This window comes from Solanum lycopersicum, chromosome 3, assembly GCF_036512215.1.
Source record: "Solanum lycopersicum chromosome 3, SLM_r2.1".
NCBI classification, from domain to species: Eukaryota; Viridiplantae; Streptophyta; class Magnoliopsida; order Solanales; family Solanaceae; genus Solanum; species Solanum lycopersicum.
This window is the reverse complement of record NC_090802.1, coordinates 54,257,644-54,318,591: the sequence shown is the minus strand read 5'-3', so window position 1 is coordinate 54,318,591 and position 60,948 is coordinate 54,257,644. Positions and strand designations below refer to the sequence as shown.

Sequence of the window (60,948 nt, the reverse complement as noted above, 5' to 3'; positions counted from 1 at the left end):
GACCCAAATTTCCACCAAGGGTCTGTGACGGTCCGTCACACCATTCCGTCACACAGTTCAGAGAGTTGATTTTCAGTACCCAATTTCAGATTTTCTAAGTGTTTTGAAACGTTGGATCACGACGGTCCGTCACACCTGTGACGGTCCGTCCTGCCATTCCGTCACAAAGTTCAGAGAGTTGATTTTCAGTACCCAATTTCAGATTTTCCAAGAGTTTTGGGATGAGACACCCTCGACGGTCCGTCGTGCTCATGACGTTCCGTCGTGGGGTCCGTCGCTTCTGCCAGTTTTTCCAGAATTGAAGTCTGTTGCTCAAAACGACTAAATGGGTCGTTACATTAGATACCAATTTACCCATCGTTCGTCCCCGAACGATCAAAAGAAGGAAAACAAGGGCGAAAAGGAGTACCTGAATCTGTAAACAGATGTGGGTATTTTTCTCGCATATCCGCCTCCTTCTCCCAAGTGGCTTCTTCAATCGGTCGATTCTTCCATTGTACCTTGATGGACGCAATCTCTCTTGACCTCAACTTGCGAACTTCTCTATCTAAAATAGCAACAGGCTCCTCCTCATAAGACAAGTTCTCATCAAGCAAAACCAAATCCCAACGGATAATGTAATTTCCATCCCCATGGTATCTTTTCAACATAGACACATGGAATACCGGATGTACTCCGGACAGCCCTGGGGGCAAGGCTAACTCATAAGCCACCTCCCCTACTCGCTTGAGTACTTCAAATGGTCCAATGTACCTTGGGCTTAGTTTACCCCTTTTTCCAAACCGTATCACCCCTTTCATTGGTGAAACTTTCAACAAGACTTGTTCACCTTCCATGAACTCTAAGTCCCTAACCTTTCGATCTGCATATTCTTTTTGTCTACTTTGCGCCGCTAGAAGCTTTTCTTGAATAGACTTCACTTTCTCTATCGAATCCCTCAAAAGGTCAGTACCCCAAGGCCTAACCTCAAATGCATCAAACCAACCAATGGGAGACCTACATCTCCTACCATACAATGCTTCAAATGGGGCCATATCAATACTTGAGTGATAGCTATTATTGTATGAAAACTCCGCTAAGGGTAGGAAGCTATCCCAATGGCCACCAAACTCTATCACACACGCACGAAGCATATCCTCCAACACTTGAATCGTCCTTTCAGACTGACCATCGGTCTGAGGATGGAATGCAGTACTAAGGTCCAACCTAGTACCCAATTCCGTATGCAATGTTTTCCAAAACTTAGAAGTAAACTGCGTACCTCTATCTGATATGATGGATAGTGGAACCCCATGCAATCGCACCACTTCCGAGATGTAAAGTTTGGCTAACCTTTCTGCATTGTAAGTCACCCTGACCGGAATAAAATGAGCAGATTTAGTTAACCTATCAACAATCACCCAAATGGAGTCATACTTACCCATTGTCTTCGGAAGACCAACCACAAAATCCATTGCAATTCTTTCCCACTTCCATTCCGGAATGGGCATTCTCTGAAGTGTTCCTCCGGGCCTTTGGTGTTCATACTTTACTTGTTGACAGTTTGGACACTTGGCAATAAAGTCAACAATATCACGCTTCATTCTACTCCACCAAAAGTGTTGTTTTAGGTCACGATACATCTTGGTTGCACCCGGATGTATAGAATACCTTGAACTATGAGCCTCTGTCAGAATTGTGTTGATCAAATCATCGACGCGGGGTACACATATCCTTCCCTTGATTCTCAAAACACCTTCCTCATCGATTTGTGCTTCCTTAACCTCCCCTCGCAATACTTTATCTTGAATTCTTCTTAGTTTCTTATCATCAAACTGTTTTCCCTTAATTTTGTCAAGAAAAGAAGATCTTGACTCCACACAAGCCAACAATCCTCCCTTCATATTTACTTCTAATCTCATCAAGTCGTTAGCTAGAGTCTGAACTTCTCTAGCTAATGGGCGTCTAGAGGCTTGCAAGTGAGCTAGGCTTCCCATGCTTCCCGCCTTTCTACTTAAAGCATCCGCTACAACATTCGCTTTCCCCGGATGATACAAAATAGTGATGTCGTAGTCCTTCAGTAGTTCCATCCATCTCCTTTGTCTTAAGTTCAAATCTTTCTGAGTAAAGACATACTGAAGGCTACGATGATCCGTGTAGACCTCACACTTAACCCCATATAAATAGTGTCTCCATTGCTTTAATGCAAACACTACCGCGCCCAATTCCAAATCGTGGGTTGGATAGTTACGTTCATGCACTTTTAATTGCCTCGAAGCATAAGAAATCACACTCTTCTCTTGCATTAGTACTGCACCCAAACCCGAATAGGATGCATCACAATAAACAATGAAGTTCTTACCCTCTACTGGCAAGGTAAGGATAGGTGCGGTAGTCAACAAAGTTTTGAGCTTCTGAAAGCTTTCCTCACATTCGTCCGACCATACGAATGGAACATTCTTCTTAGTCAAGTTCGTCAATTGGGAAGCAATAGAAGAGAATCCCTTGACAAATCGACGGTAGTAGCTAGCTAACCCAACAAAGCTCCTTATTTCTGACACATTAGTAGGTCTTACCCAATTATTCACTGTCTCAATCTTAGAAGGATCCACCATCACTCCATCCTTAGAAACCATGTGCCCCAAGAAGGATACTGTATCTAGCCAAAACTCACACTTAGAGAACTTGGCATAAAGCTTTTTCTCCCTCAACATTTCCAATACCATTCTCAAATGCTCTTCATGTTCCTTCTTGCTCTTTGAGTATACTAGTATATCATCAATAAATACGATCACGAAGAGGTCCAAATATGGCTTAAAAATCCCGTTCATCAAGCTCATGAACGCAACAGGGGCATTCGTTAGACCAAAAGACATCACTACAAATTCGTAATGCCCATACCTCGTTCGAAAAGCAGTCTTTGGCACATCCTTTGCCCGTATTTTCAATTGATGATAACCGGATCTCAAGTCAATCTTAGAGAAGACACAAGCACCTTGTAACTGATCGAACAAGTCATCAATGCGGGGAAGAGGATACTTGTTCTTTATGGTTACCTTGTTTAGTTGTCTGTAGTCTATACATATTCGAAAACTCCCATCCTTCTTCTTTACAAACAAAACCGGAGCACCCCAAGGAGATGCACTTGGTCTAATAAAGCCTTTGCTCAACAACTCTTGAAGTTGGGCTTTTCACTCCCTCTACCTCTATCACGAAGTCCACCACTTCTTGAAAGGATTTCGCTGTAGCCGCTTCCTGTAAGGCTGAAATCCGCAACTCTGACCTCAACCTCTTCACAAAACGGCGAATCCGCTTTGTGGACTGAAACATAGTTGGGTGGCATACTGGGATAAAGCACGAAACTTAGCCTCATATGCATTGACCGACATCCTACGTTGCTCTAGGCTCAAGAACTCATCCCTTTTCCTATCCCTCAAAGTCCGGGGGATATACTTCTCCATAAACAAGCTAGAGAATGAGGCCCAAGTCATAGGTGGTGCCTCCGTTGGTTGACACTCAATATGTGACCGCCACCACATTTTGGCATTCCCTTGAAACTGATAAGTCACAAACTCCACACCAAACCGTTCTACTATACCCATCTTGTGTAGTAGCTCGTGACAGTCAACCAGAAAATCGTAAGCATCCTCAGATTCCGCACCCTTGAAGACTGGAGGTTTCAATTTCAAGAACTTACTGAAAAGTTCATGCTGATCATTTGTCATTATAGGCCCAGTAGTCAGACGTAGAAACGTGCCTATTTCCAATGGAACATCCATGCGGGGAGCCATAGTAGCCGCATGTTGTACCTCCGGAGCCTGAGGTGCTGGTGTAGAAAACACTGGGGGTGTCTGGCCCTGATCAGATAACCCGCTAAGATAAGCCAGAACCTGATTGATCATCTCTGGGGTAGGTTGGGGTGGCAATCCCTCATTCTGCACTTGTTCATTTTCCCCATCCTCCCCTTCTCTTATTACCTCCTCAGTCGGTGGAGGAGTCACCGCCCTAGTATCAGAAGGGCTAGGTGCTCGTCCTCTTCCCCTAGAGGACGTCCTCCCACGACCTCTACCACGGCCCCTTGCCGTTGTTCTTCCTCGAGCCACAGCCCCAGTGGCTGGCTCAGTTGTTTCTTGTCTGGCCGGTGTTGATGTTGGCGTAGTCGTTGCTCTAGTTCTAACCATCTGCGAAAGAGAGTGAAGATGGTCAGATACCAATTCGTATCGCCTAGATACCAATTGGACTCAAGTAGTAGCACGAAAGGAAGAATGAAAGAGTGAAATTTTCCTAAAGTCTTATAGCCTCTCAAGGAAAAGTAAAGGCGTCCCCCTACCGTTCCTTAAGACTCTACTAGACCTGTTCTTGTGTGACGAGACCAACGAACCTAATGCTCTGATACCAAGTTTTGTCACGACCCAAATCCGGGTCGCGACTGGCACCCACACTTCCCCTCCTATGTGAGCGAACCAACCAATCTAAACATTAACATTTCAACATAATATCAACAGAAAGTAATGTGGAAGACTTAAACTCATTAAATAAACACCAATTCAATAACTATCAATATTCAACATCTATTATTCCCAAAACCTGGAAGTCATCATCACAAGAACATCTACTTTAAACTACTAATTCTAAGAGTTTCTAAGAAGCTAAAAATACATAAGAAGCTAGTCCATGCCGGAAGTTCAAGGCATCAAGACATGAAGGAGAAGATCCAGTCCAAGCTAGAAGTGTTAGCTCACCCTGAAGATCCGGTGTGACGAGACTGGCTTGAATTACTGTTGAGTCGAAGATGACGGCACGTTTGCTGCACTCCACAATTAACAAGAAGAAAAACATAAAAGTAGGGGTCAGTACAAAGCACGGGTACTGAGTAGATATCATCGGCCAACTCAAAATAGGGAACAGTATATATCAAGTATTATCATAAATCAACTATAAAACTCAACATGTAACAACAACAAATACTATAATCATCAATAAGTACCATCAAATTCACACATGAGGACTCAATCCCCAATACCATACTCATTTGGGAATCATGTTCGTTAGATTGAGTATATTATCATCTTTCAAGATTCATTATCTTTCCTCCTCTTGTGTCGGTACGTGACACCCCGATCCCCTACCACTATGTGTCGGAACGTGACACTCCGATCCCCTAATTCTATGTGTCGGAACGTGACACTCCGATCCCCTACATGTGTCGGAACGTGACACTCCGATCCCCTACATGTGTCGGAACGTGACACTCCGATCCCCTACATATGTCGGTACGTGACACTCTGATCCACTAAATCTATGTGTCGGAACGTGACACTCCGATCCCCTACATGTGTCGGAACATGACACTCCGATCCCCTACATGTGTCGGTACGTGACACTCCGATCCACTAAATCTATGTGTCGGAACGTGACACTCCGATCCCCTACATGTGTCGGTACGTGACACTCTGATCCACTAAATCTATGTGTCGGAACGTGACACTCCGATCCCCTACATGTGTTGGAACGTGACACTCCGATCCCCTACATCTATGTGTCGGAACGTGACACTCCGATCCACTAAATCTATGTGTCGGAACGTGACACTCCGATCCACTAATATCATTCTGTAAATCATCAAGCCTTCTCTATACCGAGGCATCCTCAATCCCATTACTTTAATTCATCAAGCCTTCTTCCATACCAAGGCATCATCAATCCATTCCTTTAATTCATCAAGCCTTCTTCTATACCAAGGCATCATCATTAATAATGTATATTAAAGTTTCTTTTCAAGATTTTGGATTCAATATTTTCATCATGCTTATCTTATCACAATCATATAATCATATTCATGCAAACATACAATTAAGCATATAGTAGGGTTTACAATACTACCAATACATATCATTCTCTATTAAGAGTTTTACTATGAAAGCATGAAAACCATAACCTACCTCCACCGAAGATTAGAAATCAAGCAAGCAAGTTCCCAAAGCTTTGTTCTTCTTCTCGTTTCTCCTCTTTCTCGTTCGTTTCTCTCTCTTTTTCTGTCTCTCTTTGTTCTTTCTATTTTTCTTATTCAACCCTCTTTCTTTTACCCTAATTAGTACATAATTAAGAATAAAAAGGTGGCAATAATACCCCACTAATTAACTTAGGGTTACCTCTTTTAACCCTCAAGAATTTGAGTTATTAATATAAACCCTTAAAATCTATAATTAAGGAAAGAATAGTCCCAAAACGTCCCTTAAAACTTAACCAGAAATCCGACTCTGCCTGGGATTTGCGCAACCTGTGACGGGCCGTCGTGCCTGCGACGGTCCATCCTGCAGGTCGTCGCAGAGTTCAGAGACCCAAATTTCCACCAAGGGTCTGTGACGGTCCGTCACACCTGTGACGGTCCGTCCTGCCATTCCGTCACACAGTTCAGAGAGTTGATTTTCAGTACCCAATTTCAGATTTTCTAAGTGTTTTGAAACGTTGGATCACGACGGTCCGTCACACCTGTGACGGTCCGTCCTGCCATTCCGTCACAAAGTTCAGAGAGTTGATTTTCAGTACCCAATTTCAGATTTTCCAAGTGTTTTGGGACGAGACACCCTCGACGGTCCGTCGTGCCCATGACGTTCTGTCGTGGGGTCCGTCGCTTCTGCCTGTTTTTCCAGAATTGAAGTATGTTGCTCAAAACGACTAAACGGGTCGTTACACTAAATTAATCTTAATAAGAATATTTTAAATTTGACTATTAATATTTATGTAGTTAATAGTAATTTAATGATAAATATAGAATTGAAAGAAAATGATAAATTTATCTTTATTTGCTAAAATGAACAAATAAAAAAATAATTCGTCTATAACAGAAAAATCAACTAAAATAAAATGAGAGTATTATGGAAGATTATGAGTGTGTGTTTGTATACATTATGATCACTCTCTAGGTCATTTTATTTATTTTCTATATTTTCAGTGCTTAAAGTTTTTCTATAGATACCCCAAGTCATGTATGAATAGTTGGGACTAACAGGACGATCACAAAGTAGTTTGTTTGGTTTTTCTGCAAGTTTCTAGGATTGGCGCATTTAAAGTTAGGTGTTTGACTTTGGTCAACACTTCAAGTAGACAATCTCAAAATATAATTCTGATGCTCTCGTTAGCTATACGATATGGATTTTAGTATAAATAGACCTTTAATTTAAGGTCTCGAGACTTCCAACTCATTTCGTGGTTTTATTTAAAATAGAGCTTTTGTAGTGGGCCCCCTTTTTATTAAGACAACTTCGGAAAGAAGTTTCAATGATTTCATTAAGTTCAAAGTATTGTTTCTAGTAGGATAGAATATTAAGTTCAAAATACTGTTTCTAGTAGGGTGGAAAATTCAAATTGTGTTGGTTGGACCTAAATGATTTCTGAGGGTTCGTTTGAGATTTAGAATTTTATTATAAGTCTGTTAAAGTAGCCGCTCATGCAGAGCTAGACTCGCTTCAGTGGATCCACTTCAGTGTTTTGCCAACCGCTTCAATGAAAGTCGATGACATCATTTGGTCTTGCTATAGAATCTCTTCTTCTAAGGAGCAGGTTGGTTTTGTTGACCATCACTCATGCGGAGTTTTATCTGTACTAGCAACATTACCCCAACGATCTATGGTATGTTGGGAGGTGATCCTAGTAGAAATATCTCTCTTTTCTATTCATTTTTCCATTCAAGAAAGAAGAGTTGGAGGTAGGGTAACATATAATTTCTTTGAGAATTAATGAGTTTGAGCTGGGTTTAGCTTAGGAACGTTGTTGGAGTCGTTATTCACACTTTAAAACCCATTATTCTTGTTAATTTGTCTATCTTATGCTTGAATTAGGTATTATTAGCTACATTGTATGGATTTTTATCTTCATTTATGCTCAGATTGCGCTCAACTTTGGGGCATGAGTTCCTTCACTTAGTGAAGACAATTTATTGATTCTGTATATGGGTCCTACAATCCCATTATTAACGTTGTTTTAGGCTTAACATTCTTTATTGCACTATAGTTATCGTTTTACTCATATTGACACCTAGATCTCTGACTTGATAGCATGAAATTATTCAAAGTCTGCTTGAGAATGAAAAACCTCATTTTTGTGGATTTTGACAGCACATGTTCAACTCTGAGGTAGACTACAATTTAGGGAATCTTAGAATTAACTCATTGATTGTTTTATCATAGCATGAATCTCTTTGATATGCATACTTCTTTGTTAGCTTTATTTTTGGTTTATCTAGAAATAGTATACACATATCCTTAAGTTATTGATGTTACTTGCCATGTGATCTATGTATGTGATCGAACACCTTGATATTAATTAGTTAAGACCTTAGCCTAGGGTTCGCTAGTATATGCTTTAGACTTTAGCCTTGGTGGCTCGTGGGGCTTAGGCTTGGCTTAGATCAAACAAGGGTTTAGATGTCACCCTTCATGTTGGACTTTGACCTTCAAAAAGGATTTATGTTAGATTTTTGGCTTATTACGACGTACTAGGTCATTAGAATTGTACTAAATAATACGATTCTCTTTGTGTGGTTGAATCCTCCTGATTTAGGATTCCAAGAAGGATCATTGTTGTAGCTATTCGAATATAAGATTTGGAGTTTTTTTTGTGGGTATCTCAATGTAAAATTCAGGTGATGCTAAATCTTGTCGTGGCTATCCCAATGTAAGATTTTTAGAGGTATTACTTATTTCAATTTAAGATTTTTAGAGGTATTACTTATTTCAATATAAGATTCTAGAAGATGGTAGGTTCACACAGTTATTCCGATGTAATTCCAAGAGAGGCTGACTTTTCTCGTATCTATCATGATTTTGGATTCTAGAATGAGTTCTGCTTATTTTATGACTTTCTCAATATTCTGATTCATCCCCTAATTGGATTCTGAATGGAGTTTCATAATTCTTCATAGTATAGTTCCTTATTAATGTTAGATCTTGTGTGTACAATCGGTTTTGTGGGGGTTGATCAAGTTGTTTATTCTACTTGGTATTTTGTCAACCTTGAAGTCTTATGAAGGTTTAGATATGGTATAGGTCATTTGAAATACCTGCGTAACGTATTACATATATTCTTTTGTAGTTGATGATTTACGTTACGGTTAATATACCATTCCAGTGGCTTACATATTGTTTTACTTACTCGCATTTCATTATGATTGTGCAATCTTGAGCTTAGTCGGTCTAGGATGTTCATTGGGTACCCATTAATTTGGTACTTGTACTGCACTTTATATCTCTTTTCTCTAATGTAGATTTGAGTTTTAGTCGACCACATGCAATGTAATTGATACTTGGAGATCATAGCTGAGCTTATTTGCATCCAACGTTGGCTCAACTTTTTATGTATACTCAGTTTTTTGTATTATGAGATAATATGTATATTTGTATATGTCCGGTCATGTACTTATTCTTTTGTAGTAGATTTGTACCAATGTCCACTAGGCTTAAGATGAATTTTTCGTAACTATTTTTCCTTATTCTTTGTAGATTCATATATGTTAGTTTACATGATTCTCAATTGTTATCTCTTATAATTTCCTTGTATCTTATCCCTGATTGTACTTCAGCTCCCTAAGCCCATTATTTTTGTTTTGGGCTAAGAATTAGTTCACCTATTGGTGGGATTTAGTAGATACCATCATAATTTTTGAGGTATATAGATCCCCCCATACGCACACGTGCACACATGCACGTGCATGCACGCACGTGCGCTCTCACACAATCTAGTGAGCAGGTAAATAAGAAATTTATTTCTAGTCTAAAATCAATAAATTTATTGAGTAGTGCAGATAATTATTAATTTAATTTTAGTAAACAAATGGATACAAAAACAGTTAGATTTAGAGTATTTATATAGAGAGGGTGGTCCTTCTGGATTTGACAAAAATACTTGAGATTTTGAGGAGACATGCGAATAAGAAAGCATGCGAAGATTTCTCTGATGAATAATCATTTTTGCCTACTCAATCAGTCGCCATGGGATGTCATCACTTTTCCCAATGAAGACCTATCACTTTTTCAGCCACCGCTGTCATCTTCTTCGAATTCTCAGGTCTGTTAATTAATTAATCAATCAATCTATGTTTCTCTCTTAAATTCCTCAGATCTATGAATGCCCACTTTTCTCTTTGAATGTTGATCCTTCATTTTGTGTTTGTGTTTTTTTTCTGTTTTAGGGTTGTATCAATCCTTCCTTTTGTGTTTTTTTTTGTTTTGGCTTTGTTACTCTCACTAGGGTTCACTGTTGAATTTCAATCCTACCGTCTCTATTATATTTTCATTCTATTTTCTATATGGATTTTGCTCCATCATTTTAAAAATTTACAAGTTTTCTTTTCGGTGCAGTTTGTTGGATCTGTTGATAATGGGCCCTTCAATGATACGAATGAAACTGTTGCAAGGTAAATTTGACTTCTAAACCAATTTATTTTATTTTTGCACACACACACACACACACACACACACACCCCACCCACCCCACATCTACCCACACCCACACCCACACCCACACCCACACCCCCACCCACCTATCCATGCACGGACGTACACACATACATACACATACACACACACACACACACACTATTGTTCTAACTACTCCGACATTTATAGTGTTGCTAAGGACGTGGATGTCGATGTTTCTTTTGTTGCTAAAAAAATTAACCAAGACAAGGATGATAATGTAGAGATGAAGAATCTCGAATTATCAATGGACCAAAATAATAATGGTAACAAGAAACAAGAGAAGCAACATGAGGTTGTAGTGGCGAAGACGGGAAATTTATGCCTTCTATCAACTCGTGCAAAAAAATCATCATATTCCTCTTCCAATCCTAATGATTTCTACTATTATTCGGGTTTTGGTCCATCATGGGGCAAGAAAAGGGATGCAAGTAGGAAAACTATTCATCCCGCAACAACTATCATTGAAAATGATTCAACCAAAAATGTTGATCAATGTTTGTCATCCCAAGTGGATAATGAAGAAATTAACTATGTTGAACTTGAAGACAAGGATGATCATCATAAAGAACAAAATGTGAACAAGAAGAAGAAAAAGAGGAGATCCCTAGAAGTCAATTAAAATTAGATTGTTCATATCTCTATTGTGAAACATATTTTGTCTGTTAGTATTTAAGTATTGAATATCATTAGAAAATCGTTATTCGGATAATGTCGTTTTAGCATCGGATAGAATGTTTTGGTTTCATTATTATAATGTTTTACTTCTAGAGATATTAACTTCTCTCGACATGGATGATAATTTTTAGGTGTAATTTGTGTAGACCCACTATTGTGCTGGTCAATTATAAAATATCGATAAAACTGCTTTTCTTCTTATAAGGACAAAATTGTAATTTTAATGTTTAGGATTTATTTCATTGGATATATTTTTGTTTCAATTTGTATCTGTATAGTTTCCTAACTTTGTCTGCCACTACAAATTGGTAAATAAATATTCTTTTAATAATATTTTTCTCTTGTATCGAGTCAAAAACTTGTAGTAATTATGAGTATCATTAAAAGAAATAATATATTTAATCATTTATAAATAATCAGGTAAAAATAATTTTTGTCACGATCCAGAACATCGTGAGTGACACTCACACTAAATCACCTGGTTGGGAACTAATGACTACTTGATACCAACCCAGCTCATCAATATTAAAACTTAGTCAAGAAATAGTTATTAAAAAATATTAATCTTAAAAATGAACTAATGAATTGAGTCCCTATAAACTTAATCGATAGCCAAAAATGTTTGTGCGGAAATAAAATCCTTAGAAAGGTAAAGCCAACATACCAAAACCTAAATAGTCAAGACAAGGGATACAACTCCGAAACTAAAAACCTAGAGTGTTTGTGTCTGAAAAGATGGACAAGTAGATGCAAAAGAACTCCTGACAGCCTGAAAGCATAGTTCATCCTTGGATTCAAAGTCGGACACTTGTTAACTGAGGTCTCAGATCAGTCGTTGAAGAGGCCTTGTACTCAATAATAAAATAATTGATGCAATATCAATATACAAATCATAGTATACTGGTAGAATCACAAAGCAAGTTTAAGATATGAATGCAACATAATACAATAACACAAAACAATGCATATGGCTACAATATAAAACACAAACTCCCAATCACATATAATGAAACAAAAATACCGGATACATGTCCCACATGATCACAAATACTGGATCCAGAATTACACACATGATGAGCATGCTCAAATCATCCTCTAAATTAATTAAAAGAGTGAACGAATGTCGTCAGTAATAAACCCAACGAAGATTCGGGATTCCTCATTAAGATGGTAACACCAATTTAATATAATATTTTGGTAATCAATTATCAAAATTAACTAACATCTGAATGAAATCAACAATAACAAGCAATCTAGAGGTGCGGGAATTGAAAATCAATGTCACATAAGGGTAATTGTGTTGATCTTTAGTGATGAACATTAATGAATAGGCTAAATCATCTTCGTTCACACTAATCATCTTTTGATCTCAAAGTATCTATGTATAGAATATCATTTTTCTCACATCTACATGTTATTTCTAAACTGTAATACCCAACTATTTGAAAGAACTAGAAGTAGAAAGAAACCATTTATGGAAAGATCAAATTTGGAATGTTTCGCAAATTGAGTTAAGTATAAGTTTTGGATCAACTTCAAACGACTATAACTCTTAGCAAAGGATAAGTTGTATTTTGTAAGATATTAAATGAAAGTTTTTTGAATTATCTTTCCAATGCATTGAGATTTCTTAATTCCAAGCTCGTATGAGGGAGATATGCCCGTTCGAAGTTGGGGCTATCTAGATAAGGAAAGTTAACTTGATTTTTGAAGTTATTTTTTGCTTTTCGTTACCTAATTAATTAAATTCATTTTTAGTAATTTATTTGGGGTCTAAACTGATTTGGCTTAGTTTATGCTTCATAAAATTACACTAGGGTTTGGAGAGAGGAGAAGGAGAAGAAAGGTAAATAAACTAAGAATTCGTAACGTTCTTGAAGTTTAGCATGTGGATTTAGCAAAGGGTTAATCCCTACGAGGCATGTGAGATCACAGTGTTAGGTAGTGGAGCATGATTAATTTTAGGTTTTCCTATTTATTCTCTATTTTAGGCTTTCCTATTTATTCTCTATTTTAGGTTTTCCTATTTATTCTCTGTAACCAAAAATACTCTGATTTATTAATATAAATGTACCTCACCGTCGTGAAAGTTTACTCACGTGGTGTTACCACGAAATATTGAGTTTTCTCTTTCTCTCTCTAGATCTCTCATATCTTTCTCTTGAAAGTTCTTGTGTTCTTCATTCATCTAGTGTGTGCGCATGAATTCGATCCTAACAACTGGTATCATAGCAAAGGAGATTCAACACGATCACTGAATATGGATAGTTAGAAGCTTGGAATCGAGATGTTTGGTGGATCCGATTTCAATTTCTGGAAGATGCAGATCGAAGATTATCTGTACCAGAAAAATCTTCACGAACCGTTGACCGGGGTGAAGCCGGAATCCATGACGGAGGAGAAGTGGAAACTCAAGGATCGCCAGCCTCTAGGGTTGATCCGGTTGACTTTGTCAAGAAACGTGGAGTTCAGCATCGTGAAGGAGAAGACTACATCCGGTCTGTTGAAGGCACTGTCAAACATGTATGAAAAACCATCGGCTATGAACAAGGTATATTTGATGCGTAGATTATTCAATTTACAAATGTCTGAAACTAGATCCGTTTCCAATCATATAAACGAGTTCAATATGATTGTGAGTCAACTCAATTCTGTGGATATTAATTTCGAAGATGAAATTAAGGCATTGATTTTGATGTCATCTCTGGCCGAGTCTTGGGATACTGTTGTTGCTGCGATTAGCAGTTCCCGTGGATATGAGAAACTGAAGTTTGATGAAATCCGTGATGTTATTCTTAGCGAAAGTATTCGCAAACGAGAAGTGGGAGATTCATCGGGCAGTGCTCTCAGCGTTGATCGAAGGGGAAGAAGTAAAACGAAAGGCCAAAATCAACATGGTCGATCAAAATCAAAGTATCGAGAAAAATCCCTGAAAAGATCAAACCTGACTTGTTGGAACTGTGGAGAAAAAGGGGCACTTTCGGACGAACTGTACAAAGCGAATGAAGAAACAGAATCAGAAATTTGGAGATGACAATGATTCTGTAAATTCAACATAGGACATTGGGGATGCTCTAATCCTTAGTGTGAACAGCCCGGTTGAATCATGGATTTTGGATTCTAGAGCATCTTTCCATTCGTCTCCAAGCAAGGAGTTGTTTCAAAATTTCAAATCTGGAAATTTTGGAAAAGTATATCTTCCTGACAATAAAGCCTTAGAGATTGAAGGAAAGGGGGATGTTTGCATAAAGACCACCTCGGGAAACCAGTTGACATTGGAGGATGTAAGATATATTCCTGGGATCAAGAAAAATCTGATCTCTATTGGTTAGTTGGATAGCACAGGATATGCAGTAGAGTTTGGAAAAGGTTCGTGGAAGATTGTGAAAGGTGCTATGGTAGTAGCTCGTGGCACCAAATCTGGAACCTTGTACATCACTACAGGGTGTGTATTAACATGGCCGCTGTTGCTGAAGGTGCTTCCAATTCATGTCTGTGGAACACAAACTTGGACACGTGAGTGCTAAAGGAATGAAGATGCTGGTTGGAAAAGGAGCAATTAAGGGACTGGAGTCTGTTGATATGGGTCTTTGCGGGAGTTGTGTTATGGGCAAACAGAAAAGAGTAAGCTTCACAAAGACTGCTATAGAGACAAAGAAAGTGCGGTTGGAAATGGTCCATACAGATGTTTGGGGACCATCTCCAGGATCATCACTTGGAGGATCCAGATTCTATGTTACCTTCATTGATGATTTCAGCAGGAAGGTATGGGTTTACTTCTTGAAGCATAAGTCAGATGTGTTTGCAACTTTCAAGAAGCGGAAAGTTGAAGTTGAGAATCAGACCGGTTTGAAAGTCAAATGCCTAAGGTCTGACAATGGAGGAGAGTATGACAAATCAGAGTTCAAGGCATTCTGTGCAGCTGAGGGAATCAAATTGATGAGAACAGTTCCTGGTAAGGCAAGGCATAATGGAATTGGACCCGTGATGATTAAATCGAAACCCTAAAAATTTGGGTGAAATTGAATTGAAAAAATTGAGATTCTTTTAGAACACAGTGAATTAAATGGATCCATTGGTGAATTCTCACATACCTTGAGTAATCAAAGCTCTAGTAATGGAGGAAGAAACTTTTAAACTTATGAAACCCTAACCTTGTCTTAAATATCTTTGGGAGAATTTGGGAGAAGAAGACTTGAGGGAATTTTTGGTTGCAAGTGAATGAGATATTTATTAAAAGTAAAATAAGTTATAAGGGTGATTTTAGGGTCAAAACGACATAGTTTAGGAGTAAAATGAGTAGGAAAATACCAAAATTTTCTTACTTGAAAATTTTCACAACTCTTATAATCCTTACTTACAGTCTGCAGGACTTTCTACGAGTTGTCTTGGTCAACCATTGAGCCAATTACTGGGGTGAATAGGACCCAAATTCAAGTCCAAAAATTTACGAAGTATCACTTTTATTGATCCCTCCTACAGTCCATAACACTTTCTGTTGTTTGTCTTATTTACGCGTTTACCTGTATACCATCATCAAATACTAAAATTTTCCAAAATTCACTCTAAGACCTACAACTTCCTTTCTATGACCTGTAAAACTTCTCGTGGTCTGTAGGTCGACTTGTAGAACGTGCTTCATTTCCAACTCAACTTTGTATTTTCTACGTGTCACATTGTTGCTTGCACCTGACAATCTTATGAAGGGTCGCTTGAGTTTTACTTTCGAGGAGCAAAACCACACCTTTATTACTTTATGTGCTGAAATATTCGTAGGGCTCAAACCCACGACCACAAGGTTAAAAGCCTTACACTCTACCAATTAAGCTAGATGGGATTTTTATCTATAATTATTTTGAGAAGTAAAATTGTATATTTACTATATGGTAGCCACAATTTTTTTTTTAGTTTGGAAAAAAATGAGAACTTTTGAACTACAAAACTACTTTATATGTTTTAATATTATACTCTGTCATTCATATAAGCAGCCAAAAGGTTTTTATCAAAATATATTTTGGTAAATTGCTACATTTTATACATGTTCCTACAATCCATGTCTATTTTAGATTGTAAACGAAGAACAAATATTTCATTCTCTTCCAGTTTATTCCATTCTCAATTGTTAGATGATTGATTATGCTAAAATTGTGTAAATGCTAGATTACAAGTAGAGAAATGTTAACATTTTAAATTGAGAAATAAGCTTACTACATAAATGCTAATGGTATTTGCTAATGAGTCGAGTTGTACAAGATGATAAGGTTATTAAGAGTAAGTTTTACAAGATAAGTAAATTTTATAAATAAAAAATTTACCCTAAACACTAGTTAGTACTCTTTATATCATTATGCATATTTTCTTTTTGACATAATACATAAATGAGCCTTTTAACTTAATCTTGTTCTTCAATTTTGAATATGCACAATAAACACTTAAATTTCACTTAAACTTGTATAAAGTAGAACAAGTAACACACGAGTTCTGCATGACACAAATACACATAAAACAAAAAATATAGAATGCTATATAGGACTCGTGTATTACTTGTTCTACTTTATACAAGCTTAAGTACCTACAAATGTGATTTGAAGCCAAATTTATATATTATGTCTTCCTTTAACCATACATTTTTTCGCTGCAACTAAACTACACTAATTGGTACAGTATATTACCGTGTTCTTACTACTTGAATTGATATGTAATGGATGGACTATCCTCTGACCAATTGCACAAAAAGTACTATTGTGTATGTACTAAGATGGAAGAAATTATTAGTCAAGCAAAGATTATATTTGCCTTCAATCAGAAGCACACAAAACAGATCTAGGTTCACAACAAGTTTGAAGAAAAATCCATTTCACTTTTTTATGCTATCATCTGCTAAGACGGAACGGTTTGAACCTAATACTCAAGTTTCTTTCTATACATTTACACAACTTGAGCTGAGTTCCGTTCCTCTCTTTTTCTATAGGTGAAGAGAAGTAGTATGCACAATCTGCACTCGCCAAAAACAAATTAAACTATAAGCACAAGAAAAGCAATGAAACAAAAATCACAACAATAAACTAATTTTGTGTTATTTTCTGCTTTGGGTATATATATTTGTTCATCTATTTATGGATCTAACATCCAACATAGTAATCTATTTCTGTCCTACTGGTAGAACTATCAATTCAATAGTTATCAAATAAGACTCAATCTTGTTAGAGACGGAAGAATCAGCGAGTGCAATCAATCCTCTCTTATAAAAATTGAGTCTTGTCTCTTCAAATACAGCAAAAGTGAATTGAGTCTTCTCCAACAGGGAATCCCAAGTAAAATTCCAACTAAACAATTCAATCAAGAGAAACAATTTGATTTTATTCTACAATTAGAATAAGAAAAACCCATGCCACGTATTTTGTTGAATTTGCAGTTGCAACACGTATGGAACCTCAGCAATACATTATCAGCATGTTGGACGCAATGACTAAAATACCCTTTCTATAAATTAAAACATACTTGTTGAAACCGTCCTTTCTTATACTATATAATAATAATACCTTTATTAAATTTAGTCAATTACTTTTACATGCATACGATCGGTAAATGAATATCAAATTTACAACAATACCGTTGAATATAGAAAGACATCATTTCGTTTTATCCCTAAATATTAATTATTTATTAAGAATATTATTGAAAAAACTCTTAAATATAATGTGAATTATTAGTTCCGTCTCTAATATATTCACAACTTTCAAAATATATCTCTACTTAACTAATTGAATTTAAATAAACCTCTCGCATGTTATACAAATAAATGTGTTATTCACGTACTCATACATGAAATTTATGTTGATGTTACATATAATAGATATATTATATGAAATAAGAGGAGTACTTTAAAATTCATTTAGTCCAGTACAAAGAATATATATATTAATATTAATTATTGTTATTATTTAAAATAATTCTTTTTAAGAATATCAACTGAGTCCCTGATTGCCATGTCACTTTGCAAGACATGAGTGTTTTAATATTTAGTTACTTAAGTAGAGAGATATTTTTAAGATTTTTGATAGTTTGATGAAGAAATTAATACTTCTTGCTAAGTTTAAGGGCGTTTAAATATTTCTCTATACTTTTATATATGAAGCGCTTCATGCTCCTACAAAGGGTTTAGGATCACTTTCTATGCCATGTGGTAAATCAATGATGTATTTAAGTTCAACTAGTTAAATAAAAAAGTTCTAAAGCAGTCAATAATTTGACGACAAAACTAATAAATCGCGCTAACTCGTGAGTTATTTCACCATTTCTCTCAGTTATTTTCCAAATTATTTCCCCAATTGAAAATTATATTAATTAGTATGAATGTTGTGATAAAATATTTATATTTATAATCAATTTTAATAAAATATATAAAAATTTAATAATAACCAATAAAAGTCAATGAAGAAAATAATTAATGGTGCAAAATATAACTTTTTTAAGGTTATACTAAAAGACTAACTTAGCTATATGAGAATTGAGAATAAGGACTGCAGAGAAATATAAATCAACAACAAAAAATTAAAAGTCAAACAAAAACATATAAGAAAAATTATGTATGCACACATTCCACAAACAAGTCATGGAGAAAATAGAAAAATTGTAGAGATCTTTAGAAGAAATTGTATTTAAATTTAAATTGATTGAGTATAAATAGTATGCATTTAAACCACAAAAATTTAAAATAAAAATAACACTACATTCTAAATATTTCCTTCAGGACAAATCTGCCTGACATATTTTAGAGAAATTGGAAAAATATATCTCCGAATAATTGTAAACAGTATGTAGATATCATTTGTCATACTTTTAGGATATTAATGTCCCTGACAGAAGATTAAATAGGAACACATGATACAATCTTATATGTTGATCCGGTATTTATTAAATGTCGGATCGGCGGATAAGATTATGACACGTCTATGTCCGTTAGTATAAAGAGCGTACATACTCTAGTTTTTGGATGAAAGAGACTCCAATGTTACAAAAATATGACGGAGAGTATTTATCTATCATTTACCATAATGACATTTTTTATGGTAAAACAATAAATTGTATAAAATGTATATTTTTAAGGAAAAAAGTACAAATACATCCTGAGCTATCGTAAATGTTATGAGATATACTCTGTCATACTTTAGGTACATTGGTACCCCGGTCATCCAAAAACTAGAGCATATATATCCTTCACTCTAACAAAAGACTAAATAGAGACACATGACACACTCGTAAGCGTTGATCTGATAATAAAAAATTTCATATTGATGGATAAGATTATGTCACGTGTATATGTCCATTAGTACAAAAGGTAAATATGCTCTAGTTTTCTTATGAATGGGGCACCAATGTCCAAAAATATGACAGACTATATGTACCTACCTTTTATAATAATTTAGGGATATATTAGTACTTTTCCCTTATTTTTAATAATAATCGGTCTTGTAAATTGTGAAGAAGATGAAATAGTGAAAAAGATGATATTAAAATTTGGCATAATACATATAGAGGCCTTTTCACTTGGCCTCATTTCACATTTATACCCTCTAACTTTGGGTATGCACAAATAGACACTTAAACATGTATAAAGTTGAACAAGTTGACACATTGGTCCTATGTGGCATGATACACATAGGAGACTACGTAGGATGCAAATTTTCACGTAGAATGCCACATAAGACGTGTGTGTCCATTTGTTCAATTTTATACAAGTGTAAGTGTCTACTTGTATTTTAGGATCGAATCCACACACACACACACACACACTTGATGAAAGAAGAACACAAGAACTTTAGAGAGAAAGAGATGAGAGATCTAGAGAGAGAAAGAGAGAAACTAATATTTCGTGGTAACACCCCGTGAGTAAACTTTCACGGCGGTGGGGTATATATAATAATAAATCAGAGTATTTTTAGTTACAGAGAATAAATGGAGAATAAATAGTACAGCGTGTGAACATTAATATATGATAGTACATCAAATATTAATCAGACTCCACAACCTAACAATTCTCCCACTTGGAGACTGATCCAGTCATCCAAAAAATACATTCTCAAAAAAAATCTATTCATCATCAACATCTTTACCGCACCGCAACATCTTTAGCAACAACTACAGAAGATCAATCGAGGTTTTGCATACCCCTAGTTTTCCAACATCAACACATTTCGTCAACATGTCTGCCGGGTTCTTTGCACCCTCTATCTTCTCCAAGCACATATCACCATCCTCCACTGCCCTGCGAGTGAAATGGTACCGCCTTCTGATGTGCTTTGTCTTCGAATGATAGACTGGATTTTTCACCAATTGTATGGCACTCTGGATATCAGAGTAAAGAATCTTTTCGCTCTGCTTCTTGCCCAATTCCTCCAGATAATCTGCCAGTCATATCATCTCTTTCTTAGTATTTCAGATATTGCCACATACTCAGATTTGGTATATGAAAGAGATTCACACTTCTGAAGCCTGGACATCCAACTCACTACTGTTCCACCTATGGTGTAAATGTACCCGGATGTACTCTTGCTCGAGTCCACATCCCCACCAAGATCAGCATCCACAAAACCCTGTAGAGTCACCTTGCCTTTGCCAAAACAAAGTAAAGTACTAGATGAACCTCTCAGATATCTCAGAAGCCACTTCACAGCTTCCCAATGCTCTTTTCCCGGGTTCGCCATGTACCTGCTAACAACTGCCACTGTATGTGCTATGTCAGGTCTAGTGAAGACCATAGCATACATAAAACTCCCAACTGCTGAAGCATATGGAACAAGTTCCATATGCTCACGCTCCTCGGCAGTCTTGGGTGACTGCTCCTTTGACAATTTAAAGTGATTTTCCAATAGAGTAGTCCTGGGTTTAGCATCATTAATCCTGAATCTTCTCAACACCTTCTCAATGTACAACCCCTGAGCTTGATTTAAAGTGCCAGCAAATCTATCCCGTGAAATCTTCATCCCCAAAATCTGCCTTGCTGGACCCAAATCTTTTATCTCAAATGCTGCAAAAAACCTTATCTTCAGATTGTTAATCTCCCTCATACTAGATCCTGTAATCAACATATCATCCACATACAAGAGTAGAAAGACATATGAATCAGAGTATTTCTTGAAGTAACAACACGGATCCTTTTCGGCTTTGCAGAATCTACTCTTGGTCATGAAAGAGTAAAACTTTTTGTACCACTGCATTGGTGCTTGTTTTAGTCCATACAAGCTCCTACCGAGCTTGCACACCATGTGTTCCTTGCGTGGAACCACAAATCCTTCCGGTTGCTGCATATAGATCTCTTTGTCCAAATCTCCATGTAAAAATGTTATTTTTATATCCATTTGCTCTAGATGCAAATTCTCTGATGCAACAATACTCAACAGAGTTCGAATAGAGGTTAACTTCACAACAGGAGAAAATATTTCAGCATAATCAATACCTTTCCTTTGTGAATATCATTTAACCACTAAATGAGCCTTGAACCTTCTTTTGACATCTGGTTCAGTCTTGATTCTGAACACCCACTTGTTCAGCAAAGCTCGCTTCCCTACAGGTAACTCAGTCAACACCTATGTGTCATTCTTTTCAAGTGACCTCATCTCATCATCCATGGCTTGGTCCTACTTGATCGAATCCTCCACCTATAGGGCCTCATCAAAAAAATCTTGTTCCCCCTTATTAGTCAGCAATAGATAGTGTAATGAAGGTGAATACATATCTGGTGCCCTGATGGTTCTGGATGATCTTTTTAACACCTGCTCAGGTGTAACTTGCTCCACTTCAGATTCTTCAGTAGGAGTTGGTTGAGTACCTGCTTCGACATCTCTGGAGCTACTCTTCTCCAACTCAACCTCAACTCCCACTTGCTTTGTAATCTCTAGAACTTTCTGCTCTCTGTCCTTGTACAGGATCTTTCTATTCTTTTCATCTCAAAACCTCTAACCAAAAAAATCAGAACCATAGCGTATGAAGTAACACTTCATAGCCTTGGTATCAAGCTTGTCTCTCTTTTCTGGATTGACATGAACATAAGCAGTGCAACCAAAAGTCCTCAAGTGTGAGTACTTGAGTTCTTTTCCAGTCCACACCTCCTCTGGAATCTTGAACCCTAAAGGAATCGATGGTCCCCTGTTCATCAAGTATGCAGTTGTGCTCACAACATTCGCCCGAAATGTTTTGGGCAGCCCACAATGTATCCTCATACTCCTTGCACGCTCATTCAATGTTCTGTTCATCCTCTCAGCAATTTCATTATGCCTTGCCTTACCAGGAACTGTTCTCATCAATTTGATTCCCTCAGCTGCACAAAATGCATTGAACTCTTATTTGTCATACTCTCCACCATTGTCAGACCTTAGGTATTTTACTTTCAAACAGGTCTGATTCTCAACTTCAACTTTGCACTTCTTTAAAGTTGCAAACACATCTGACTTGTGCTTCAAGAAGTAAACCCATACCTTCCTGCTGAAATCATCAATTAAGGTAACATAGAATCTGAATCCTCCAAGTGACGATACTGGAGATGGTCCCCAAACATCTGTATGGACCATTTCCAACTGCACTTTCTCCCCATATCAATAGAATTCAGATCCTCTAATTCTCCTTTTGCAATCATCATCTTCATTCCTTTAACACTCATGTGTCCAAGTCTGTTGTGCCACAGACATGAACCGGAAGCACCTTCAGCAACAACGGCCATGTTAATACACCCTGCAGTAGTGTACAAGGTTTTAGATTTGGTGTCACGAGCTACTACCATAGCACATTTCACAATCTTCCACGAACCTTTCCCAAACTCTGCTGCATATCCCGTGCTATCAAACTGACCAATAGAGATCAGATCTTTCTTGAGCCCAGGAATATATATGACATCCTCCAATGTCCACAGGTTTCCCGAGGTGGTATTTATGCAAACATCCCCCTTTCCTTCAATCTCTAAGGCTTTATTGTCAGCAAGATACACCTTTCCAAAAATTTCTAGTTTTGAAATTTTGAAACAACTCCTTTCTTGGAGACGAATGGAAAGTAGCACCAAAATCCAAAATCCATGATTCAACTGGGCTGTCCAGACTAAGGATTAGAGCATCCCCAATGTCCTCTACTGAATTTACAGAATCATTGTCATCTCCATATTTCTGATTCTGTTTCTTCTTTGGCTTTGTACAGCTCATCCGAAAGTGTTCTTTTTCTCCAGAGTTCCAACAAGTCACGTTTGATATGTTCAGAGATTTTCCTCAATTCTTTGATCTTGATCGACCATGTTGATTTTGGCCTTTCGTCTTACTTCTCGCCCTTCGGTCAACGCTGAGAGCACTGCCCGATGAATATCCCACTTTTCGTTTGCGAATACTTTAGCTAAGCACAACATCATGGATTTCATCATACTTCAGTTTCTCAGATCCATGGGAACTGCTAATCGCAGCAACAACAGTATCCAAGATCGGGCAGAGATGACATCAAAATCAACGCCCTAATTTCATCTTTGCAATTGATATCCACAAAAATTGAGTTGACTCACAATCATATTGAACTCGTTTATATGATCAGAAACAGATCCATTCTCAGACATCTGTAAATTGAACAATCTACGCATCAAATTTATCTTGTTCATCACCGATGGTTTTTCATACATGTTTGATAGTGCCTTCAATAGATTAGACGTAGTCTTCTCCTTCACGATGTTGAACGCCATATTTCTTGACAAAGTCAACCGGGTCAACCCTAGAGCCTGGCGATCCTTGAGCTTTCACTTCTCCTCCATCATGGATTCCGGATTCACCCCGGTTAACGGTTGGTGAAGATCTTTCTAGTACAAATAATCTTATATCTGCATCTTCCAGGAACTTAAATCGGATCCATCAAAATTCTTGATTCCAAGCTTCGAAGTATCCATCTTCAGTGATCGTGTTGAATTTCCTTAGCTCTGATACCAGTTGTTAGGATCGAATCCACACACACACACTTGATGAATCAAGAACACAAGAACTTTAGAGAGAAAGAGATGTGAGATCTAGAGAGAGAAAGAGAGAAATCAGTATTTCATGGTAACACCCTGTGAGTAAACTTCCACGGCGGTGGGTATATATATTAATAAATCAGAGTATTTTTGGTTACAAAGAATAAATGGAGAATAAATAGTACAGCGCGTGAACATTAATATATGACAATACATCACACATTAATCAGGCTCGACAACCTAACATTGTACACACTCAAAGTTGGAGGACATAAATATAAAATGAAGCAAAGTTAAAAGGCATATTTATGTATAATGCCTTAAAATTTAATGTCAGGGAAAGAGGATTGAACCTTCTCAGTTTAATTACTGAGTTTAGTGTTATATAATCTTCAGTCAAAGATAGAAATTTTTATAAGAAGATTTATATAAAATAAGTAAACACAGATAAAAGATTTATATAAAATAAGTAAACACAGATAAAAGTTTAAAAAATTTAATAGTGTTAACTGCTATACAAAACAAGTAAACACAAAAAAGAAGTCAAACAAATTTAATAGTCCCAACAACTTTCTTTGCTTCATTTATTTGATTCACGTTAACATGATATTTTTCTTTAAAAATTTATATTACTAAATTAATCTTAATTATAATATTTTTACTTCGACTATTAATATTTATGTAGTAATTAATGATAAATATAGTTTTGAAGAAAATGATAAATTTAATATTAAAGTTAAAAATTTTTAATAGTGTTAACTGTTGTACAAAACAAGTAAACAGAAAAAAAAAGTTAAACAAATTTAATAGTCCCAACAACTTTCTTTACTTCATTTATTTCATTCACGTTAACATGATATTTTTCTTTACAAAATTATTTTACTAAATTAATCTTAATTATAATATTTTTAACTTCGACTATTAATATTTATGTAGTAATTAATGATAAATATAGTTTTGAAGAAATTAATAAATTTAATATTAAAGTTAAAAAAATTTAATAGTGTTAACTGCTATACAAAACAAGTAAACACAAAAAAGAAGTCAAACAAATTTAATAGTCCCAACAACTTTCTTTGCTTCATTTATTTGATTTACGTTAACATGATATTTTCTTTTAAAATTTATTTTACTAAATTAATCTTAATAATAATATTTTTAATTTAGACTATTATTATTTATGTAGTTTTTAATGATAAATATAGTTTTGAAGAAAATGATAAATTTATTTTTATTTTCTAAAATGAAAAAGGAAAAAAATAATTTATTTATGATAAAAAATCAACCAAAATAAAACGAGAGTATATGGTAGATTATGAGTGTGTGTTTGTAAACACTATGTTGACTCTCTAGGCCATTTTCCTTTTTTTTTTCTTCATATTTTCAGCTTTTTTAGTTTTTCTATAGCTACCCCAAGTCGTGTATGACTAGTTGGATTGACAGGATAACCACGTAGTTTTTTTGGTTTTTCTGCAAGTTTATGGGATTGACACTTTTAAAGTTTAGGTGTTTGATTTTGGTCAACATTTCAAGTAGATAATCTTGAAATATAATTCTGATGCTTTCATTAGCTACACGTTGTGGATTTTAGTCTAGATAGACCTTTAATTGGGGTCTCGAGACTTCCAGACTCATTTCGTGGTTTTAGTTAAAATGGAGCTTGAGTGGTGGACCCCATTTTTGTCAAGACGACTTTTCATAGAAGTTTCAATGATGTCACTGAGTTCGACATACTATTTCTAGTTGGGTACCATATTCAATTTATGTTGGATCCCAAATGATTTTTGAGGGTCCGTTCGAGATTTAGAATTTTATTATAAGTCTACTGATGTAGCTGGTCATATAGAGCTAGACTCGCTGCAGAGGATCCATTTCGCTGGTTTGCCAACCGCACTAACGAAAGTTGATGACATCGTCTGGTCTTGCCCTAGAAGAATTTCCTCTTCCAAATAGCGGGTTGGTTTTGTTGACCATCGGTCATGCAGAGTTTTCTCCGCACTAGCAACATTACCCCAACGACCTCTGGTACGTGGGAGGTAATCCCTAATAGTAATATCTCTCTTCTCTAATCATTTTTCCATTAAAGGGAAAAGAGTTGGAGCTCAGGTAAAATATAATTTCTTTAAGAATTGATGTGTTTGACCTCGGTTTAGCTTTGGAGCATTGTTGGAGTCGTTATTCTCGCTTTATAACCTATTATTATTGTTAATTTGTCTATCTTGAGCTTGAATTTATAAGGATTTTTATCTTCATTTATGCTCAGATTGTGCTCAACTTTGGGTATTTGTTCCTTGAACTGGTGAAAACAATTAAGTAATTCTGTATAAGAGTCTTAAGAGCCCATTATGGACGTTATTTTAGGCTTGAGATTCTTTATTGCACTAAAGTTCGATTTACTCGTACACCTAGATCGCTCACTCGATAGCTAAATCATTCAAAGGCTGCTCGGGAATGAAAAGCCCCATTTTTGTTGATTTTAACGGCTGTGTTCTGCTTTGAGGTACACTACAATTTAGTAATCTTAGACTTAACTCATTGATTGTTTTAGCATTGATAAATTGCTAGTTTTTAGGCAAGGTTGGCTAGCCTGAATTTTTTGATATTCATACTTCTTTGTTAGTCTTATTTCAGGTTTATCTAGGAATAGTATACATATCCTTAAGTTATTGATGTTACTTGCCCTTGCCCCTTGATCTATTTACGTGATGGGATCACTTCGCTATTAATTAATTAAGGCCTTATCCTACGGTTGGCTAGTGTATGCTTTAGACGTTAGCTTTGGTGGATCGTGGGGCTTATGTCTGGATTAGATCAGACTATGTGACCCTTCATGTTGGACTTTGACCTTCGAAAAGGATTTATATTAGATTTGTGGCATATTACAACATACTAGGTTATTAGTCTTGTACTAGACAACTTGATTCTGTTTTTTTGGTTGGATCCTCCTGACGTAAGATTCCAAGAAGCATCAACTCAGGATGTAAGATTTTGAGGGTTTCTATGGCTATCTCGATGTAAAATTCAGGTGATGCTAAATCTTTTCGTGGCAATCCCAACGAAAGATTTTGAGAGGTACCACTTATTTTAATGTAAGATTTCAGAAGATAGTAGGTTCATGCAGCTATCCAGACGTAATTCCAAGAGAGGCTAACTTTTCTCGTAGCAATTGTTAGGATCGAATCCACACACACACACACTTGATGAATTAAGAACACAAGAACTTTCAAGAGAAAGAGATGAGAGATCTAGAGAGAGAAAGAGAGAAACTAATATTTCGTGGTGACACCGCATGAGTAAACTTCCACGCTGATGGGTATAGATATATATATTAATAATTCAGAGTATTTTGGTTACAGAGAATAAATGGAGAATAAATGAACAGCGTGAACATTAATATATGACAGTACATCAAATATTAATCAGGCTCCATAATCTAACAATTCTCCCACTTGGAGACTGATTCAGTCATCCAAAAAATACATTTTAAAAAAAATCTCTTCATCATCAACATCTTTACCGCACCGTAACATCTTTAGCAACAACTATAGAAGATCAACCGAGGTTTTGCATACCCCTAGTTTTCTAACATCAACACATTCCGTGAACATGTCTGCCGGGTTCTTTGTATCCTCTATTTTCTCCAAGCACATATCACCATCCTCCACTGCCGTGCGAGTGAAATGGGTACCGCCTTCTGATGTGCTTTGTCTTCGTATGATAGACTGGATTTTTCACCAACTGTATGACACTCTGCCTATCTGAGTAAAGAATCTTCTCGCTCTGCTTCTTGCACAATTCCTCCAGATAATCTGCCAGCCATATCATCTCTTTCCCAACTTCATTTATTGCCACATGCTCAACTTCAGTATATGAAACAGAAACACACTTCTGAAGCGTGGACATCCAACTCACTACTATTCCACCTATGGTGTAAATGTACCCGGATGTACTCTTGCTCGAGTCCACATCCCCACCAATATCATCATCCACAAAACCCTGTAGAGTCACCTTGCCTTTGCCAAAACAAATTGAAGTACTGGATGTACCTCTCAGATATCTCAGAAGCCACTTCACAGCTTCCCAATGCTCTTTTCCCGGGTTCGCCATGTACCTGCTAACAACTCCCACTGCATGTGCTATATCAGGTCTAGTGCAGACTATAGCATACATAAAACTCCCAACTGCTGAAGCATATAGAACAAGTGTCATATGCTCACGCTCCTCGGCAATCTTGGGTGACTGCTCCTTTGACAATTCAAAGTGATTTTCCAATGGAGTAGTCCTGGGTTTAGCATCATTAACCCTGAATCTGCTCAACACCTCCTCAATGTACAACTCTTGATCTAGATTTAAAGTGCCAACAAATCTACCCCGCGAAATCTTCATCCCCAAAATCTGCTTTGCTGGACCCAAATTTTTTATCTCAAATGATGCAAACAACCTTATCTTCAGATTGTTGATCTCCCTCATACTAGATCCTGCAATCAAGATATCATCCACATACAAGAGTAGAAAGAAATACGAATCAGAGTATTTCTTGAAGTAACAACACGGATCATTTTCGGCTTTTCAGAATCCACTCTTGGTCATAAAGGAGTCAAACTTCTTGTACCACTGCCTTGGTGCTTGTTTTAGTCCATACAAGCTCCTAGTGAGCTTGCACACCATGTGTTCCTTGCCTGGACCACAAATCCTTCTGGTTGCTGCATATAGATCTCTTTGTCCAAATCTCCATGTAAAAAAATGCTGTTTTTACATCCATTTGCTCTAGATGCTAATTCTCTGATCCAACAATACTCAACAGTCTTGATTATGAACACCCACTTGTTCAGCAAAGCTCGCTTCCCTGCAGGTAACTCAGTCAACACCCATGTGTCGTTCTTCTCAAGTGACCTCATCTCATCATCCATGGCTTGCTCCTACTTGACCGAATCCTCCACCTGTAGGGCCTCATCAAAAGACTTTGGTTCCTCCTCATCAGCCAACAATAGATAGTGTAATGCAGGTGAATACCTATCTGGTGCCCTGATGGTTGTTGATGATCTCTTTAACACCTGCTCAGGTTTAACTTGCTCCACTTCAGATTCTACAGTAAGAGTTGGTTGAGTACCTGCTTCTACATCTCTGGGGATACTCTTCTCCAACTCAACCTCAACTCCCACTTGCTTTGTAATCTCTAGAACTTTCTGCTCTCTGTCCTTGTACAGGACAGACTCATCAAATGTCACGTCACAATGTCTTAGGATCATTTTGTTCTTGTCATCCCAAAACATATAACCAAAAAAATCAGAACCATAGCCTATGAAGTAACACTTCATAGCCTTGGCATCAATCTTGTCTTTCTTTTCTGGATCGACATGAACATAAGCAGTGCAACCAAAAGTCCTAAAGTGTGAGTACTTGAGTTCTTTTCCTATCCACACCTTCTCTGGAACCTTGAACCCTAAAGGAACTGATGGTCCCCTATTGATCAAGTATGCAGCTGTGCTCACAGCATTCGCCAAAATGTTTTGGGCAGCCCACAGTGTATCCTCATACTCCTTGAACGCTCATTCAATGTTTTGTTCATCCTCTCAGTAATTCCATTCTGTCTTGCCTTACCAGGAACTGTTCTCATCAATCTGATTCCCTCAACTGCACAAAATGCATTGAACTCTGATTTGTCATACTCTCTTCCATTGTCAGACATTAGGCATTTTACTTTCACACCGGTCTGATTCTCAACTTCAACTTTCCACTTCTTGAAAGTTGCATACACATCTGACTTATGCTTCAAGAAGTAAACTCATACCTTCCTGTTGAAATCATCAATGAAGGTAACATAGAATCTGGATCCTCCAATTGATGATACTGGCGATAGTCCCCAAACATTTGTATGGACCTTTTCCAACCGCACTTCCTTTGGCTCTCTAGGAGTATTTGTGAAGCTTAATCTTTTCTTTTTGCCATAACACAACTCCCGCAAAGACCCATATCAACAGACTCCAGTCCAGCTAATGCTCCTTTTCCAACCAGCATCTTCATTCCTTTAGCACTCATGTGTCCAAGTTTGTGTGCCACAGACATGAACCGGAAGCACCTTCAGCAACAACGGCCATGTTAATACACACCTTGTAGTGGTGTACAAGGTTCCAGATTTGGTGCCACGAGCTACTACCATAGCACCTTTCACAATCTTCCAAGAACCTTCCCAAACTCTGTTGCATATCCCGTGCTATCCAACTAACCAATAGAGATCAGATTTTTCTTGAGCCCAGGAATATATCTGACATCCTCCAATGTCCACTGGTTTCCCAAGGGGGTCTTTATGCAAACATCCCCATTTCCTTCAATCCCTAAGGCTTTATTGTCAGCAAGATACACCGTTCCAAAAATTTCCAGTTTTGAAATTTTGAAACAACTCCTTTCTTGGAGACGAATGGAAAGTAGCACCAGAATCCAAAATCCATGATTCAACCGGGTTGTTCACACTAAGGATTAGAGCATCCCCAATGTCCTCTATTGAATTTACAGAATCATTGTCATCTCCATATTTCTGATTCTGTTTCTTCTTTGGCTTTGTACAGCTCATTCGAAAGTGTTCTTTTTCTCCACAGTTCCAACAAGTCATGTTTGATATGTTCAAAGATTTTCCTCAATTCTTTGATCTTGATCGACCATGTTGATTTTGGCCTTTCGTCTTACTTCTCCCCCTTCAGTCAATGCTGAGAGCACTGCCCGATAAATATCCCACTTTTCGTTTGTGAATACTTTAGCTAAGCACAACATCATGGATTTCATCATACTTCAGTTTCTCAGATCCACGGGAACTGCTAATCGCAGCAACAACAATATCCAAGATCGGGCAGAGATGACATCAAATTCAACGCCCTAATTTCATCTTTGCAATTAATATCCACAAAATTGAGTTGACTCACAATCATATTAAACTTATTTATATGATCAGAAACAGATCCATTCTCAGACATCTGTAAATTGAACAATCTACGCATCAAATAAACCTTGTTCATCGCCGATGGTTTTTCCTACATGTTTGACAGTTTTTTCAACAGATCGAACGTAGTCTTCTCCTTCAAGATGTTGAACGCCACGTTTCTTGATATAGTCAACTGGATCAACCCTAGAGCCTGGAAATTCTTGAGCTTCCACTTCTCCTCCGTCATGGATTTTGGCTTCACCCTGGTCAACGGTTTGCGAAGATCTTTCTGGTATAGATAATCTTCGATCTGCATCTTCTTGAAACTGAAATCGGATCCATCAAACTTCCCAATTTCAAGCTTCGAACTATCCATCTTCAATGATTGTGTTGAATATCTTTAGCTCTGATACCAGTTGTTAGGATCGAATCCACACACACACTTGATGAATGAAGAACACAAGAACTTTCAAGAGAAAGAAATGAGAGATCTAGAGAGAGAAAGAGAGAAATTAATATTTCATGGTAACAACCCGTGAGTAAACTTCCACAGTGATGGGTATATATATGTATAAATAATTCAGAGTATTTTAGGTTACAAAGATTAAATGAAGAATAAATGAACCGCGTGAACAATAATATATGACAGTAGATCAAATATTAATCAGGCTCCACAACCTAACATCTATCATGATGTAGGATTCCAGAATGATTTGTCCTTGTTTTATGACTCCTCAATCTCAAATTTTAAGGCATTCCCTATTTGAATTCCGAATGGAGGCGATCGGGTTGTTTATTCTACTTGGTTTTTATGTGAACCTTCTAGACTTATGAAGGTCTAGATATAGTATAGATAATTTGAAACACTTTAGTTATCCTATTACATTTACCTATTTGTAGTTGATCATTTGCGTACAGTTAATGTACCATTCTACTAGCTTACATATTGTTTTCCTTACTCGCATTTCATTATGATTATGCAATATTAACCTTCGTCGGTCTAGGATGCCCATTGGTTACCCATTGATTTGTTACTAGCATTGCAGTTTGTATCTCTTTTCCTTAATGTAGATTTGAGTTTGAGTTGACCACATTGATTCTCGTGCAATGAAACAGAAACTTTGGAGATCATAGGTGAGATTATTGCATCTAATGTTGACTCATCTTTTTTTGTACTTAGTTATTGTTTTTCAAGATAACATGTATATTTGTATATGTCTAGTCATGTACTCACTCTTTTGTAGTAGTTTTGTACCAATGGCCACTAGGTTTTGAGATAAATTTCTCGTAATCATTTATCCTCATTCTTTGTAGATTCATATATGACAGTTTACATGATTCTTCATTGTTATCTCTAATAAGTTCCTTGTATGTTATCCTTGATTATACTTCTTCTCCCTGAGTCCATTATATTGTTTCGGGCAAAGAATTAGTTTACCGATTTGTGGGATTTAGTGGGTACCATCATAATTTGAGATGTATTGATCCCACACACACGTACACATACACGCACACATGGACACAGGCACACTCATAGACGCATGCGCGCGCGCACGCACATCCAAGTAAACAAGTAGATAAGAAATTTATTGCTAGTATAAAATCAATAAATTCATATTGGTAGGATTTAGTGGGTACCATCATAATTTGAGGCATATGGACCAACCCCCCAACCCCCCTCCACACAAGCATGCACATACACACGCACGCACACTCAATGTAGTAAAAAAGTAGATAAGAAATTTATTGATAGTATAAAATCAATAAATTTATTAATTAGTGCAGATAATTATTAATTTAATTCTGTAAACAAGTAGATACAAAAATAGATTTATTTAGAGTATTTGTATATAGAGGGTGGTTCTTCTGGATTTGAAAAAAATACTTGAGGTTTTGAGGAGATATGAGAAAAATAAAGAATGCAAAGATTCATATATTACAACATACATGATTCTCCATTGTTATATCTAATAATTTCCTTGTATGTTATCCTTGATTTTACTTCTTCTCCCTAAGTCCATTATATTATTCCGGGCTAAGAATTAGTTCACTTGGTGGGATTTAGTGGGTAGCATTATAATTTGAGATATATTGATCGCCTCACACGCACGCGCGCACACACTCACATATGGACGGAGGCACGCACACAGACGCACGCGCACACACAATCTAGTAAGTTAGTAGATAAGAAATTTATTGCTAGTATAAAATCAATAAATTATATTGGTTGAATTTAGTGGGTATCATCATAATTTTAGGTATATGGACCCCCGCCCCTCACACACGCACACGCACGCACACACACACGCACGCACGCGCACATACGCACGCGCTCACACTCAATCTAGTAAACAAGTAGATAAGAAATTTATTGATAGTATAAAATCAATAAATTTATTAAGTAGTGCAAATAATTATTAATTTAATTCTGCAAAAAACTAGATACAAAAATAGATAGATTTAGAGTATTTATATAGAGAGGGTGATTCTTCTGGAATTGACAAAAATACATGAGGTTTTGAAGAGACATGAGAATAAGAAAGAATGCAAAAATTCATATATGACAGTATACATGATTCTCCATTGTTATCTCTAATAATTTCCTTGAATGTTATCCTTGATTGTACTTCTTCTCCGTAAGTCCATTAATATTATTTCGGGCTAAGAATTAGTTTAACTATTTGTTGGATTTAGTGGGTAGCATCACAATTTGAGATATATTGATCCCCCCCCCCACACACGCGCACACACACTCACACATGAATGCAAGCACGCGCACACACACTCAACATGGATGCAAGCACGCGCACAGACGCACGCACGCGCACTCATGGACACACACAATCTAGTAAAAGAGTAGATAAGAAATTTATTGTTAGTATAAAATTAATAAATTATATTGGTGGGATTTTGTGGGTAACATCATAATTTGAGGTATATGGACCCCCCTCACACGCACGCACGCACACTCAATCTAGTAAACAAGTAGATAATAAATTTATTGATAGTATAAAATCAATAAATTTATTAAGTAGTGCAGATAATTACTAATTAAATTCTCTAAACAAGTAAATACAAAATCAGAAAGATTTAGAGTATTTATATAGAGAGGGTGATTCTTTTTTAACAAAAATGCTTGAGATTTTGAGGAGACAATAGAATAAGAAAGAATGCAAAGATTTCTCTTATGAATAATCGTGTTTGACAACTGAATAAAGACCCATCACTTTTTCAGCCACCACTATCATCTTCTTCTATTTATCAGGTCTGTTAATTAATAAATTAATCATTCTATGTTTCTCTCTTGAATTCCTCAAATCTATGAATGTCCACTTTTTTCTTTGAATGTCCATCCTTCATTTTTTGTGTTTTTTTTCTATTTTAGAGTTGTATGAATATTTATTTCCTTCTTTGAATGTTAAGCTTTCCTTTTTTTTGGATTGGACTTTGTAACTCTCACTAGGATTGACTATTGAATATCAATCTCACCATCTCTATTTTATTTGTATTTGATTTTCTTAAAGAATATTGCTCTATCATTTTAAAAATTAATAATTTTCTTTTCAGTGCAGTTCGTTGGATCTGCGTGTGTGTGTTTGTGTGTCTAAGTGTCATGGCAATGAAAGTGAATTCGACATTTGTAGTTTTGCTGAAGACGTGGATGTAGATGTTTCTTTTGTTGTTAAGAAAATTAACCAAGACACGAATGATGATTTAGAGATGAATGATCTAGGATTATTAATGGACCAAAATAATAATGGTATCAAGAAACATGAGAAGCGACATGAGGTTGTAGTGGCGAAGGCGGAAAATTTACGTCGTCTCTTAACTCGTGCTAAAAAATCATCATATTCCTCTTCCAATCCTAATGATTTCTACTATTATTCAGATTTTTGGTCCATTATGGGGCAAGAAAAGGGATGCAAGAAGGAATACTATTCATCCCTCAAAAAGTATCATCTGAAATTATTCAATCAAAAATGATGAGCAATGTCCTTCATCCCAAATGGATAATGAAGAAATTAACTGTGTTGAACTTGAAGACAAGGGTGATCTTCATGAAGAACCAAATGAGAAGAAGAAGAACAAGACGAGACCCGTAGAAGCCAATTAATATTATATTACTCAAATCTCTATTGTTAAACATATTTTGTTTGTTGGTATTTCAATACTGAATATCATTACAAAATCTTTATCAGATAATATCGTTTTTAGCGTAGGATAGGCTATTTTGGTTTCATTATTATAATTATTTACTTCTAAAGATATTAGCTTCTCTCGACAGGGATAATAATTTTTAGGTGTAATTTGTGTAGGTCGTCTGCTTTGTTGGTCAATTGTAAAATATTGATAAAATTGTCATTTTTGTTATAAGGATAAAATAGCAATTTTAATGTTTAGGGTTTATTTTATTGGGTATCTTTTTGTTTGAATTTGTATCTATATAATTTCCCAAATTTGACGGCCGTTTTGTCAAGTGGCTGCTACAAAATGGTAAATAAATATTTTTTAATAAAAAACTTTTTCTCTGGTATCTAGTCAAATACTTATAGTAATTATGAATGTTGTAAAAAAATGAATATATTTAATCATTTATAAATAACTAGGTGAAAATAATTTTTCTGTCACGATCCAAAATATAGTTAGTGACACCCACACCAAATCACTTGGTGGGAGAACTAATGTCTACTCGAGACCAACCCAACTCATCAATATTAAAACAAAGTCATGAAATAATTATTAATAAATCAATCTTTAAAATAAATTAATAAATTGAGTCCCCATAAACTTAATCAATCATATATTATTATTAGTGAGAAGTCTCTAAGTGCAAAGTTGGATTATTATTTTTCATTATTTAAATCAAAATATTAATTAGTTATAAAATATTAAATTTGTTAGTGACTTTTAAAGTCCAAATCAGATGTTTTGAAAATTTATTTTGATTCGACATCAAGTAACGAGACATCCTTTAAAGATGTGACTATTAATACTATTTTAAATCAACTCCTAAAAATATATCAATTAGTAGTCTCATTTATATCACAACAAAAAAACTGATATTGGAGGAATGAAGAGGAAAAAGTGGAAAGGTCAAGAACTGTTTTATTAAATTTTGAGACTTTATAGTCTTTCTATTGTGGAAAACTCAATTCATTTTTATTAGTTTTCAATGACATTTAGAGATTTTCACTTTGTGATTTTAGATTTTGTTGCACTTGATTATTTGATGTGTTCCTACCTAGTCAAACGAATATTATGGCATCTGAAACATAACTAGCTCATCCATTATATAAGAAATTGTACAGTACTGGTACGTTTTTCTTCATTACAGTTTAAATTTATTCATCTAAATAAGTTAAAGGAGTATTTATTTTACTTCATTTTTGTTTTTTATTTGATATTATTATGTGGGTATTGTCGTAAGCATTAGTTGTTTGGAGAAAATGAATATTTCATATTTTAAATTTTGTATTGCTAGATTTTAAAAAGCCTATCACATCATACACATTTTTTTTAGAAAAAAAAAACTCAAATCAATTTTTTGATATGATTTACTTTTTAAAAAATAATATACGCATTAATACGGGGGGTTATACGCACAAAGAGTGTATACAAAAACTAGTATCCAAAAAAGTTTGAGCGGAAATAAGATCCTTAGAAACTGAAAATCAGCATACCAACACTCTAAATAGTCGAGACGGGGGATGCAACTATGAAACTAAAAACCTAAAGTGTATGTGTCCAAAAGATGGACAAGTAGATGCAGAAGAACTCAGAGTAGCTCATACTTGGATTCATAGTCAAACATCTGTTAACTGAGGTCTCAAATCAATTGTTAAACATTCCTTGTACTCAACAATAAAGTAATTGGTTCAATATCATAATACAAACCAAAGTATGCTAGTAGAATCACAAAGCTAGTCTAATATATGAATGTAAACAATTCTCCATAAGGAAATAACATAAAACAACGCATATGACAACAATTATAAAACAAAAACTCCCAATCACATATAATGAAACAAAAATACTACATGATCAACAAATATAAATGCTCGGTCCTCTCATGGATCAAAAATTACATACATGGTGTGTCACGCCCCGAGCTACTCCCGAGACGCGCACATGAGACATAGGATAACGAGTGACCCCAAGCTAACCCTACTTGCATAATCATGAGCATGCTAAAGTAAACTAAACAATGAAACTCTACGGAAGCTAATCATGAAATGAAAATGATGGGGAATACCCATCCTAAAACTGAATGTATTAAATAATTTGAGAAGAGTTCAATAACAACTGAAATATCAAACTCAAATACTAAGTTGAATCTAACTATGTCTGAAAATGACCTATAATTGACGAGAAGTGCTGAGAGATGCCCCAGCTAAATCTAGCAAAACTGAAACTAAAATACTGAAATACTGGAAAGATAACTTGACTATTGTCCTCAGAGAATGAGGACTCACCACTGATACTGCTGAGTTAAAGATTGGAACCGATCTATGCGCGACATCGAGAACCTGGACCTACATCACGAGAAGATGTAGCGTAGAGTATGCGGAAAGGTACTCAACATGATAGATAGAATAAAGCTGAAATAATATATACTTGAACAAAGCGATACAACAATAATATTATTTGAACATGATAAGGATACTGAAATACTAAACATAACTAAACTGAATGAAACGACCAAATTATGATATGCTGAGACTGAATACTGAATACAGAAACCTGGTTAATGTAATAGATTCTTACTGAACTTTGGGAGTCATAAAATCACAAGAGATAAATGTGGAGTCTGATGTATACGCCGAGAGGACCCAATACACCTAACCAAAGGTGTAGAGGCATGTTGGCGAATCACTGAAATCATGCCCTCATAGGGAAGTTACAACCTATGCGACTCGTAGTTTTGGGATTATATGGGTGACTGACCCTACTCCAACTCCGTATTATGCTACTGCCCATCGATTAAGTGATTAACACATTAAGACTGAAATTCTGTAATATAGTGGACAACTTAAATTGACATGTAAACTGAGAATGCAACATTATTATACTAATAATGACACATTCAAAATTGAGGCATGTATATATGAAGTATCTGATCAAGCAGGTGTAATTCAATAACTAAATAAATACATAACAAGGGTTATTAAATTCATGCAAGAAACGAAGTAATAAAATGATATCTTGGTTTGGAACATTTAAATAACTAATTCATGATATTTTTCTAAACTTCAAGAAAATACTAGGTCTAGTCATAATAAGGGAATCGAGAATCTAACTGAATTCTACAAACCTAATGGGTGAAAAGAACCTACTAGTGAAATTCCATATACCTGGTGACAAATTTCATGGAAAAATCTTTCGATTTCGGGGTTGGATATGATGGAATCTTGTTGCGTTCTAGAACTAAGGTTCTTGACTTCTTTTCTCCTCTCTAGCTCTAATTTATTTTAGTTTTTGTTTAATGATTTGACTTAGGTAAGTTCTAGTTATGCCTCTAGGATTAAACTGACTAAAGCCTCATAATTTAGGGGTTAAACGACGAAGTTTAGGGTTCAACAAAATAGGAGTAGACCAAAAGACTCCTGACTTAACTATTGTCAGAGTCATTGATGGACTGGACCGATGAACCATCGATTAACTGACGGTTTGTACTATCGATCGTTGTTTGCAACTGAGGGCTGAAATCTGGGCATCGATCAGCACACATGAGGGTTTTGGGGAAGGGTCGCAGTTGCGAACCACAGACCACCAACACGGGTCGTGGGTCACCTTACTGTCTGTGGGTTGCACCTACAAATTCTGGCGAACTGCACTAAGGTCATTTTTGGATATGGGGTGTTACATTATCTCCTCATTGGGATCATTCGTTCTCGAATGAAGATTGAACTAGCTGAAATAGAGGGAAAGAGATACAACATTACCACTAAACACTGAAGATTGATTTCTAACTGAACTAGTTCCATGAATATGCAAATACACTAAAAAATGTAAGTACAAGCTGAAGGAATATGATACTGGGACTGAATTTGGGCATGAATGACTGAAAAATTGAAAAAGAAATATTACCTCAAGCTGGAGTGGAATCAGAAGGAAAGAGATGAGGATATTTGGCCTTCATGGTTGCTTGTGCTTCCCAAGTAGCTCTTTTTACAGACTGAATCCTCCACAAAACCTTGAATGAAGCGACTTCTTCCTTATTTCTAAACCTTGTAACCTGACGATCAAGAATCTCAATTGGTACATCCTTATAATAAAGACTATCTTTCACAACCACACTCTCTAATGGTATTACGGATGTTGGATCACTCATACACTTCTTTAACAGTGAAATGTGAAAAACTGGATGCACTGCTACTAAATTTGCTAGTAACTCTAACTCATAAGTCACTTTACCAAACCTTTTCAATATTTGGTAAGGGCCTACATACCTGGGACTAGGCTTCTGTTTCTTGTCAAATCTCATCACTCTTTTCATAGGTGATACTTCTATGAAAACTCAATTATCAACTTAGAACTCTAGTTCCCTTCTCCTTATATTTGCATAAGACTTCTGGCGACACTTGGCGATCTTAAGTTTGCCTCTAATGAGTTGCACTTTCTCCATAGCATAATGGTGGCCTATTAAGGCTATTTCACCTACTTTAAACCAACCAATTGAAGATCTTCATCTAGGCTCATACAATGCCTCATAAGGGGTCATCTGAATGCTGGAATGGTAGTTATTATTGTAGGCAAACTCTATAAAAAGAAGGTTATCATCCCAACTGCCCTTGAAGTCGATAATATAATCTCTCAACATGTCCTCTAAGGTCTGAATAGTATGATCTACCTCTCCATCCGTCCGTGGATAAAATATTTTGCTAAGATTAACCTCAGTACCAAGACCTTTTCTTAAATGACTTCCTGAAATAAGAGGTAAAATGAGGACCTCTATCCGAAATGATAGACAAAGGAACTCCATGCAACCTGACTATCTCATTAATTTAAAGTTTGGTGTAGTCCTCCGCCGAATCTGTAGTCTTGAACGGCAAAAAGTATGAAGATTTAGTAACTCTATCGACTATCACCCAAATGAAGTCATGCTATTTGCGATTACGAAGTAATACTGTAATGAAATCCATATTATCACTTCCCACTTTCAAGTAGGAATATCGATCTATTGAGTCATACCTCCAAATTTATGACGTTCTAATTTCACTTGCTGATAATTAGGGCACTTAGCCACAAAATCTGTTATATCCTTCTTAGTCATTCCACCAAAAGACTTCCCGCAGATCCTGTACATCTTAGTGGCCCCTGGATGAATAGAATATCTAGAGTTATGGGTTTCTGCAAGAATCTGTTGTCTCAACTCGCACACCTCAGGAACACATAATCGACCTTAATAACGAAGCACACCATCTCCCTCTTGGGAGAAAACCTCAAGTCTCTGTTGATGGACTTCACCCTTGAGTTCGAGTAATATCGGATCATTGTCTTGCTTTTCCTTAACCTCCGGTACTAATGAAGACTTTGATCCATTTTGAACTTTCACACTACCATAATACAAACTTTTATCATAAGACGGACTCCTAATCGAGCAAACTTATGAACATCCCTTGCTAGCTCTTTTCTTTCTTCCTCTACATGTGCTACACTACCCATATATATTCTACTAAGAGAATTTGCTACTACTTTAGCCTTACCAGAATGGTAATGCACACTTATATCATAATCCTTGAGGAACTCAAACCATCTCCTCTGGGGAAGATTTAACTCTTTATGGGTGAACACATAATGAAGTCTCTTATGGTTTGTGAACACCATACAAGCAATGTATGGTGGAGAATCAATTAAATCAAAAGATAAAAATGATATAGAGTGAACAAATTTACTGACGATTGCACTCGATTTTGTTATGTATATTTGTTTAATAGTAAAGATGAAGCAATTGATGCATTAAAGCAATACAAAAATTAAGTGGAGAAATAATTAATCAAAGGATAAAACGATGAAGAGTGATATGATGGAGAATACAAATCTCCTTTTGCTGAGATATGTTTGGAGTATGGTATTATTCATCAAAATACTGCTCCTTATACATCACAACCTAATGGATTGACAAAACGGAAAAAAGAATATTAAATAAAACGATGAATGCCTTGTTATTCAGTTTTGGTTCACCGCAAACTTGTGAGGGATAACTATCGTTAAGGCTAACAAGAGACCTAATTGGGTGCTCCATAGCAAAACACAATCAATGTCATATGATGTTTTACTTTTAGATAGCGCAGGATAAACTATTTTGGTTTCATAATTACAATGTTTTACTTCTAGAGTTATTAGCTTCTCTGGACATGGATAATAATTCTTAAGTGTAATTTGTGTAGACCCTCTGTTGTGCTGGTCAATTATAAAATATTGATAAGACTGTCATTTTTGTTATAAGGATAAATAGTATTTTTAATGTTTAGGGTTTATTTCATTGGATATCTTTTTGTTTGAATTTGTATCTATATAATTTCCTAACTTTGATTGTCGCTTTGGCAAGTGGCCGCTACAAGATGGTAAATAAACATTGTAATAATAAAACCAAACATTGTAACACAAAAGGTGTTAAAATTACAAAAAATAAGTTCAGGGGTAATAAACCTTAGTTTAGCTAAGATGTACCTCTGGAACTTCGATGATAGTCTACGGGGTACTTGAGCATTTCCCATAATGTATACTAAATATACTACTTAATATGATATAATATAATATAATATTTACATTATATTATGCATATATACTTCTAATATATACTAAATATACATACAATATACTATCTAATGTATTAGAATACTTACATTATACTATCTATATACTTTTAATATAATAATATATACACGGTATACAAATAATATACTATGTATTATATTAGAACACTTACATTGTATTATATATACTACTTCTAATATACACTAAATATACTACTTAATCTATAATATTTTCAAGTGTTTGTTTGGGAAAATGAATAAGTACCTCTCAACCTATGTCCGAAATCTCAGAGACATACTCATATTATATTAGGGTCCTATTATCCTCTTGAATTTATTTTATAAATAATTTTCTACTCCTTCCGAACTACGTTGCACTATCTTCTGGGCACGACACGTGCTGCCAATTTTTTTAAACACCTGATTGATAATTTTAAGGGTAATTCTCCCCCCCCCCCAAAAAAAATAATAATTAAGGATCGGGCTCAAGAGAATTCGAATTGAGTTCAATCTTAACTCATTCAAGTCTAACACATTTCAGAGAATCCTCAATTGAGCCTAGTTCATTCTCCAATTTCAACCTATTTTAAAACTCTTTACAAAGATATATTCATCTATTAAAGGTATGAATTATTATATATTTAATATCTTTTGCGATTCATCTATCAATTTGTTACTATTTTTTTAAAAATAAATCTTTAGTTGAAATTTACATTTTGATTGTAAAAGTTGAATATCTCTATGTTAAAATTATTGAAATTAATCGTATCAAATTGGGCGGGTCACGACCCAACCCGTTTTTAGCTCATTGGAACCCAACTCATTTGAGCCTAAACTAAACTTGGACGGGTCAAAACCAAACTCAATTTTTATTTCAACTCATTTGAATATCTCTAATTTCAACCCAACCTGCCCATTTGACACCCCTATGTGTCACATAAGCCAAAAGATATATAAAATTGCAAAAAATGAATTTGTAGATAATATGACATTGGTTTGATTAAAGTTTATGTCTAAAATTTTGGTCATAATCTAAGTATACTTGTGTCTTGTCACCATTTTTATTATACTAGTTTCTAGGCACGTGCATTGCACGTGTGTCTTGTGTTAATTAGTACAAAAAATTCTATGATATTTGCAAGTAATATTGAGTAACTAAATTTTGAAAAATAATTATAGTTGTTTGTAGTTATACACAATCAATTAACTTGATGTATGTGATATTTTTCTTATATAGTTATAATATATCTTATACTTAGTACAACATTTTCTTAATTCTTTTTAATATTTTAACAACAAATAATTTTTAGTTTACACAAGTAACAGTGATTATGTTTGCAAGTGTTCGACACGTGTTAAAATTTGTATCTTGTATAAGAAACTATCCCCTCCTTTTTGTAGACATATGCATATCAAGAAGTTGTTGCCGAATGAAAGTCATATTTCATGATGTACAAATATTGATCAACATATGTTTCTTTAAGGTGGATAATGTATCATTGTCAATCTCATGGGATACACTTATAAGAAAATAGTGTATATTTGTGATAGAGATAGTTAATTATTATTAGCATTAGAAAATTTAATTGATATATAAACATCCAATTGCACGAACAACTTTCTTTGTTTGATTCAAGATTATGAGTCCTTTCATATGTAAATTTCAGAAAAATATTAATTAAATTATTTAAATATAATCATGTTATGGAATATAATATAAGCGAACTATACTCAAAAATAAGAAACTTGAAATAAATGGTTGACATATTTAAAATATCTTATTTAAAAATATTGGGTATACATCTTCAAAAAAGTATCCACTCAAAGAAATAATAACTTTGTATGGATCTAAAGTCTATACGATTTATACTACTAAAAAATGTCATACATATCACAATTTTCCTACATATTACATTATATTTTTGTGAAACGAACATCATTTCTATTACTTACCTGATGATGTGAATGAGAAGTGAAGAATTCAAAACTGTAAGATAAAAAACTGAAATAGAAGAAAAATAAATAAGAATTAATAATTAGCAAAAACAAATCAAGAATAAGATATATATTAAAGAAAAACAAATACAAGAAATATCAAAACTATATAGAGAGGATAAAAGTATAGAAATGACAATGGATTACACTATACATATATATAGATAGATAGATAGAGAGATTAATGAACTTAACTATTTATATTCCTAAATTTCGTTTTTGACTCTTCAGCTTCTTTGAACCATTTCGAAATTTCAGTTAGGGTAGAGTGACTGCATGAAATGTCTAAATCATCTGAAGCATTGCCCTCTGATAATAATGAGAAGGTCTCGAAGGTTTCTCAAGATGCAGGTGTTGGAGTTTATATAATGAGACCAATTAATTTAATTTAATTTAATATACATCTAGAAAATTGAAAAAGATCTTGATGCTTAGAAAATTGCAAATATATTGATGCTTAGAAAACTGAAAATACTTAAAAGTCATGTTGGAAGACGTGTAACTTATAACTAATGAATAATTAACTTTGTGTTGGATTAGTAGTTAATTATTAATTAATATAAATGTTTTATAATATTTTAATTAGTGTAGGAACAAAAAAGTAATTTAACTTTACACTTTTGTGCTTCCAACTTATAATAGTACTAGTTCTCGAACACGTGCAATGCATGTGTACTTCATACCATTTTAAACTACACGAACACACAGTCAACTATGAACCTGTGTGCTCCAAACATAGTCCATGTCCACATTTCAAAGTTCAAATATGCAAAGGCATTCACAGATCAACTTGTATCTGAATTTGAATCTTATTGCAACAGAAGCTTTTCCAAAATAGATATTGCACTAAAAAAAGTGAATATGATGCTAGCTTAGCAATAGTACAAAAAGTGTTGGTCAATATTTGTAGCTAAATCAATTATATTGGAATAGATATATCTGAAATAGACTCTTATTAGAGGAGAACCCTAACCAAGGAAGACAAATGAAATAATTGGACAACCCCGCCTTATGATACACTTTATAAAGTATTTAACGAATGTGAAAAGATTGATCAGAATAAATATTATTGAGAAGATTAAACTATGTACAACCAATAAAACAATTAAAATACGAATGAAAATGTAAAAAGAAGTTGGGAGATGAAAGAAAAAATTTTAATGAGTGAAAATAAATGTTAGAGTTCCTACACACAAGAATTGTAGGAATAGTAAATTAAAGTTTTTCTTAGAAAAGTTAAATTTATACAACAAAAATATGGAAATATGAAAAGATACATGGAAAATTGAAAGGTTAAATACTATTAAAATAAATATAAAAAAGACAAGATTTAACCAATGTGGGGTGGAAGCAGAATGAGAGATTTAATTAAGAGTGAGAGAGATGTATAGGAAAGGGATGATTTTATTATGAGGGAGAACTCTCTATTTATACAACTAAATTTACATATGTGGCTAATATAAGTAGCCGACACTTACTTTTACACATGGCCTAATTATGTTTGGTCGACGCAAAATAACAAAATACTTTACATGATAGTGGTCTTTTCTTTATTTGTGGCCGACACTTACTTTTACACATGACCTAATTATGTTTGGCCGACGCAAAATAACAAAATATTTTATATGATAGTGGTCTTTTCTTTATTCGACACAATTTTTTACATATGGCCTTCTTTTATATGGCCGACGCAAAACAACAAAATACAATAATAATATTACAATAATACTATTATTACTTTACATCCTATTTTTGCAAGTTATTTTATTCTAGTTGTACCTCAGGGATTATGTCATCACCTTGGTTACACTTAGAACATATATGGTCTGGATATTTATGACCAATTAACTTGCAATATCTTGTCATTAGTTATTCAGAGATGAATCCTTGTTTTATTGCTCTGGTTGTTGGAGTAGTTTCTGATTTTAATAAGGATAAAATCCATTTCTGGACTTTCTCCATATCTGCTTGCCTTATCTCTCGTGAATTGGCATATATCATCAAATGGTCTCTTGAATAATAGCTCCATATGCCATTTCCTTGTAAATAATTATTAGCTAACTCCTGTATGATAGTTGATAACCCAATTATTCTTTTGTTTGCATAAAAACTGGGTATCTCTGGTTGTTGCCCTATATCTTCTGGTATTATCATGTCTCGTGTTAATCCAATTTTGGATCATTGGTTTTATCTCGTCATAAAGTATCTCAACTGGTGCTGTATAGAATCTTATAAAAAATAAATTTCCTTTTATTATTTTTTTGTATGTCAAAAATGATTTGTGGACCTCCGGGATTCCACTTATCTCTTCTCTTGTATATGTATAAATTGTATTTAATAATCCATAATTATAACAAGTCTTAACTAGATTTGAATTTGTTTTTGGTTGTGCAATTAGCTTGTTATAATCTTGTAATTTTTGAGTAAAATAGTCCTGGATTTTTTCTATAGTTGTGGTAGATTTGGGTTTGAGATTTAAAAAGTTTTGTATTTTGTATAGATTTTCAATGTAAGCTTGTGAGATATGGTTATATGTTTTCTTTTCTTTATGCAGGCTGGCTGCATATGTAGATGTTTGTGGTGCTGGGGTATCTACTATTTGTACCTTTGGAATAAATGGTTTTGTAAATAAACTGTTTAGGTTTGTATTTTTTGATGTAGTTTTTTCCATAGCTCCTGTGCTTGTACCTGCAACATTAGCAACGTTATGGGTTTTAGGGAGTTTCCCAACGTCTCCTTTTAGCTCTGGCTGTTTACCGACTGCCGAACGACGTAGCTCCGCATGTTTATAGTCATGCTGCTGACTTGTAGCTTCAGATTTTTCTGCATTTTCTTCTAGCTTTTGAACTCTCAAGCCTATACTATCCACTTTTGTACAAAGTGTAGTTAGGGTTTTGAGTATGTTCTCCATAAGATTATCTTGTCCTGGCTGTGTAACTTTGTCTTGATAGATAGTCTGCAATCATATTTTTGTCAGTTTTAATAACCTCAATTGTAAATGTAAAATTTAATATATTTAATACTAATCCCCTTATTTCTTTTGTTGTAACTGAATCCTCTACCTTTTTTGTTATCCACCATTTTACCTGTGTGTTATCTGTTCTTACAATAAATTTATTGTAAACAATATATGGTTCAAATGCTAATAAACATTTATATAATGCAAATAATTCTTTTCTGTTTATTTCCTATTTTATTTGTGCTTCTACATAAGATTCTGAATAGTATCTACAATGGTGTTCTATTTTTTATTTTTCATATTTGTATTTTAAAACTCCTCCATAACTATGATCACTTGAATCCGTTTCAACAATATAAATAAATGTTTTATTTTCATCAGGAAAGTAAAGTTTTGGTAATTTTTTACATAAGTTTTTAATATTTCTTATATGTTCTTTATCTTTTTTGTCGAAATAGTATTCTACATCTTTTTTAAGTTTTTTATGTAATGATTTTAAATGTTCTGCTAATTTTGGTATATATTCTCTTACTTGATTTACTAATCCTAGAAAGGATTGTAATTTCTTTTTTGTATCTATATTTTCATCAAGGGTGATTATTTTTTGTACTATATGGTTTTGTATTTTTATTCCATTCCTATCTATTTATATTCCTAGAAATTCTATATGTGGTTTCATAATTTCTGTTTACTTTCTACTTAAGCTTATACCTGAATGTTTGATTATATGTATAAATTTTTCTAATAATCTTATATGTTCATCTTGTGTTTTAGAATATAATAATATATCATCTATATATACAATACAATTTTCTAACTGTTTAAAGTGGTTGTCCATAAAATGTTAATATCTACCTGGCGCATTCTTATATACAAATGGTAATACATTACATTCATAGAAACCTTGTGGTACTGTGAATGTTGTTAGCTGTTTAGATTCTTCTTCTAGTTTTAGGTGATAAAATTCTAATTTACAATTGAATTTACTGAAATAATTATATCCTTGTATCTGTCTTATTTTTAGTATTTTATTTGGTATTGGGTAATTATATGTTTTAGTTTTAGCATTTAAGTTGCGATAATCTATCACCATTCTGCTTTTACCTCTTTTTTGTTCACTATGTTTTATAGCTATAAATGTTGGACTTGTATGTTTACTATTACTTTCTTGTATATAATTATTTTCTAATAGTTCATCTATATGTATTTTGAATTCTTTTAAATCATCAAAGTTATATTTTAATTGTTTCTGTGTTATTATACTACTTTCATCTATTAGTTCAATTTCTACTTTTGTCTTATGTTTTTCCCATCCTTGTAATGGATCTTCGTTATATAGTTGTTCTAGTTGTTCATTTATTATTTTAACTTTATCTATTGTAAATATAATAATTTCTAATTGTGATATTTGTTTCTTATTTATATTTTCCATTTCTTGATTTATTTTTTCACTTCCTTTTATCCATCCTGTAGGTTTTCGTTGTTTATATTTACTCTTTTTGCTCCTATTTTGTAGTGTAGTAAGCCACCAGTGTGTTTTTGTTATTATATGTGGGTAGAATTTATCTAAAAATGGCATTCCTAATAACATATTTTTTGTCGTAAATTCGAAATTGTACATTTCTTCTATTGTTAATATTTTATCCCATATTTGTATTTTTATATTTTTTGCATTGTATTTGATCATACTTCCTTCATTATTAAATCCTGTTACTACCATAGGTGTTTTTAATTTTTTCCATTTATCTTCTGGTAGACAATTATATTTACATATATTCGCTTCTGCTCCTGTATCTATCATAGGGGTATAATATCTGTTGTGATATTCTTCTATAATAATTTTTGCAAGTATAAATATTTTCATTATTCACTTTGTTTTTTTTATAACTATTTTCTTATTTTGACAAGTTATTGTTAAATGTTCATTTTCTATATTGTACGGTTTAACTTTTTCTAACCATTTTATACCTAATGTAATATTATGATTTCCTTGGTATATTTTAAATGGTATTATTAAGGGTATTCCTCCTATAATTATTTCTTTTTCCGTTGTTTCTTCATTTATGTTTACTATCTCACTAGGTAATCCAGGACATATGTGTCCTGTTTTTATAATTTCTTCTTCTAATACTAACTCTCTTGTTATGTAATTTTCTTCTTGTCCTGTATTTATCAAAATTTTATATTTTCTTTGGTCCATTATTCTTGTTATGAAATAATGATATGGTGTTATATCTTCCTTATCTAATAAGTGTTGTGGGATTTTATAGTTTCTTTTAGATGTACTCATTCTTGATGAGGTAGCTCTTGTTAACGTATTTGGTACACTTGAAGTGCTTAATCTTTCTTTTACAATTTCTAAATCTTCTTCCATGTCAATTTCTTTATAGCTATAGTCATTATTGTCTATTACAGTAATTATTTTTTCGAAGGAATTTTCTATCTTTATTTTATCAATTTTGTTTTTTGCTGTTATTTTATGTTTTGTTGTTAATATATATAAGTTTTTACATCTTGCTGTAAATATTTTACTGCCTGGTGCTAACTCTATTCCAGACATTTTCCAATATAATACTAATGATTTAATATCTATATTTCTGTCTGTTAATGCTACTGTATAATTGACACTTATCATAAATTTAAGGGATAATGCCCAAGTACCCCCTCAACCTATACCCGAAATCTCAGAGACACACTTATACTATACTAAGGTCCTATTACCCCCCTGAACTTATTTTATTAATAATTTTTTACCCCTTTTTAGCCTACGTGGCACTATCTTGTGGGCCCAACGATGGTTGACTTTTTTTTCAAACTAGTGCCACGTAAGCTAAAAAGGGATGAAAAATTACTTATAAAATAAGTTCAGGGGGGTAATAGGACCTTAGTATAGTATAAGTGTGTCTCTGGGATTTCGGGCATAGGTTGAGGGGGTACTTGTGCATTTTCCCTAAATTTAAATTTTTGGTATATTAAGTTTCCTTTTACTGTACTAATTACACTTTTTTCTATAGGGTGTATGATTCTGTCATCTGCTAAGTATATTTCAATAGGCATATCTATTCCTTCTCTAAAACAAGCTTTTATTAATATTTCTGTTCCTCCTAAAATGTACATATTTTATAGGTGTTTTAGTTTTTATATCTTGTATTTCTTTATTTATTATTTGTTTACATACTATAGGTATATATGCTTTTCCTCTTGTATATTTGCAATCTATGATATGTTCTTTCTGACTAACTACATAGTATTCTTCGTTTTGCCTTTTAAACCAATTTCTTAAGGTAGGTATTTCAAGTACTTTTTCAACACTTAAGTCTAATTCTTTTCCTTTTATTTATTCAAAAATTGTATTGTCAAATATTATTTTTTGGTCTGATAATTCTTCATTTTGATAATCTTCTTTAGATATTATTTTTATCTCATCTTCAGACATTATATTTCTTCATCTGTTTCATTATTATCTAAATTAATTTCTTCTTCATTTTCAGTTTCTATATCTGATACTTCATATATACTATCGTTTTCACTTAATTCATAGTCTATGTATTTTATTTGCATATATTTATCATTATCTATAATTACTTCTGCAATTTGCTTCCTTTTTGGATCTTTGGGTAACTTACAATCTCTAGCTATGTGTCCTATCTTTCCGCAATTATAACAAGTACATTGGGATATTTTTCTTTTTGGTTTATATGGTCTTTTTATTTTATAATTTTTTATATAATATCTCCGTCCTGGTTTCTTATATTTATACTTGGTTCTAGTTTTTCTATAATTTTTATATCTTTTAAGCTTTTGCTTTTTATTTGTACATCCAAACTGTGGTGCTATTTTATTTTTACAACAGGCTAAATTCTTGTTTAGTACTTTTTCCATTTTTAATTTTTCTTTTTGGTTTTCACATAGTTGTATGTTCCACTGATGTAAAAATTTTATTCTAGCTCCTAAAGTATCTACTAATCCTTCATCATTCCAATCTTTAATTATTTTTGTGCTAAATGGTTCTGTTAATTTTGTAAAATATTGTTGTCTTATTTCTTTTACTTCATTCAAATTGTATTTTGCTTTGTAATAGTATTCCTTAAATGCACAAGTGTATTCTTCTATATAACACATTTTACATATTAGCTAATTTTATCATAAGTTGTCTATTTATTATTTTTTTTCTCTGTTTTGTTCTCTTATATCTGTGGTCATACCTCCAAATTCACTTCTTATTGCTGATTCATATTTATCTAGTATATCTATATTTGTTGCTGATGGAGATCCATCCATTTTCTTGTCACTTCTAAGTACTTCTAAACTTTCTAAGGGTAGATTTTTTTATCCATAATCTTGTTGTTCCTACAAATTTTTTTTCTATATACCTTGGTGTTTCTGTTGTTTTTATTTTGTTATCTATTAGTTGCTTGGATATATTTCCTATCCATTGTAATATTGCTTTATTTATATCTCTAACACAATCTAGATCTAACAAAATTATATTGTTCGTTTATTGATTTTGGTGTCCAATTTTTATTTAATCTATTATTCCATAGTGCATTAGTTCTATCTGATTGCTGATAACTTTCTGTATAATAAGTTGGTGGTGTCCATCTAGGACTAATTCTAGGACTATTTCTGGGACTATTGTCTGGAGTTTTAACTCTTGACGTACTAGGTCGATTCAAATCTCCTGTGTTTATTTCTAATTTTTTCAGTTTATTTACCTGTTCTAGGATTTCTGTGTATGTCTCACTTATGTCACTTATTTCTGATTTTTGGTCATTTATTGTATCTGATTTATTTTCATCTGTTTCATTTATTTCAAAATCTTCATTTAGTTTTTGTTCCATCTCTTTTATTTCATTAATTAATTCTAGTTCTTTTTCTTTTTCTATCTGTTTTTCTTTTTGTTTAGTTTCATATAATAATTTTAACCTAGCTAATTCTTTTTCTAATTCACTTATTCTTGTATTTTTTATTTCTTCTAAATGTTGTACTTCTTGTTTTGCTTGTATTTTTATTTTTTCGATTTCTTATGATTTGTCTATTTCTTCATTTTCTTTTGTTATTCTTATCATAACTGTTAGGCAATCTTCTAATTTTGTTGTTTCTTTTTCTAACATTAAATATAAATTATTTCCTATTTTTTTTATATCTTCTTCCTAAATTTGAAAATATTATTTTTATTATCATTCCGTCTTGATTTTCATATGTCTTTTCGTCTACTGTAAATTCTTCTTTATTCATTATAATTTATGTATTATGTTATGTTGTAATTTATATTTAAGGTGATCGATTTGTATTTCTAACATAAATATAGCTTTTCTTTGTGCTGATATTGAATTTTTACATACTCCTGCTAACATGTTTTCTGTTAATCTTTCTTTCCTATGTTGTAGTTCTTGTCTTTTTTCATCTATTTTTTCTATCAATTGTTGCCTATATATTTCTTTGTTCATGCTGTTTTTTCAAATAACAAACATATTTGTATTCTGTTTTTGAAATTATATTTATCAAATAATTTGTCTCATTGTCACTTGTTTTAGTAAGTTGTGATAGTTTATATTCTATGTATAAGGGTTTTAATTTTTTTCATATCTTTCGTACTTTTTTATCTATCTTGGTTTTTGTTATTTTAGTTTCTTTACTTGTTGTATTATTCATTTATATTTTTCTGTATAAAATTTTAAAAAGTTTACTTAATTTGTTTGGGTCTTTAATAAAATTTTATCTTATAATTATTATTACTTCGTTTTTGCCAAACTTCAAACTTTTTCGATTCAATCATTGATCCCTGAATATCTCTAGGTCATCATATAAATCATATATGTCAAAATAAAATTCATCATAAAAATCATTTTGTATATCTAATTTAGTCCAACCTTGGATTGTTACTTCTATTACTTCATATGTTACCAAGATACTTGCATCTACTTTAATTTCTTGTATTTAAGGAATAATTACTCATTTGTATTTTTTTAAAATTTGTATGAGAAATTTGAAAGTTCAAGATTTTGTAATGAGAATAAGAAGATTATATATATATATATGAAAATTAAAAAAAAATAGTAGAATGATAAAATGGTAATTTAACTTTTTACTTTGGAGTTTCCAACTTATAATAATATATGATATGATATGATATGATATATGATATATATAATTGTATTTTTCAAAAGTAAAACCCGACAATTTGCTTCCCACGCATGTAAATGATTTCTTTGCACACCGACAATTTGCACAGTGCGGCTCAGTCCACACTGCTTTTTCTCGATCATCGAATCAAAGTAGAAAAGCAAACCCAAAAACTTACAATGTAACTGAACCCAAACAAACTTAAAGCATTCACACCTTATTCCCAATAATTTGGAGAAGAAGATGGAAGACTTTGCTCAGGTAGCAGGTGTGAACGCCCTAGGAGTGATCAATTTAATCATCGCGGCATCCAAAAATGCAACTACCCATAAAAGGAACTGTGAGCAGTTAGCGGAGCACGTGAGAATGATCGGCAATCTATTAGAGAAGCTAAAATCGACGGACCTGATGAAGCTGTCGGCGACAGCAGAGCCGCTGGAAGGATTAGACGCGGCTCTTGGAAATGCTTTGGAGTTGGTGAACAGTTGCAGAGAAAAGAGCTACTTCTACATGCTTGCCATGGGGTGGAGCGTAGTTTACCAGTTTCAACGGGTTCAGACGGAGATTGATCGATACCTGAACCTGGTTCCCTTGATTTCCATTGTCCACGACTTCCGAATGCAGGTACTTATCCATTCTCCTGTTTAGCTACCATAGATTCTCATATGTGAAATTTCACCTTCTATTTGGCCATAGTATTTGGCAAACATATTTCATCTTTTTTAGAAAAATAGGACTTATACCCATAAGATTTAAAAACTATAACAACTAACCATACGTTCGTGTTACAAGTCAATTGGATCTTCGAAGCAACAAATAACAAGTAGTATTCATGACACCGGAGAAATGTGATAGTTTGGAGTGAGCGAAACAAACATCATTCCATACATCGTGAAGTAGACAAAACATTTGATTGTTCATTATTTTCATCAATAACCATGTCATCACTTTCATAGTCACCGAATATTTTATCACTATTTTGGTGTTTACGTAAAAATTATGTAATACAATGCAAACAATTACTATGGGGGTGTTTTGTAAAAGATAAAAATTTACTGTAAAATTTTAATTTTTAAGAGATCCCAAATAATGAGATTTGACCCAAATATTATAAAAAAATTAGTATTTGGAAATTTGCCAAATAATGTCAAATTATATGGACAGACGCTATTGCCAATTTTTTCCCCAAATATTACTTGGGAAATCTATGGCAAAACGGTGCCTATTATCACAAAAACATTTAATAGCAGTTGAGTTAATGTCAATGCATTTGGAGTCCCTAAAGCCCGCTTTAGTGACATTTATATAGATTATTGATTATAAATACTCATATTATATTATAGCTACTAAATATAATATAGTGGCAATTAGATAATATAATTGCCACAAAATCATTTATTTGTTGTAATGGAACTACTATTTTTCCTCACTTGAAGTGCTTGATAAGTTCCCAAAACTCCTAAGATGGATCATCACACTATGTAGAGCATCATTTATTTTGAGCTTTGAAGCTGTAACATTTTGTTCATATCAATCCAAAATCTGTTGTAGCTTGATGTGGCTGACTCTTTGGCACTATTTTGAGGAGAAATCTTTTATGTTATGCATCTTAGTAATTTTAATTAGCTTTTATATCAGTAAGTTTACTTTCTAGGAATTTCTGTCATGATTTTCCAACACACATCCTTCTATTTGAGGATTCTTGCCTGTTGAACACAATTTTGTTTTCTTCTTATTTTGGACTGTTATGCTTGTGCACTAGCTCTCAATAATCTGGAGCACTTTATCTAAGTCAGAAGTTTCACGAACTTTTCTTCGACATCAAAATCATCTTTGTAATAATGTCACAGGACGTGCATGAAAGCTTGGAAGCTGTTGAAGGTGATTATCATTGTGAATACACTCTAGACAAAGAGGATATTGAGGCCCACAGAGCAGTACTGAAACCTGATCGATCAAAGAAAGATGCAAATGTATTAGAGAAGTCACTATCTAGAAGATATCCTGATTTGAGATTCCATGAGGCTCTCGAGGAGGAGAAGGAGAAATTACATCTTGAACTGCACCTCTCACAGGCAAACAATGATCCCAAGCAGTGCAGAATCATTGAACATCTTATTGATGTGACTCAAAATGTAGTTAATGTGCCAGATGAAAAGTTTCTTGCCCTCAGCGCACAACCTTACATAAGAACTGGGTAAAGTTTTATGTAACACACACTAATTAAGTACTCGGGAATTGTTCCAGCATGTTCAGTCTACTGAAGAACTAATTTCATGCCACAGGTTGGTATCAGCTGCAAAAGTTGGCCAGGTGCAGATGGTGAATGTCTCGCAGGCTGAACATCAAGAAAAATCGAAGTGGCAAACTGACCTCTTTGACTGTTGCAGTGAACCCTGTTTATGTGAGCTCATAGAACTTCTTATTCTTATAAATTCCTTAATCCATAGGAAGTTTATCCTTTCCTGCATTTGTACTTTCTTATCCATCATATGGTAGCAATTGTACTACTGGAAAAGGTCAGCTGTATCAACCACTTAATTTTTCGGTTAATTTTGTTCATAGGTCATACGTAAAATTCTCAAGCATAAAGTTAACATATGTTAGTTTAGTTCCACTTTATCTGTTGATTATGCTTATCATGAATATCAATACCAAATTATTGCTTTTCTACTCCTGCCACTAAATTCAAATACCTCTCTTCTCATTCTCTTTAAACAGGTTTTAAAGCGTGCATCTACCCATGTGGCATATTTTCAAGAGTTGCTAGTTTGGTTTCGCATGGGAAGATAAGTAAGTGTCACTGACACATTGTCTACTAATTTACAAGTAAGACCAAGTTCTTCTCTTGATTATGTTGTTAGCTGATACTTGTAGCAAAGCCAGAAATTTCATTAAGGAGATTCAACTTTTATGAAAATTAAGTTATATCATGTTTTCCTTTCAAGTCAAGGGAATTCAAACCTTGTATTTATCATATATTTTATTTATTTTTGGCTCAAAATACATGTAAATAAATAAATAAATAAATAATTGAGCAAGGGGTATCCTACGAACCCCCTTGCTTGAATGTGGCTCTGCCCATTGACCGGAACCCCTAGCTAGAGGAACTTCTTCCTTATTTCTCAATACTCCTGAAATAATGCCAGTTTCTTTTGAGGAGTAGAGAGCGAGTGATATTTGTTAGTCCTAAACAATAAAACGACAACAACAACATATTAAACAGTGTAATCCCACAAGTAGGGTCTGAGGAACATCTAAATTAACATGAGGGACAAACTGGCATTTAGCACAGACTAATGGTGACCTGCTCTTGTATTCTGTTGATCTATCTACTTGTTTATTAACATGTAAAATGGTTCCTTCGGGGGGATATACTGATCACAGACTCTTACACGTTGTTGCTGCAGCTCGTGAACATGCACTGAATGATCTGTTGACATACTCCTTATTCTGTGGTTGTTGCTGTTATACTTGTTGTGTAAGAAGAAGCCTGAGACAACTTTTCAATATTGAGGTATTTAATTGTATCACTTTTCCAAATGTTTGAAGATTATATGTCATTCAATAGTCACTTAAGTTAAACGTTCCACTTACATGCCTTCCAATAGATATTGCGGTGCATAAGGCATTCTATGTTTACCGGAGTTACCTCGGTTTTATTTGCCATAACAAGATGGTCAGTGCACCAGAACAGCATGTCCATTTTTGGGGCATGAGGTAATCCTAGAGAAAAAGAGATGGTTGTGAGGTGACGAATTGCTTCAGAGACGTGGATTGAGCAACTACTAGATTCAATTGAGTAGGAACTGATGTGTCTAGACATTGTTACCATTTTGTATGTTCAAGGCATTTGCTTCAGAGTAGGTGGGGCAAAAACAATAAAAGTATATCGGCTGTTGATTGATAACAATATAATTTCACTTGTTCTGTTTTCAGGGAGGTTCATGTGATGATTTCTTAACTCATCTGATGTGTTGCTGTTGCGCTATGATCCAAGAGTGGCGTGAACTCGAACTGAGGGACTTTAAAGGTGCGTTTTATCAGTACTATTCCCTCGTGAACCTGGAAACTAAAATTTTCTTATTGCACTTACTAATCATTATCCAATAGAGTGAAACATTAGGCATCACAATGAACAAAGAATGAACAAGATCAGGAAAAACACACGTCAAGGTGTATGACAAAAGATTATGATGTTTTCGTCCTCTCCTTTTTTGGGATTCAATATAGTGAAGGAAACAGATAGAGAGCATGCATGTATTTAAATCCTATTTTTTCGGAATTCTTCAACTAAGATGAATGTTGTGCAGGTTGTCAAGGGAGGAAGATGATTCCACCTCCATACCAGTATATGAAGCCTTGAACTCGTCGACTGATGTGGAAATCTTTCTACTGGTGTAAATATTAGTATTAGATAGAGCTTTACGAATAGTATACATAAAGTTTTTGTAGATGTGTATAAGCTTCAAACTAGTATAACTTCATAAATCCCGTAATATAAGGATCTAAATTTTACATTATATTTCTACTCTTTTTCAATTTATAAAAATCCCTCAAAATTATTGTTATCCGGATACATAATAAAGAACACAGATATCGGGATATGTGAGTTTCACAAATTACGCTAATTTAATTAATTTCAATTTCTACCAAATCTTAAAAGATTCAATCAATCGAAAATTCAAATTTTCTTCTTTCAATTCTCTTCCAAATCCGCCCATATTAAATACAAAATTTAAATTTTATTCTCGCAATTCTATTCCAACTCCGTCTAGTTTCAAACAATTCACATTTCTTCTTTCAATTCTCACCCAAATCGTAATAGATTGAAAAAAGTCGAAAACAATAATTGATTTTACTGGTATGTGTATCTACAAATTTGGATAATTAAAACATTGGTCAATGGATGAATCAACTAATGTCTATCCATTGTTAATTGTGCTCTCATGTTATAGTATTCAGGCTCCTCTTGAATGCTTATGCAAAGATATCAAATTTCTCAAATATTAGTGGCACCATATTTGGAAGGAAAAAATGAAAGAAATATTTTAAAATTCAGGCCAGCCCAGATGTGAATTTTTGCAGTGGGAGGGGCAACATCACTTGATTCTGCCTACTTATTGGATAACTGAGTTGGTTAAAAAGATATGATATCTTCTTTTTGCAAATTTTTTTCAGGTAATAGCCCTGGATCGTCCATGTTGGTGCTATGAAATTATTCATGTGTATTCGCTACACATTGAAATAATGTATCACAAGGTTGAAGAGATACATAGCTTTGATGGATACATGTTTGTGTGGTTATTGTTATGTAACAGAAACATTTAGTATAAATTCAAATTAAAGTATCATGTCTAAAAATTTAGTGCATGATATATTACTATTTATATATCTTATTTTGTTTGAGAAATATTGTATTTTATAAAAAAGGAATATGATACATATAATTATTCTAGATAACATCTTTTGTGTGGGATGCATAAAACAATAGTGATCAGTTGATACATATAATGATATATGTAATAAAGTTTGTAAAACTGTTGAATTTGGTATATATTGCATATCATGCACCTATCAATTAATTTGATACACAATGCTTTGGCTACAGAACAGGCTACAGAACATTAAGGTTTATCATCAACTGTATTTGTTGAGATTGATACATTATTGTTTGGTAATTGTTATGTATCAGATACATTTAGTATGAATTTGAATTTACATTCACGGCTAAAAAATTAGTGGATGATATATTATTATCTATGTACCTTATTTTGTTTGAGAAATACTATATACATGTAATTGTTCCAAATAACATATTTTTTGGTGTGTGATACATAATACAAAGTTTATGTATCAAGTACCATTGTATTGAACATGATAAACACCAGTGGCGGAGCCATGATTTTCAATAAGGGGGTTCGAAATTCGTAGAAATAGACGCACGGAGTAGCCAAAGGGGGTTCGACATCTAATATATATACATAAAATATTATTTTAACCTGTATAAATATTGTACCAAGGTGGCTCCGCCCCTGATAAACACTAATCAAAGATTCAACAACATTAGAGTTATGTATCAATACCTTATATATGAACATGATATATCAGATCAATGATAACAATAAAAAAAGACTAATTTAAGAATCAAAATAAGCGAGATACATTGAAAGTAAGCAAAAAAATTAAAAGATCGAACCAACGGAATGAAGTGTATCAAGACCGCCATTAGAAATTCCTGAAACCATTTCAAATGCACTCCAAGATGAACTATGTGCATTAATAAGGTTTCTCCACCTCTCTTTCATAAAGAGAGATCGAAAGTAAAAATTAGTAATTTTTTAAGATGAAAAAATAAAAAAATAAAAAAAATTGAAGTGGATGAAAGAAATCTACCTCTCGAATAACTTGAAGTCTTTTATTGGAAAGAGAAGATTTGAAATTCAAAAATAGATTAATGGAAGTAACTGTAGAGAGATTTGTTGAGTGAAAAAAGTAAGGAAAATCATAGTTAAGAGATTTCAAAAATCAAAATAATGTATCTGGAAAAAAAAGAAATGATGAGAGCAAAAAAGGGGATTTTAATATTTTTTGAAATAGTAGGGAAAATAAGAAAAATATGATAATAAATGATGTGTAGTTAGATAATTTTTTCTAAGTACTTGCATAGCTCATCTTCAAACCAGCTACCAGATAACCCTTAAAGTTTAATCGGGGCAACCTTCAAATTTCTTATTTTGGGTTTCTTCTTGCAAAGATATTAAAACTCAATTTAAAAGTGATTAGTGTCAAAAATACCTTAAGCTATTTTTAAAAATACACCTAAATCATATTTAGTTATTAGAAAATGTTTGATGAGAATGGTTGCTTGAGGATCATTCCTCCTGAGGGTGTCTTTATATTTGTAGAATTTTCTTAGCCACTTTTTATGAAAGTCGAAAGAAGATCTAATCTATTTTCAGAAAAATGACTCTTTTGAATATCCATCTTATTACGTGAACAAACTTGACGAAATTAAAATATAAAATAAAACTTTCAATATACAAAACCTTCAATTCTGTTTTGCTTTCCATTGTAAGATAATCTCACTTCATATATATTTACAAATTACCTACCACATAAAATATTAATTGTTATGAATCAGCTCCTGTTCAATAATGACACTAACAAGTTGGGATGTCAAATGGGCGAGTTGATTAAAATTGAGGATATTAAAATGGGTTGAAATAGAAGTCGGGTTGGGTCTTGACACGCCCAAATTTACTTTAGGCTCAAATTGGTTGGGTTTAAATGACCTAAATAACTGGCTGAATTTTGACCCACTCAATTTAACCCTATAAATCTTAACAAACCAACATATTGATATTTCACTTTTCTAATCACAATTTGAATCTTGTCTCAATAATATTTTTTGATAAAGTAACAAATGGATAGATAAATCATAAAGGATGTCAAATAGATAATAATTCATATCTGCAATATAGATACATATCTTGATAAAAGTTTTAAAAAGAATTGAAATTGGAAATTGAATCGGGCTTAATAGAGGATCCTCTTTAAATAGATTAGGCTTGAATGAGTTGAGATTGAACTCAATTCAAATTATCTTGAGTCCAACCTTTAAAATTCTGAACAGTTACCTATGTTTGGGTTGATTTTTGACGCCCCTACTAACAAGTATATCACATGGATAGGTATTGGTACAAGTAGACCCGATACAAGCAACAAGATCAGGCCTTTACAAAGGATAATTTGAGATCCACACTGAAGGCATTGTTAAATAGAACATGGCATTAATATGAGAGGGCATCGTATGAATTATGTGCAATGGCAATTTGATGTTTCTCATCCCAATATAGTCTAAGCTTTTCATCTTTATTCATATCTATATTCTTAGTTACTTGTTATTTCAGTATTTTCATTAGTAAATTGATTATTGAAATTAAAAACTTAAAATTGTAACAGTGTTTTAGTGCCCTTATTAGTATAGTGAGGATTTTTGGTTTGTTACAATGATATGATTTATCAATTTTCTTTAGAATAAGAAAACATTACATGTGCTTAGCACATGATTTAATTGATAA

At 33.9% G+C, this 60,948-nt stretch overlaps 4 protein-coding genes across 6 annotated transcripts; 2 read left to right on the top strand and 2 right to left on the bottom strand.

Moving 5' to 3' along the window:
• Positions 1–298: 298 nt before the first annotated feature.
• On the bottom strand, positions 299–884 carry LOC138347767 (uncharacterized; the record flags this gene model as incomplete). Its single annotated transcript, XM_069296070.1, has 1 exon — positions 299–884. A coding segment is annotated over one exon (534 nt), but the record flags the coding sequence as incomplete, so codon positions are not given.
• Positions 885–9,900: 9,016 nt separating this feature from the next.
• On the top strand, positions 9,901–11,076 carry LOC109119747 (uncharacterized). The gene is made up of 3 exons (XM_019212670.2): positions 9,901–10,044; positions 10,338–10,393; positions 10,605–11,076. The coding sequence occupies exons 1-3, from the start codon at positions 9,901–9,903 to the stop codon at positions 11,074–11,076; spliced, it is 672 nt and encodes a 223-aa protein (XP_019068215.2).
• A 28,037-nt stretch (positions 11,077–39,113) lies between these two features.
• On the bottom strand, positions 39,114–39,509 carry LOC138347673 (uncharacterized). Its single transcript, XM_069295976.1, has one exon. The coding sequence runs from the start codon at positions 39,507–39,509 to the stop codon at positions 39,114–39,116; it is 396 nt and encodes a 131-aa protein (XP_069152077.1).
• A 13,407-nt stretch (positions 39,510–52,916) lies between these two features.
• On the top strand, positions 52,917–57,387 carry LOC101257153 (protein MID1-COMPLEMENTING ACTIVITY 1-like). Of its 3 annotated transcripts, XR_011220058.1 has the most exons (8): positions 52,917–53,488; positions 54,715–55,061; positions 55,150–55,268; positions 55,586–55,657; positions 56,275–56,381; positions 56,476–56,727; positions 56,804–56,897; positions 57,178–57,387. XR_011220058.1 is itself a non-coding variant. In XM_004235185.5 (7 exons), the coding sequence occupies exons 1-7, from the start codon at positions 53,108–53,110 to the stop codon at positions 57,228–57,230; spliced, it is 1,173 nt and encodes a 390-aa protein (XP_004235233.1). In that variant the 5' UTR covers positions 52,917–53,107; the 3' UTR covers positions 57,231–57,387. The 3 variants fall into 3 exon arrangements, 1 of the variants encoding a protein (XP_004235233.1); XR_003246030.2 differs by having other exon boundaries at positions 56,476–56,897; XM_004235185.5 differs by lacking the exon at positions 56,476–56,727.
• Positions 57,388–60,948: the final 3,561 nt, after the last annotated feature.

Bases quoted from the DNA above. Each gene is read 5' to 3' on its own strand.
- LOC109119747 (XM_019212670.2), top strand. From the start codon at position 9,901: ATGCGAATAAGAAAGCATGCGAAGATTTCTCTGATGAATAATCATTTT. The intron at 10,045-10,337 runs GTCTGTTAATTA...TTTTCGGTGCAG, and splicing joins CATCTTCTTCGAATTCTCAG to TTTGTTGGATCTGTTGATAA. The intron at 10,394-10,604 runs GTAAATTTGACT...CGACATTTATAG, and splicing joins ACGAATGAAACTGTTGCAAG to TGTTGCTAAGGACGTGGATG.
- LOC138347673 (XM_069295976.1), bottom strand. From the start codon at position 39,509: ATGAGATTTGACAAGAAACAGAAGCCTAGTCCCAGGTATGTAGGCCCT.
- LOC101257153 (XM_004235185.5), top strand. From the start codon at position 53,108: ATGGAAGACTTTGCTCAGGTAGCAGGTGTGAACGCCCTAGGAGTGATC. The intron at 55,062-55,149 runs GTAAAGTTTTAT...TTCATGCCACAG, and splicing joins CAACCTTACATAAGAACTGG to GTTGGTATCAGCTGCAAAAG. The intron at 55,658-56,274 runs GTAAGTGTCACT...TTGTTGCTGCAG, and splicing joins GGTTTCGCATGGGAAGATAA to CTCGTGAACATGCACTGAAT.